At 37.0% G+C, this 59,804-nt stretch overlaps 2 protein-coding genes across 3 annotated transcripts; one reads left to right on the top strand and one right to left on the bottom strand.

Annotated features, from left to right (window-relative positions):
* The first annotated feature begins 756 nt into the window (after positions 1 to 756).
* Positions 757 to 28,148, top strand: LOC121368323. Its single transcript, XM_041493007.1, has 8 exons — positions 757 to 1,620; positions 4,899 to 5,113; positions 9,650 to 9,893; positions 15,354 to 15,518; positions 18,075 to 18,106; positions 21,881 to 21,950; positions 25,579 to 25,656; positions 26,286 to 28,148. Exons 1-8 carry the CDS (start codon positions 792 to 794, stop codon positions 27,281 to 27,283), a joined length of 2,631 nt encoding a protein of 876 aa, XP_041348941.1. The 5' UTR covers positions 757 to 791; the 3' UTR covers positions 27,284 to 28,148.
* Positions 28,149 to 43,744: 15,596 nt separating this feature from the next.
* On the bottom strand, positions 43,745 to 58,157 carry LOC121375650. 2 transcript variants are annotated; one of them, XM_041503207.1, is made up of 3 exons: positions 57,861 to 58,157; positions 45,884 to 46,355; positions 43,745 to 45,039 (listed from the first exon to the last, which is right to left on the bottom strand). In XM_041503207.1, the coding sequence occupies exons 2-3, from the start codon at positions 46,329 to 46,331 to the stop codon at positions 44,318 to 44,320; spliced, it is 1,170 nt and encodes a 389-aa protein (XP_041359141.1). In that variant the 5' UTR covers positions 46,332 to 46,355; positions 57,861 to 58,157; the 3' UTR covers positions 43,745 to 44,317. The 2 variants fall into 2 exon arrangements, with proteins under 2 accessions (XP_041359141.1, XP_041359151.1); XM_041503217.1 differs by lacking the exon at positions 57,861 to 58,157 and adding an exon at positions 50,109 to 50,169.
* Positions 58,158 to 59,804: the final 1,647 nt, after the last annotated feature.

The raw sequence follows: 59,804 nt of genomic DNA, 5'->3' as shown, positions 1-59,804 counted from the left end.
CATTTTCGTATTGAGACGAACAGAAGAATTTAGTCAAAGGAAAGGAAACACGCCGAGCCTGTTTTTATTTAGGTCAAGGACGCAGGCATGTTTTGCATTTATGGGCAGTCGGGAACTATTATGCATAACCATTAATCGAGAATATCGCATTGTTTTCCAATATGCGTTGCAAAATAGTATATTTAGTTTTCTGAAGATCGCTGTTTAATATTGCAAAGCGTATCTAAAATACAAAAATGGATGCCGAAAAAAGGGATTTACAAGATAAAACCAAACTGAAAGTAGATTTGATAGACAAGCCACAAATTAACATTCACCACACACGCAAGAGCCCATTCCCGTATAAAATAGGAGGTCCAATAGTGGAAGTAAATTCCACCGCTAATGTAAATAATATGTCCATGATGTGTAAATTTAGTGATAAATGTGTTGATATCAGACCAAAAGAGACCGAACACAAACTTTCAGCAGACGATCAAGATCATGCAAGTGACACAAAAAACAATGTAACCATGGCAATTGGGAACACAAGTCCCAAACCCAACACTTCGGCTTCGCGTTTCATTTTACCTAATGCTGGCTTATTGGCAAATCCACTGACTACACTGATGACTGCATTACCAGCTGTAGTTACCACAGGGTCCACATCAACGGTAACAAATCTGCTGTCGCAGGCATCGCCATATTATTATCTGATTAAAATAAAACCACCAGTTGAAAATGTCCACCATAAAAGCGCTCCCGTGCGTAGAAAATCGTCAGAGTCTTCTGCTTGCAATTATGTCTATGCGATGCCAGTTAGTTCTGCAACAGTAAATTCTCAAAATCTGGTTGGAGTAATGCCTCATAGCTTGCTCGATTCAAAAGAAGGCATTGATAAGTCCAATGAGTCCAAAGTTGTGATGATGCAGTCACATGTTGCCTCGGCGCAGGATGGTGGTACCTCCGTCAATTTGAATAATGTTGACAGAGAAAGCAGATTACAAATGTGTGAAGACATGGAAAAAGTAACGAGAGATGAAAACAAGAGCAGTTTGTCGAATAATAGTATTTATGGTAGTAGCAAAATGTCCCAGGATTCACCTGTTGCCAGTGTGAGTAGTCGAAACATGGAAGAGTTGGATGATTCCGATATGTCGCTGGGGGCACAGTTGTTGCTGAATCTGTCTAACCAGAATGTGCACCCCCCTGTGATGAAACCAGTCTCTAACCCCCCACAAACTACTACTACTGCCACAGGAATGGAGAAACCATGTATGGGTGGCAACAGTCAATTTCCATTCAGAAATTTCATCTTCCAAGTTTCTCAGCCAATCAAAACGGAACCGCCTGACGATTGGTCGGAATCGACTGATGTTAACAATCTCGGCAGTTTTGTGTCGGTGAAACAGGAAAAACCCGACATGGGCCATGACATGACTGTTCCAGCATGCGTACCCGTTTCACAGCTCGACGTATTGCCCACAGAACCGAGGACGAGGGATACAACATCGCTGTCGAATCGTACCGCTGTGATGGACATTGGTGGACAGCTGCTGCGAGTCTCCAACAGCTCGCTACCACAGCCTGTCAGTCAGATCATTGAAGAGCACGTCTTGGCCAATCGGAATCTACCTCATGGTAAATAGAGAATAACTTGTGGGGCTAGCTCTGGGTGAGGAGAACATTTCGCCAAAATATCGGTTAAAAAATTATTACCGGTAATTAAACAAATTTCAGAATCTTGGTTCTTTTTTAACAAAATATCAATTATTGCATGAAATTATTTTGCTAAATCAAAATAAAATTCGACAATTCTTTTTAAAATTCACAATTGATGAATTTGGCAAGTGCCAGAGCTAGCCCAGACTGGTTCCTGCTGCTTCTTGGATTTCACGGAAACAATCAGTTTTGGTAGTTAAATCATGGCTAGTGATATTCAATGTTGGGCTAGTAAATAACTACTATTGCCATGCCGGATGGCTAGTGGAAAAAAAAAAGAATCAAATGTTGCAGTTAAAGTCTGTTTTATTTATATGAATATCCTGCCAGCACTCCATCCCCTCAATGCTAGTGTTTTTAAGCTCTATCTCCCTTTTTAGGTGACGTATCTGATTATTACTATTATTTAGTCAAATTGTATTGACGTAAAGTAAAGTAGGGCTAGTGAATTTTTAATTGTGGCTAGTAAATTTTAAAAACCACTGATCCCATGGCTAGTGGATTTGAGCAATTCTGGAAGCCCTGTGGAACCAACATTTTTTTTCCCATTCATGATTATTATATCGAGTTTGACTATTCAACAAAAATAATATTCATTTTATATATAATTATTTAAAAAAACACCCAGTTTACGATGGGTTCCCATGATCACAAGGCACAGAGCCGAACAAGTGTTTCCTATGAAATTTGAAATCCTATAGATGGCCTGTACTGTCTTAAGATATCAGCTTTATCCTGCAGAGGTTAGAATGGTGAATGTCTCAAGGCTTTGCCAAACTGCATGTGTCATTCGACCTGAGCAGGACAAAAATAATAACGGGTTATTTTATTTATCCTGCGAACCTACATGATAAAAGCAAAATAAATGAACCCTTTTATATTTTCACAATCACCTATGAACTTGTTGTCTAGAATAAACTAAAAATGTTCTTATTCAAATAATATATTTTATAATACTACGTTAATATCTCGTTATTATTAATTATTATTATATTATAACATCACATTGTTTGTTAATGTTGTAGGATCGAAGGTGAACATTCCTTTTCTGATCGTAACTTGGGTAAAACTAGTTCCATTTCAAAACGCTGTGTACAGTGAAACCTCTGAAAACAGGACCCTCTATAAACCAAAATTCCCACAAAACCGGACGTTTTTCGCTGCCCCTTTTTAAATATCTGTACAGAAGAGAACCTCTCTAAACCAGATACCTCTTAAAACCAGACTTTTTACTTGGACCAGAGGGTGTCTAGTTTAGAGGAGTTAGACTGTACATGTATTTGGTCAGTGACTGAAAATAAAGAAATTTATCTAGTCTATATTTTACCAATATTTAAATTTTTTTTTTTAATAAATAAATATATATATATACTGATTCCAGGACAAACTTTTTATATTTACATTTACTATTATTAGTATTACATTGGTAATTATCTGTTAGTCAGCTAGGCTCGAACTTAAGAATTTGCCACCCAAGGCAATGAAACATTTTAAAATTCCTGTGGGTGAAGGTGCCACCCACCGATGGCAATTTGGAGCTTCTGTACAGTGTACGGTAATTAAACAAACTTTGTAGCAAATAAACATGAATGAAAGGTTACTTTGTTGTATGAAGACTATTTCAAATTGTGTCATGTAGTTAAGGAGCTTGGGGTGGGACATAGCCCAGTGGTAAAGCGCTCGCTTGATGCATGGTCTGTTTAGGATCGGTGGCCCCATTGGGCTATTTTTCATCCAGCCAGTGCTCCACAACTGGTGTAACAAAGGCCATGGTATGTGCTATCCTTTCTGTGGGATGGTGCATATAAAAGATCCCTTGCTGCTAATCAAAAAGAGCAGCCTGTGAAGTGGCGAAAGCAGGTTTCTTCTCTCAATATCTGTGTGGTCCTTAATCATACGTCTGACACCATATAACCATAAATAAAATGTGTTGAGTGCGTCGTTAAATAACACATTTCCTTCCTTTGAGGAGCTTTACCAATAGCAGTAATTTTTTTACCCCGCAGCGCAAAAATACCATCGGTGACGTTCCTAACCTACAGCAATTTGTATCACAGTGAGAACAATGGCTCTTAATGCCATCGTTAACTTCAAGCCCTAATTAGTAGTAGGGGTGGAATTTAGCTCAGTCGGTTAAGTGTTCACTTGAGGTGCTTGTGTCGCAGGATCGAACCACCTCAGTGGATCCATTTAACTCGTTGATTTTTTTTTCTCGTTCCAATGAGTGCACCACAACTGGTCAAAGGCTTTGTGCCTTCCTGTTTGTGGGAAAGTGCATATAAAAAATCTCTTGCTGCATTAACAAAAGTGTAGCGGGTTTCCTCTGATGACTACATGTCAGAATTACCAAATGTTTGACATCCAATAGCCAATGATTAATAAATCAATGTGCTCTAGTGCAGGGTTTCTGCTCTGAGTGTGTGGGGGGGGGGGGGGGGGAGCAAAACAGCTAGATAATTAACATTTGCTAATTAACATATTTTCTTAGAAAATGTTATGCTAAGAGCTAAAAATTACCTTAAAAAGCCCACTGCTCTGCAGATTGATGGGTGGGATATCTCTCCCCCCCCCCCCCTTCCCCCCTCATGTCAAAATCATGTATGAAACCCAGTAGTGGTGTCATTAAACAAAACAAAACTAGTAGTAATATTTAATATGCACTCGAGGGATCGGTGCCCAAAAGGGAAAACTGAAGCCAATATTACAAAAATCTTTTCTACATCCAGAACTGGTGCTGGAGCTTTTTTTTTTTTGACCAGTGGAAAAACAAAATGCAAATTTCATCATCGAGATGGCCAGTGTTCGAGATTAACAATATCCAGATATCCCGGGGATACCAGAATTTAATTTTGGATACCAGACTTCAATAACCCAGTCTCCCACCGGGATACCATATAATGTTTTGGGATTTTTAATCCTGTGTTTTTATTTTTTGCAGAAATGATGAAAGTCATCATTTACTGGTGAAGTTAAGTAACAGTGTCGTCCAAGTTTGTTACGATGTTATTTATGAATTTCATTTAAGTGGGATACTAAATTCTCAGGTGGGATACCAGATTTTGGAATGTTAGTATCCATCTGGGATATTGCCCAAAATTTTTAATCTCGAACACTGATGGCGGAGCTATAGTCCTGTGTAGATATACCAAAGTTGAAATATATTTTCTATATTTAATTTTTGCATTTTGCTGTTTTAGTCCAACTCAAAACAGTTTCTAAGAAGAATGGTGACTTGTCTACTGTGCGAGGTGTTGGTAACCGCCGGAAACACTCATATTGTCAGACGAATTACGACGACTCGGCAGACGAGGCATGTCATGACACGGCGGAGAAGGACCCGAGTCTCTACAACATAGACTGGGAGAAGGCGAAGAAGGCTATTGAAGCGGAGAAACTAAGGGCAGCTCTTAGGGTACGATACACTGATAGCGTTCAGGCCTGTATGCACGATTATTAAATGGGGGTGTGTGCGATTTCCTTGTGATGGGACCTACAATGGCAAAAAAACAACAACAACAACGTTTATGTAACACTATCTAAATTTGATAGAAAAAATGTAGATCATTGGTAATTTGGGGCCTGGTGTTCAATGACAGAGTCACATGGTACTTCACTTACAAAATGGCCCAACAAACTGTGTCCTGCAAATATGTACAAAAGAGAGCCGGATGTAGCCCAGTGGTGAGGCACTCGTCTGATGCACGGTCGGTTTAGTATCGATTCCGGTCGGTGAGCCCATTGGACTATTTCTCCAGCCAGTGCACCACGACTGGTATATTAAAGGCTGTGGTATGTGCTATCCTGTCTGGGATGGTGCATATAAAAGATTCCTTGCTACTAATGGAAAAATGTAGCGGGTTTCCTCTCTAAAACTATATGTTGGAATTACCAAATGTTTGACATCATGTAGCTGATGATTAATAAATCAGTGTTAAAGAAAACAAACTTTAACTTTTAACTTTTGTCCTAAAATATACTTTATTCAGCCAGCTATCTTCTGTCCTAAAATATACTTTATTCAGCCAGCTGTTTTCTGTCCTAAACTATACTTTATTCAGCCAGCTATCTTCTGTCCTAAAATATACTTTATTCAGCCAGCTATCTTCTGTCCTAAAATATACTTTATTCAGCCAGCTATCTTCTGTCCTAAAATATACTTTATTCAGCCAGCAATCTTCTGGTCATATTCCACTTGTTATTGATATTTATTCACTCTGCCCATAGTCAAATTATCTCATTTGTATGCAATGTAGCTGCAACATTTTGTAATTGGCTAAAAAAAAAATTTGTTTAAATTAGTCATTTTAAAATAATATTGATGGAAATACTCCACATATCAGAAAATTGGCTGAAACAAAATTATTTCCATGCAAGCCCTGTTTGGTATATAATTGAATTTTGAGTGAGTAGCCATCAGTCAGAAAAAATAACCGTGTTATACACTAATGGGAAGAAAAGAAAGTTTTTACATGGTATTTCAACCAAATTTAGTACCCTATAGTCCATCCCATCATCCTACAAAAGTGTTAACAATTTCAGTCTGGTTTGACTTGAAAAGAAACATAAATTTTTTTCTTGAAAATTGCACAAAATTACTATTTTTATCTGCTGAGAAATAAATAGCTTATAGTAAATTTGATAATATGAAAAAGGGCATTCCCTGTGGGGCGGACTGTAAGTGTGATATTATGGTTATATGATATACAGAGATGTATGTAATGTTGTCCCAGAGTGAATGTCAGTACTGCAACACTTAACGACAGTAACACACGTTTCCTTCCTGGTTATGGCTGTGTTACTGGTTACTATGTGTTCCATTAGTTCATTTCATAAGTATGTTTATCTAGTGCAGGCAGTTTACAATGTGTGCTAAAGAGCTTAATTATGGTAATGAGTGTTAGCTAAAGGAAAAACAACAAACAGTTCATGATACAATGTATTGTTTTCATGTACAGGAATATGAGAGCTACGCGGAACATGTAAATGCGCTTTTCCGATTTCGTCTCAAAAACCTCCAAAACATGATGTTCAATATTGTTAACCACACAAGGTTCATGTGCATGTTTTCACGTTTTCAAGTTTATGGTGTGTGCCTTATATTATACGTTATAACCAGTTTAGATTTGTTAGCATTGAATGCAATATTTGGCAGTTCCAGGGGTTGCAAACAACCCTTGAGCGGCTTCTGGACCCCAGCCGCAGTAAGCTTTTTTGTTCCCTCCCCTCTCACATCTCTGCCTGTACTAGTAGACAGACGTTGTCAGGAAGGGCGAGACGTAGGCCATTGGGCTGTTTTTGTTTCAGCCAGTGCATCACGACTGGTACATCAACGGCCATGGTATGTGCTATCCTGTCTGTGTATGGTGCATATAAAATATCTCTTGCTACTAATACTTTTTTGCAGATTTCCTCTCTAAGACTATATGTCAAAATTACCAAATAGCTTGACATCCAGTAGCCAATGATAAATAAATCAATGTGTTCTAGTGGTGTTGTTAAGCAAAACAAATGTTAACGTTTGTCAAGAAAGGTAAGTAATTACTCCAATTCTCCTCCACAGTCACCTGCAAAGTTTCAGGAACGTAACCACTTGATCGCCTTGCAATAATAATAAAAAAACGTTTGAATTTCATTTGCAGTTTCATGTGATAGCGATGCTGGCCTACAACCCCTGCAGTTGCCCACGGCAATTGACAATGCTGTGGAGATTTTAATTCTCCGTGGCACTTTTTTTCACTTTGACTATATTCAGGTTTTTTTTCAATGGCATGTTGTTGTTTTTTGCCTTGGCCATTTTCTTATTTGCAGGGGTTTGGCCTAGAACCCACTCAGGAGAGTGGTCTTCAGCTTGTCTTGATTTTGATCATGGCAAAGACTGGCAGATGCCAGAATTTCTGCCAGAGGGTGGCAATTATGTGTCCTAAAATCTTGCAGATTGATATATATATATATATATATATATATATATATATATATATATATATATATATATATATATATATATATATATAATATTAAATATATATATATATATATAAAATTAAAACGATATATATATATTGTTTTAATTTTTAGATAGATGATAGTACTAATTTTTTTTTTTTAAGTTTTCAAATCACATAAAATGCAGTGTCCAATTGTAAAACGTTCAAACCCAAAACCACTTAGTATGCGCACAAGTTTATGATCGGTTTTGTTTTTGTTACATATTCTCTAATTATTTTCTGGTATAAAGCCTGAATGCATTTTCTACTATTCCGCTACTTGTGTAAACCTCTAAGAAATGATGTATTTCAAAGACTTTCATATTTTCCCATCCGTTAAAAATTACATGAACCACGAAATATATAGGCCTCTGAGGATTAAATATTTGCGCAAACTATTTATGGCCTACACAAAAACAAATTCAGGCCACCCGTTTTGTTTTTACGTCACCCATCATGATCATATAAATGATGTCATAAATTCAATTCTTGAAAAAAAAATGGGTTACACAAACTGTACTTAAGTGCGTTTTTAAAATGATGAAAAATTCATTTTTGGATATTACAAAAACTTTGGTAACGGGAACCACTTCATGTCTACAAGAATTAATATTCTAAATAATAAAATGTAAGTACTTTCTAATTTAAATGATAAAAATGGTTATAATAGTGAAAAATATGTCATGATGTTTAAAAACTAGGGTCTGTTACTTTATCTGCTCTGTTTTTTATTCACAGTTGAAGAAAGATAAAATTAAAGCCAGCTTGATAATTCTGCTGGGGTTTTTTTTATTACAATTGAGGAAAGATAAAAATAAAATATCTTGGTAATTCTGCGATCTTTTTTTAATTCACAGTTGAGGAAAGATAAAAATAAAATAGCTTGATAATTGTGCAATGTTTGTTTTTTTTATTCAGAGTTGAAGAAAGATAAAATTAATATCAGCTTGATAATTCTGCTGGGTTTTTTTTTATTATTACAGTTGAGGAAAGATAAACTTTTCCAAAGCTTGATAATTCTGCTGTTTTTTTTTTTTTATTACAGTTGAGGAAAGATAAACTTTTACAGAGCTTGATAATTCTGCTGTTTTTTATTCATAGTTGAGGAAAGATACAATTGAAATCAGTTTGATAATTCTGCTGAGTTGAGAAAAGATCAAAATAAAATCGGCTTGATAATTCAGCATAATTTTTAATTCACAGTTGAGGAAAGATAAAATTAAAATCAGCTGTATAATTCTAAATGAGTAGTACTTAGTATTTACAGCAGGCTTTCTGCACCTGATGGTACATACTAAAAACAAAACAGACGATAGGTACCCCAACTACAGGTACGTGATTACGGCTTTTAAATATTTTTAAACTGAACACTGTACTTCATGTACTTTGACAAATTTTAAACAACATTTCTCTTACTATAATCTATCTAATATTTCAAAAAAATTTATCCATTAATTTCAAAGATTTTAGGGTATGTCAGTGGCGTTGCCAGCATGAGGAAGACATGGCACTTGCCTGGAATTCCCCAGATTTATTTTATTTTCCCCATGACACTGATATTTATTTTACAGGTATGGGTTTGCCTCAGCGTTTTTTCCTCCCTGGCTACGCCCCAGTGTGTAATTTGGGGCTTTCGATCTTAATAGTTTGGGCACAGTCGGGACTTTTTGTCTTTTCTGAGTGCAGGAACTGAGGAAGGTCGTTTTACTTCAACACTGTCATTAACACCTACTAGAGAGTTGTCAACATTTACAAATGCATTTCAAGTTATTTTAATGTAATTAAACTTTACATTTCAGTGGTTTTCAGGTCACCATGTTTGTACTTATTTTGGGCACAACATTTATCACCTCAACTTTGATGCAGTCTAAGACTGTGGTAATTTTAACCCTTCGTGCCTTCCATGAGAAACCGTTTACGGATATGACAAAATGACTAATTCTGAGAATGTGTTTTGCGTGTAGAGTTCGCCGACCCAGATGAAGTCGAAGCACCTGTCTCTGCACAGCAAGAAGCCGATCCGGCCGGTTGACCGCCAGAAGATGGGGCCGTGGCTGAAGAACCTGCTGGACAACGAGACGTGTCCGGGCCTCGTCTGGGTTGACCGCTCACACAAAGTCTTCCAGGTGTCATGGCGACATCGCGCCCGCATGGGTTGGGACATGAAGCTGGATGGAGATGTCTTCGAACGTTGGGCCAGGCATACCGGTTAGTTCACTGTAGAGTAATATACGGGGGGTTAGTTCACTGTAGAGTGATACACGGGTTAGTTACATGTACCTGTAGAGTGGTATCTGGGTTAGTTCACAGTAGTATATATACGGGTTAGTTCACTGTAGAGTGATGTACGGGTTAGTTACATGTACCTGTAGAGTGGTATCTGGGTTAGTTCACAGTAGTATATACGGGTTAATTCACTGTAGAGTGATATATGGGTTAGTTACCTGTAGAGTGAAACAAACATGTTAGTGAGTTGATCTCATTGAAGAGACCTTTAACTCGGATTTAACTGAAAAGTACACAGACATATGTTTTTAGAAAAGTAATATTTCAAAGGGCGGCCACTCGCATTAATTTCATGTTGCATTTTAGTCTGCCCACCGCCACTCGCATTAATTTAGGTACGCGTTAATTTCAGGATCTATAGTATTTGTGTTAGTTAACTGTAGTGATATTTGGGTTAGTTAACTGTAGAGTGATATTTGGGTTAGTTAACTGTAGAGTGATATTTGGGTTAGTAACTGTAGAGTGATATTTGTGTTAGTTAACTGTAGTGATATTTGTGTTAGTTAACTGTAGAGTGATATTTGGGTTAGTTAACCTGTAGAGTGATATTTGGGTAACTGTAGAGTGATATTTGGGTAACTGTAGAGTGATATTTGGGCAACTGTAGAGTGATATTTGGGCAACTGTAGAGTGATATTTGGGCAACTGTAGAGTAGTGCTGCAACGATAAACCGGTATACCGCGATAATTGATCAGCTCGATACGAATCGCGGTACAGTTTTGTGTATCGCGATTTTTAAACGCTATTTTTTTTCCTTGTATCTTATTTGACTTGAAATAGGCAAACAAATTAACAAAAAAAAACCCAATCATTTTATTCATTGGTGATGACAGGAAATGTAACAATCACGTCAAGCGTAGTCGGCTAACTTGTTGGCATACGAAGTAATAGGTCGGTTATACTTGGTTCTAACATCTAAACAAAACGTTTTAAAAATCCAATGAAAATAACCAGTTAACAATACTTACAAATAAATGTTTTGTTACTTACACATTATCATTCATTGTTAATTTACGTTGGAATCCGGCTACGGCTATCATCTTCAAAGAAATAAATCAACAAAGGAGAATCGCACTTCGCTGTTTTTCACTGAACTCGGAATACTTCGGCCGATCGTTCAAAATACCTCGGCCAATAACCTCGGCTCTGGTTTGGTCGATCTGCCGAAATATTGCGACTCAATACGTACATTTCCGTGTCAAGCGAGCAGCAATGGAAAAGCCTGATAGTAAGGATTTTCGAATGTAACAATTTATAAATAGTTTGACACGTATAGACTAGTATTGCGTTTAAAACAAATATGGCCTAAAACATTTAGCCTGACAGCTGAAACTAATAAAGATCATTAAAAAGTTATGCCTTTTGTTCTCATTAAAAGAAACCATCTCATAAATATTAAATTTAAGTAATATCAACTATATTGCAATACATATTGCAATACAGTTTCTTATATCGCAATATATCGCAATACGGTTTTAACCGTATCGTTGCACCCCTACTGTAGAGTGATATTTGGGCAACTGTAGAGTGATATTTGGGTTAGTTAAGTGTAGAGTGATATTTGGGTTAGTTAACTGTAGAGTGATATTTGGGTTAGTTAACCTGTAGAGTGATATTTGGGTAACTGTAGAGTGATATTTGGGTAACTGTAGAGTGATATTTGGGTTAGTTACCTATAGAGTGATATTTGTGTTAGTTACCTGTAGAGTGATATTTGTGTTAGTTAACTGTAGAGTGATATTTGTGTTAGTTACCTGTAGAGTGATACTTGTGTTAGTTAACTGTAGAGTGATATTTGGGTAACTGTAGAGTGATATTTGTGTTAGTTAACTGTAGAGTGATACTTGTGTTAGTTAACTGTAGAGTGATATTTGGGTAACTGTAGAGTGATATTTGGGTTAGTTAACTGTAGAGTGATATTTGGGTAACTGTAGAGTGATATTTGGGTTAGTTAACTGTAGAGTGATATTTGGGTAACTGTAGAGTGATATTTGTGTTAGTTAACTGTAGAGTGATATTTGGGTAACTGTAGAGTGATATTTGGATAACTGTAGAGTGATATTTGGGTAACTGTAGAGTGATATTTGGGTAACATTTGGATAAAGTTACAATTAAGTGAAACATGAGTCTGTGACTTTGAAATGGTGAAATATCTTCTAAAAATATGACTAAAACTTGACTCCATAACTGTTACTTCTCAAACACACGTGCGTTTTAAAAAATGTGAGAAATGCATTTTGTGATATAAAAAAAAAACCCCAGGATGACCAAAAACACTGCAAATGTACAGAAATGGATAATCTAAACAATAAAATCTAAGTAAAGTATGATTTCAGTTATCAAACATAGCTCTAATAGTAAAAAATATGCCTTAGTGTTTAAAAACTAGAGTATGTCCCTTTAATGCAAAAAATGCGAGTTCTTGTTGTTCACATTAATAATATAACGCATTTATTTTATTTATTTTGTCTAAGTGTCCCACGTTATTTAATTAAAACAAAGATGAAAATTCTAATACAGTGCTCTACAAAGTGAGTAAAATACTCGCCATGGCGACTAAAAACATTCCCTGGCGTCTAAAAAATAAAAGTGCATTCGTCAGTTGGTGACTGTCCAATAATTTTACTTTAATCTGTAAACAAAACTAGATGTACACAGTGGACCAGTATCAATTTATCTTCCATAAAACATGTTTTCTATAAGTAGTTTGAAAAATAAAAGTTTGAGACAAATTAATCAGACTGAATAACGATTTTCCAGTATTCAAGAGTAAACAGGGTGATGTTAAGGGAGGTAATACTTTATGTTATCTCCCTTAACTTGAATTTCAAGCGTTTGGAAATAATTTGGCCCCAGTTCAGTTTTGGACCAAGTCGGTCCTGTTCCATTTAGAGCCAGGTTTTATTTATGTATTAAAATGAGATCAATTGTCAAGTCAATGTGTGTCTTTACTTGTCTGTTTAAAACTCAAACGTTAATTATTTTTAATGTCGACTTATATATGTGTTATGCTGTGCTCCAAATGTCTCGTGCTTATCGTGATAACGACGTCTCCAGTCGTGAATGTCGTTTCAATCAGGTTGGAAGTAATTTTCACCAGTGCAGGATGAAAACATGATTCTATTTTCATGACTCGACTTTTAAACAGCTTTACAAAACAGTATTTATGTATTTACAAGGCAGTATGTGACAAAAATAAATATTATTTAAACCAAAAGTAAGGTAGCCGATTGGTAACTACTAGTAACACGTTGAAGCCTGGTAGATATTATCACAATGCTTTTATTTAACTTTTAATGAGTACTGCAATTTAAATGCATATCTTAGCAGTGCCATTAAAATAGTAATTCACTTACTTTCGTTTAATAAAATTATTGGGTACGGAATTTGATAATGATAGTTAATAGTCGTTCACTGTTTTAGTGGAACCGGACACAAACAGTAACTTGTAATTTCTATTTAACAACTAGGAATTACCCCTTCTGGAGTTCATTCGAATGCGGTCCTAATAACAATTACGGCATTAGTAATGTGCCGTAAAATGGCAGATGAATCGATTTAATTACAAGTGTATATTAGCTGGCTACTAATTATAAATGGCTGGCGATTAAAATATTATACTTTACTGGCCAGGGAAGAGTAAATTTGAACTTGCTTTGTAGAGCACTGTAATATATTTATAACACACAACTGGAAGACAAACTAGTTGTCCAATAGTCCAGCAAGCTGCCAGCCACATGTGACGATTGCAGGGTCTTTGGCCACCCTGTCAATAGCCGACACTATCCATCGTGCATGAATGTGTTTTAGCACACTAATCCTGAGGTTGATGGTTTCTTTGTTTTTACTGTTCAAGTTTGATGCAACTTTGTTGGCATACCACTGGGTGAATTGTTCTTTCATTATGACTTTGAAATCACCATTCACAGATAAAGAAGATACAGTTGTAATAGTACATACATGTATCCTAATGTTTAGCCAGATTTAGCTAAATCTACACATTACGTAAATGATTGCTGAAAACATCTGCTTTGAGTTGATCCCACCAAAAACACTAGGGACTAAACAGGGTAATTGATGTGTACACAGACATGTTAGTGAGTTGATCTCATTGAAGAGACCTTTAACTAGGATTTAACCAAAAAGTACACAGACATGTGTTGTTAGAAAAGTAATATTTCAAAGGGTGGCCACTCGTATTAATTTCATGTTGCATTTTAGTCTGCCCACCGCCACTCGCATTAATTTAGTTACGCGTTAATTTCAGGATCTATAGTATTTGTGTTAGTTAACTGTAGAGTGATATCTGGGTTAGTTAACTGTAGAGTAATATTTGGGTTAGTTAACTGTAGAGTGATATTTGGGTTAGTTAACTGTAGAGTAATATTTGGGTTAGTTAACTGTAGAGTAATATTTGGGTTAGTTAACTGTAGAGTGATATTTGGGTTAGTTAACTATAAAATTGGAATTGGTTTACGGTTTTGTTTTACACACCCAGTGCAGGGCAAGTGCAGGGTTCGAAATGGGAAGTCAAATATGGCCTGGTGTTGTTTTTGTTTTACACACCCAGTGCAGGAACAGTGCAGGGTTCGAAATGGGAAGTCAAATATGGCCTGCTGTTGTTGTTTTTTTTACACACCCAGTGCATCTGTCTCTTGAAAATAACCTACAATTTTTTGGTAATTTTTATTTCACCTGCCATGTCTAAAAAATTGATTGCTTTTTGCAGGCCGCTATTTCTAGTTTCTGCATTGATGTTTTTTTTAATTATCTCCCATGTTAATAATACACATGTGTATTATCAATTTAAATACATATGATTGGTTGCTCCGTTGTGATGATGTGTTTGCTAATGAAAACTGTTTAGTGATTTTTGTTTGTCTACAGTTCTCTGCTTAAAAAAATATATTAATAATATAATATATTCATTTTTACAGAAATGACCCCAGAGATTGGGAGTGAATAGAAAAGTATTTTGGTACTTTTCACAATGATAAAACTAAATACCTAATTGTATTTAAAATTAATTTTTCTGTATTCAAAAGTATTTTGAGAGCAGGACGCAACCCAGTGTAAAGTGCCTGTCAGATGCACGTTCAGTGTGGGATCGATCCCCGTCGGTTGGCCCATTGGGCTAATTCTCGTTCCAGCCAGTGCACCACGACTGGTATATCAAAGGCCGCGGTGCATGTATGTGCTATCCTGTCTGGCATTGTGCATATTAAAGATCCCTTGCTACTAATGACAAAATGTAGTGTGTTTCTCTCTAGGACTATATGTAAAAATTACCAAATGTTTGACAGCTAATAGACGATGATTAATAAACGAATGTGCTCTAGTGGTGTCGTTAAACAAAACAAACTTTATTTCTGTGTTCAAAGGTATCTACTGTGACGGGGACCCGCCTGAGCCTCGACGGTGGAAGACAAACTTCCGCGCAGCTCTCCATAGCATGTCCGACGTGGAGGAACTTCCTGGAATACGGAAAGGAAGATATGCATATAGAAGATATTATTTCCGAGATTTCGATGAATCTGATGCTTCTGGTAAGTACTTTTAGGATATTAAAGGAGCTTCCATTTCATATCATGTTTATGTCCAGAGTGAAATAATTTTCAACAACACAACTAACACACTGTCCTGGACAGACAGACCAGATAGCTGAGGTGTGTGCCCAGGACAGTGTGCTTGAACCTTAATTGGATATAAGCAACAGTTACTAAATAAGTTGAAATGAAAAAAAAAAAATGCAGAGAAAAATACTGATGAGATGGACGTTGTCAATATTTTAGAAAATGAGTAACGAATACTGTTTAGTCTTTAACACTTCTAAAATAACATTTTAATTTGATATTTAGTAAATTAAAGTTTTAAAGTCGCCTCCATTGGTAGTATGTCATCATAACAATTCGCACAGAAATTTAATGTACCGTACAGTGTTCGAGATTAAAAGTTTTGGCCAGTATTCCAGTTGGATACTAACATTTCAAAATCTGGTATCCCACCTGAGAATTTAGTATTATATGGTATCCCGGTGGGATACTGGGTTCTTGAAGTCTGGTATCCAAAATTAAATTCTGGTATCCCCGGGATATCGGGATACCATTAATCTCGAACACTGGCCGTAGTTTGACTTCATACACTTTAACTAAATCTTATGAGAATGTTACGCTCAGGTATACAGGTCTTGTTACCTTATAAATAATTGGGGGGCGGACCGTAACCCAGTGGTAAAGCGCTCACTCGATGCACGGTCGGTCTAGGATCGATCCCCGTCGGTGGGCCCATTGAGCTATTTCTCGTTCCAGCCAATGCACCACGATTGGTATATCAAAGGCCGTGGTATGTACTATCCTGTCTGTGGGATGGTGCATATAAAAGATCCCTTGCTCCTACTTGAAAAGAGTAGCCCATTAAGTGGTAATAGCGGGTTTCCTCTCTCAATATCTGTGTTGTCCTTAACCATGTGTCTGATGCCATATAACCGTAAATAAAATGTGTTGAGTGTGTCATTAAATAAAATATTTCCTTCCTTATAAATAAATGACCCATTGGAAGCAAACAAATATTAACCAAGTTAATAAATGATTCTATTTCATGGGGTTTTTCGCAAAGCAGTGAGTGAAAATATAGCTTTTACACATCACTCATTGACATAAAAATCTTATTTAAAAAAAACACCATGAAATGGTCTATTATATCAGGACCTAATCTTGCCGGCGAAATGAGCATTATTTTCACCGAAAGTCAGTTCAAGTCGCCAAGTTATTAGCAGTAGTGAGAAGTCGAAGTTGCCGTAATATTCTGGACCTAATCCGATTTCAAAAACGAAATCGCACAACAGACGTCAAGACCCCGGCTTGTATAGTGTCATAGCTCACTTGGTACCTTGTCGCCGTATGTCGGACAGTGTTTTTACATTTGGCTCCAGACTGTATCCATGAGTAATCGTGAACCTGCCTATTAACAGGAAATGGTTTCTGTGCACGTGCACTGTTACGTATGATTGATTTGAGGAAATTATGTTTTGCCTTGTTCAATTTATTGTCAAAATCAACTCAACAAATGTTAATACTTCTGCCAGTTTCAGTTGTGAAGAGATTAAATACCTGTAAGCCGGGCTATTGTTTTTCAAAGTGACGCGTGTCACGCCGTGTGCTGAGAGCTGTGAGCAGTCAAGTGTTGTTAATCCTCGGCCACATTCATTTCAATAATGCCAGAAAATACTAATTAATACTTTAGCATAATAGCATTTTATCAATTATTTAATAATATCACATTGTTTAAATGTATTACCAGAAGTAGTATTTTATATCAAAATATTTTCCGATTAAACACGGAAACTGGCGAAACGTTACAAAATGTACTGATAAATGTTCACTTCGCCTATTTTTATCAAACTTCTCCCCTTTCTTCTGGGAAGGGAGAAATCACTTCTACTTTATATACATCTTTCCTAATTTTAGACAATATCTTTTGCTTTTTGTTAATATCTTTCGCTTATCTTATTGAAAACATGTAATGCCATGATATATTTGTTTCGATGGAAGTTGTCCAGAAAATGTACTTGACCATAAACTTTTTAGAAGAAATTTGAATAAAAATTATTTTTAATTAATTATTAAATCAACATTTATTTAACAAAACTGCTGTGCAAACATACCTGACAAAACGACCGTCCCAAAACCCCCACAAAAGCAATACCAACATCAACTTTAATTTTAACTGACACTCAATGACAGGACATTGTGTCATTGTTATTTAACTTCGTATTCAATCAGTTTTAGATATTTTATCGTAATTGTACTTCATATCACTTTTTTTGGTACAATTGTTTAAATTACATTTTAATTTTTTTAAATATGATTCATCATGAAACTTAAACACAGAGAAGTGACACTGGCTTCAATAATCAAAACAGAATCATTTACAAAGGGAGATAATTTAATCATGAATTGTTCAGAAACGTAAATATGATTTCTATATTTTCACTGTAGCTAAACTACAGTTAAAATAGGACTTTTCACCCAATATCACTTTTATGGTTTCTGTAGATATATATATTTCATTGCTATGTATATAATAATGGTATATTTTGTCAGGTGAACCATCAGGGAAGAAGTCCAAAAAGGAGGTAATATAACTAATTTATTATGTTATTAATATTGATGGACAGCAAAGAAAAGAAGTTAACTAAAGTTGCTAACCTTAGGTTTCAATATGTACTGTTTCTGTTTGGTATAAGATGAATGTTAAACTACTTCCAACAACAAGATCACCAGAGAGACACTGGGTTTAAATATGTACTGTTTCTGTTTGGTATAAGATGAATGTTAAAACTACTTCCAACAACAAGACCACCAGAGATACGCTGGGTTTAAATATGTACTGTTTCTGTTTGGTATAAGATGCATTTTAAACTACTTCCAACAACAAGACCACCAGAGAGACGCTGGGTTTAAATATGTACTGTTTCTGTTTGGTATAAGATGAATGTTAAACTACTTCCAACAATAAGATCACCAGAGAGACGCTGGGTTTAAATATGTACTGTTTCTGTTTGGTATAAGATGCATGTTAAACTACTTCCAACAAAAAGATCACCAGAGAGACACTGGGTTTAAATATGTACTGTTTGTTTGGTATAAGATGAATGTTAAACTACTTCCAACAAGAAGACCACCAGAGAGACGCTGGGTTTAAATATGTACTGTTTCTGTTTGGTATAAGATGAATGTTAAACTACTTCCAACAAGAAGATCACCAGAGAGACGCTGGGTTTAAATATGTACTGTTTCTGTTTGGTATAAGATGAATGTTAAAACTACTTCCAACAACAAGACCACCAGAGATACGCTGGGTTTAAATATGTACTGTTTCTGTTTGGTATAAGATGCATTTTAAACTACTTCCAACAACAAGACCACCAGAGAGACGCTGGGTTTAAATATGTACTGTTTCTGTTTGGTATAAGATGAATGTTAAACTACTTCCAACAATAAGATCACCAGAGAGACGCTGGGTTTAAATATGTACTGTTTCTGTTTGGTATAAGATGAATGTTAAACTACTTCCAACAACAAGACCACCAGAGAGACGCTGGGTTTAAATATGTACTGTTTCTGTTTGGTATAAGATGCATGTTAAACTACTTCCAACAACAAGACCACCAGAGAGACGCTGGGTTTAAATATGTACTGTTTCTGTTTGGTATAAGATGAATGTTAAACTACTTCCAACAACAAGACCACCAGAGAGACGCTGGGTTTAAATATGTACTGTTTCTGTTTGGTATAAGATGCATTTTAAACTACTTCCAACAACAAGACCACCAGAGAGACGCTGGGTTTAAATATGTACTGTTTCTGTTTGGTATAAGATGCATGTTAAACTACTTCCAACAACAAGACCACCAGAGAGACGCTGGGTTTAAATATGTACTGTTTCTGTTTGGTATAAGATGAATGTTAAACTACTTCCAACAACAAGACCACCAGAGAGATGCTGGGTTTAAATATGTACTGTTTCTGTTTGGTATAAGATGCATGTTAAACTACTTCCAACAACAAGACCACCAGAGAGACGCTGGGTTTAAATATGTACTGTTTCTGTTTGGTATAAGATGAATGTTAAACTACTTCCAACAACAAGACCACCAGAGAGACGCTGGGTTTAAATATGTACTGTTTCTGTTTGGTATAAGATGCATTTTAAACTACTTCCAACAACAAGACCACCAGAGAGACGCTGGGTTTAAATATGTACTGTTTCTGTTTGGTATAAGATGCATGTTAAACTACTTCCAACAAGAAGATCACCAGAGAGACACTGGGTTTAAATATGTACTGTTTCTGTTTGGTATAAGATGAATGTTAAACTACTTCCAACAACAAGACCACCAGAGAGACGCTGGGTTTAAATATGTACTGTTTCTGTTTGGTATAAGATGAATGTTAAACTACTTCCAACAATAAGATCACCAGAGAGACGCTGGGTTTAAATATGTACTGTTTCTGTTTGCTATAAGATGAATGTTAAACTACTTCCAACAACAAGACCACCAGAGAGACACTGGGTTTGAATATGTACTGTTTCTGTTTGGTATAAGATGAATGTTAAACTACTTCCAACAACAAGACCACCAGAGAGACGCTGGGTTTGAATATGTACTGTTTCTGTTTGGTATAAGATGCATTTTAAACTACTTCCAACAACAAGACCACCAGAGAGACGCTGGGTTTGAATATGTACTGTTTCTGTTTGGTATAAGATGAATGTTAAACTACTTCCAACAACTGGGTCACCAAAGAGATGCTGGGTTTGCAAAATGTTCTACTTTAAGCTACAAGTTGGAAGCATTGTGCATTTTAATACTAAACAAGTGCAGATCCAAGGGAGGGGACTAGGGGCACCTGAACACCACCCCTAAAAATTAAAGTACCCCCTTTTTAACAATTTGTTTACAATTTTCATTGAAGTGCCTTTTTCAAGGAGTTGCTTCATGTGACATTTTGCCCATGGTCTCGTCCCTAAAATGTTTCCTGGGTCTGCCCCTTGCTAAAACAGCTGTAATAGTTAACATGTTTTACACCGACTAATAATCAGGGTCAGTCCCTTTAATTGTTTAGTTTTAGAATTTGTTACTTTTTACAATTTCCAGATGTTTTTGCCAGATTCAAAATTGCTCACCTTAGGCAACATTGAGTCTGCCTACAGCAATTTTAAATGAGTAACTTAGCAACAAATAAACATAATGTAAACAGCAACTGACAGTTTTTATCCGGGGGGGGGGGGCATAAAAGTGTCATCCCAGGGCTCCCATGAAATTTTTAAAAAGAATTGCCATGGGTGAAAGTACATCCCACCGATGGCAATTTTGAGCCCACCTATGGCAAAAATTTTTAAAGTGACATTTGCAGCAAATAAACATGACTGAAAGGTTATTTTGATGCATGTAGACATATTTTAAAGCACAAATGTTAAATACTGGCGTATAATGTACATCAGGTGTATTCATTTTGCCATCCTTGAGGAGCTGGAGGCGTGTCGTAGCCCAGTTGTAAAGCATTCGCTTGATGCGCGGTCAGTCTAGGATCGATCCCCTTCGGTGGACCCATTTCTCTCTCCAGCCAGTGCAATACAACTGGTATATCAAAGGCTGTGGTATGTGTTATCCTGTCTGTGGAATGGTGCATATAAAAGATTTCTTGCTGCTTATCGAAAAGAGTAGGCCATGAAGTGGCGACAGTGGGTTTCCTCTCTCAATATCTGTGTAGTCCTTAACCATATGTCCGATGCCATATAATTGTAATTAAAATGTGTTGAGTGCGTCGTTAAATAAAATAAAACATTTCCTTCCTTCGTTGAAGAGCTTTACCAATGGCACAAAAGTGATCGGTGATGCTCTCTACCTACAGACATTTATATCTGTTAATTTCGATCCCTGCATCAGCTAAACCTCGGATGACAGCTTCGGCAATTGTTGTCAGTGCTGTCTTTAAATGTGGCTACTGACAGGTTGTGTGTTTAGATGCTACATACATGTATAACAGTCTGTGATTATTGAGTGTGTTGACTATTTCAGGGGCAGGGCGTGGTTCAATGGTAAAGTGGTTGTCTGATGCGTGGTTGTTCCTCGTCTATGGGCCCATTGGGCTATTTCTCATTCCAGCCAGTGCACCACAACCGGTATATCAAAGGCCATGGTATGTGCTATCCTGTCTCTGGGATGGTGCATATTAAAGATCTCTTGCTACTAATGGGAAAATGTAGCAGGCTTCCTCTGACATAACATGTTAGAAATAACCAAATGTACTTGTATGACATCCAGTAGCCGATGATGGATAAATCAATGTGCTCTAGTGGTGGTGTTATACAAAACCAACTTTAACTTTTAACTGTATTTCAGGACAAGTCGAAGCTTGCCTCACCAGTAGCAGATGCTGACCACGACGTAACTCCAGATTTTACACCGGCAGGTTCGTTGCAGCAAAACATTGAAAACAAAATCATAACAATGCGTTTATTTGTGTTTGTATGGGACGGGATATAGCCCAGAAGTAAATCGCTTGCTTGATGCACAGCTGGTCTAGGATCGATCCCCGTCGGTGGGCCCATTGAGCTATTTGTTGTTCTAGCCAGTGCACCACGACTGGTATATCAACGGTCGTGGTATGTGCTATCCTGTTTGTGGGATGATGCATATGAAAGATCCCTTGCTACTAATGCAAAATGTAGCGGGTTTCATCTCTAAGACTATATGTTAAAATTACCAAATGTTTGACATCCAATAGCCAATGATTAATAAATTAGTGTGCTCTACTGGTGTTAAAAAAATACTTTAACTTTTTATTTGTGTTTGTGGACACGTAAGAAGCCATTCAGCAATCAGGCCAAATCAAACTAATATGTGTTGTTCTGGTTACATGTGAAAACAAATTAGGATAGATCGATTTTTGTTATTTTGCCTTACATATACTCTTCAAAAAAAGTAGGGAACTCAAATAAGAATTTACAACTGCCAAAATTGTAAGGTATATTAGCTGTGGGGAAAGGTTATATGATAATAGTGAATTAATTGGGCAAACATTACAACCGGTAGTTCAGTATTACAGTAGGTTTTATGACCACCAAAGATCTTGAAGGACGATTGGGGTGAGAAATGAAATTTGAAATTTGACGGGTTTTGTTATCTGTAAATTGCAAATTCAAACAATAAAAATGACTAAAAACAAAACAATAACAACTGTATGATCAACAGAATGAAAAAGATTGATGGAAATAATGTTCCACAGTGATTAATGGACCTTCCTGGAAATTGTCAAAATCAAAAATGACACCCCACGCATGTGTACAGGGCAACTGCGTGATGCATGTGCAAACTATGGAATGTGTTTCAGTGTGTTGATAAACAGACCTGAACGTTCTTTACTAGGATGTCTGGTCAAAACGTATGTTCGGTCTAATAGTTGATATTAACATTAATATTTCAGGTTCCCCAACTTTTTTTGAAGAGTATATATGCTGGCTTTGGTAGCCTGAAGGTTGATAGATTTTAGGTTCACATCCCAGGACTGGCTCCAGCCTAAAGTTAATTTTGTAGAGACTCTTCTGATTCGGGGGGGGGGGGGGGGGGGGGGGGCAGGATATAGCCCAGTGGTACAGCACGCACTCGCTCGATGCGCGGTCTGTGTGGAATCCAAACTGGTATATCAAAGGCCGTGGTATGTACTACCTTGTCTGTGGGATGGTGCATATAAAAGATCCCTTGCTGCTAATCGAAAAGAGTAGCCCGTGAAGTGGCGACAGCGGGTTTCCTCTCTCAATATCTGTGTGGTCCTTAACCATATGTCGGACACAATTTTCAGACCGGTGCATTATAAAACATGGAACCAGTGCACCACGCTGGTATATCAAAGGCCGTGGTATGTGCTTTCCTGTCTGTGGGAAAGTGCATATAAAAGATACCTTGCTTTATTAGGAAAAATGTAGCAGGTTTCCTCTGTTGGCTACGAGTCAGAATTACCAAATGTTTGACATCCAATAGCCGATGATTAACTAATCATTGTGCTCTAGTGGTGTCATTAAACAAAACAAACGTTTATAAAACATGGAGGAAAAAAAGTTTTTAAAACGATGTTTTAATCAGTCAATGTTAATTTGAGCTAATATAAACACGAGGATGATCCAAAACACATTGGATGTACAGACAATGTTACTCTAAACTAATAGTCCGTCCCACAGGAAACGCTTTTTTTCATACTATGAAATTTACTACTAGTTACTTATTTCTTAGCCGTTTTGTTTTCTAAATTGCTCACAAAAATAGTATTTCTTAATTATTTCCAAAACACTTTTACTTTTCTTCTAATGTCAAACCAAACTGAAATTATTTACGAGGACTGGTACATTTATTTAATATGTAACTTTAGTTAAACAGTGTATAATCATCTCACAATGGCTGCTAATTATGCCAAAAAAACACATTGTTTTATTTAGGGATATTCCTGAGTTTGCTGCATTGTAAGACATTTCCAACTAATAAAATATTTCTATGATTAAACTTACATATTAAATATATTTTCTTATTTAGAATATCAGTGTCTGTATATTCAATCATGTTTCTGGTCGTCTTAATTTAATAAGTTAATATTTGTAAGAAGCCCAAACTAAATTTTGTCTTCAAATAATTTTGTACGTACGAAAAAAATCTTTTTAAAAAATTTAATTAAATTTAACCTAGTACAAATATTAGAACGATCAGAAACACGTTTAATATACAGCCACTAATATTTTATGCAGAAACATATTTGATATGTAATTACAATCGTTAAAAAGTCTGAGTCGATTGCAGCAAACTCAGGAATGTTCCTTTAAATAAATATATTATTGCCAGCTTTTGAATAAGAAGTAATATTAATCTACCCTGAATATAACTATAAATTTTTGTGTTCGTTGGTGTTTTATGATTGATGTAATTAGATTGTGTGTGGGTGGGGTAACTCTATATTATACTTAACGTTACTCGATTTAGAAATGTGTACTTGATTAATTGGTGAGGAGTTCCAAGTTAGCGGTGTTCGTTGGTGTTTTATGATTGATGTAATTAGATTGTGTGAGGGTGGGGTAACTCTATATGATACTTAACATTACTCGATTTAGAAATGTGTACTTGATTAATTGGTGAGGAGTTCAAGTGAGCTGTGTTCGTTGGTGTTTTATGATTGATGTAATTAGATTGTGGGGGGGGGGGGGGGGGTAACTCTATATGATACTTAACGTTACTCGATTTAGAAATGTGTACTTGATTAATTGGTGAGGAGTTCAAGTGAGCTGTGTTTGATGAATTCAAGTTAATATTACTAATATATTCAAGATATCAGAGTTCTATATAATGACATAGGCGTACTGGCTCCCATTTTAGTAGGGGGCAGGCTGGCTTTGACCCGAATTAAACAAAAATGCCCGAATCTGCATAACAACATTTATTCATATTAGCATTACTAGCAAACACTTATATATAGTTGCAAATGAATCACGACGCATTTTTACATGGATTACAACTAATTTAGCGGAAAACGGTCGAGCGGACATTTTTTTTTCTTCTGACTGGTGTGGCTGAACTCAGCCTTTGGGGCAAGTTCAGCTATAGCCATATGGACTCCCATTTTTGTATGGGGGCAGACTGGGTTTTGCCCGGATTAAATGAAAATGCCAGAATCGGGATAAAGAAAATGTCATATTAGTATTACTGTCAAACAGCTATATAGGGTTACAAACGAATCACAACGTATTTTTACGTGGATTGCAACTAATTTTGATGGTAAAATGATGGAAATACATGGTAAAAGGTTCACAGGTTAGCACATTTTGCCTGAATATCTGTATCATTTTTGCCCAAATTTGAGGTTTTGCTACAGCATTTGGGGCCAGTTGCTCCTGCCCCCCCCCCCCCCCCCCCCATCTCGTACACTTATGTATAATGATACCATTTTCAATTTTTAAAATGTAATCCACAGGTTACCTACATCTAAAATCACAATTTCCATTACCATCATTGTGCTCAGGTTTACAAATTTAATGAGATTTTAAAATTAATATTTGTAGCTTTTGGAAGCAGACACAAGAAAAGCACTGAGCAACCAGGTGATACAAACCCAGGTGATACAGACACCTCGTTAACAGGTAGGTTGGCACTGAGCAACCAGGTGATACAAACCCAGGTGATACAGACACCTCGTTAACAGGTAGGTTGGCGTTTGTACTGGTTACATCTGGAGCAGGACATAGCCTGATGCACGTTTGGTCTGGGATCAATCCCCTCAGTGGACCCATTGGGCTATTTCTCGTTCCAGCCAATGCACCACGACTGGTATATCAAAGGCTGTGGTATGTACTACCATGTCTGTGGGATGGTGCATATAAAAGATCCCTTGCTGTTAATTGAAAAAGAGTAGCCCATGAAGTGGTGACAGCGGGTTTCCTCTTGCAATATCTGTGTGGTCCTTTACCATATGTCTGACGCCATATAAATAAAATGTGTTGAGTGTGTCGTTAAATAAAACATTTCTTTCTTTCTTTTATTTCTAGTTCCAGCCAGTGCATCATGGTATATCAAAGGCTGTGGTATGTGCTACCATGTCTGTGGGGTAGTGCATATAAAAGATTCCTTGCTACTAATGGAAAATTGTAGCAGGTTTTCTCTCTAGGACTATACTTCTAAATTACCAAATGTTTGACATTCAACAGCCAATAATTAATGTGCACTAGTGGTGGTGTTAAACAAAACAAACTTTTAACTTTATTTTTTATAGGTGCTGACAGCATGAAGGATGAAAGTAGTGATGTGGAATCAACAAGCTCTGTCGAATTGGCTCCCGATATTCTCGACCGCTCACAGAATCCCAAGCTGCCCTCTTTCTGCGAAAGCAATATGTACATTCCCTCCGCGGTGACGGTCCGATCGTTCAACATACCATCGCAGGAGATCCTCGGTAACGCCCACACAGTGGCACCCAGTACGACACCCGCCGAGCCCCACTCCACCCCCACCAGCTCTGTCCTGTCGGCCATTTCACACCCTTCTGTCGCATCCACCCCGTCATCGGCATCCCCCCGATCGGCGGCATCCCACACTTCTGTTGTGTCCAACTCTTCCATTGTACCCACCACTTCCTTCCTGTTGGCTCCCGTTTTGCCAGTGTCTTCAGGCGGGTCCACTTGTGCTGGAGATGTCAACCCGACCCCGATCCGAATCATTCACACGTCGGTGGCGCCGATACAGATACCCATCTCCATGGGTCTCGTCCCTTCTTCCATGGTCACCATTCCGACGTCACTTGGTCATATCCCATCTGTAGTTCCCAGCCTGTCTGCCGCCAGATCAGAACAGTCTGTCGCCAGATCAAGACCGTCTGTCGTCAGGTCAGAACTGTCTGTCGTCAGGTCAGAACCGTCTGCCGCCAAGCCAAATTCAGCATCAGCATCAGCATCAGCATCATCTTCATCGTCACCATCCGTTGCATCGTCTTCGAAGGACACAGAAAGTAAACACCGGAAGACTGTCCGGTTGGTCGCGGGGAAGCGGAAGCGGAAGAAGTCTGAAGACGCGGGACCGGAGGAGGTCAAACCTTTCTGCACGTTCTGTGAGAAACTAGTGCGTAACCTCAGCACGCACCTCGACCGCAAGCACAGGAAGGAGACGGCCGTGGCGGAGGCTCTCAGCTTCCTGTCCTACCTCCGCAGCAAGAGCACTGCCACCAAACACGTCGGCAAGATCTCCGACGAATGCCACTCCAAACAAGCAGAGTAGTTCAATCAGCAGGGCTTCTAGATTATGGTTGCCCCACTCCCATGGCAAGTGATATTCGATGTTGGGCTAGTAAATAACTTCTATTGCCTTGCCCGACAGGACTTCTAGATTATGGTAGCCCCACTCCCATGGCTAGTGATATTCAATGTTGGGCTAGTAAATAACTACTATTGCCATGCCTGATAGCTAGTGAAAAAACCCAGTTGTCAAATGCTGCATTTTAGTCTATCGTGTAAATTTGTATATCCTGCCCCCCACACCCACACCCCAAGTGTTTTTAAGCTCTCTCTCTCTCTTAGGGTGACATTATTATCTGATTATTACTGTTAGTAAAATTGTATTAGCTTAAAGTAAAGTAGGGCTAGTGAATGTTTTAACTGTGGCCAGTAAATTAAAAAAATCACTGATCCCATGGCTAGTGGATTTTGTTAAAATCTAGAAGCCCTGGATTCAGTGTAAATATTAATCATGTTCGTTGGTGTGGTGTGCTTCTCAGCCTATTGTTTTGTGCTGGGGTGTTGTTAATCATCTATTCTATTCTGTTTTCAGTCTGTTGTATTTTATTAAAGGACACATTAACTCTCTGCTAAAAGTCTCCAATCTTGGTTTCAGCACGTGAAAGTAGACACTAAGTTTGGTTATTCTGTAAACTTGTAAGAGAATTGGATAAAGATACACTAGAGTGAACTAAGAGTCTGTGATGTTGAAGCAGGGAAATATACTTAAAACATACACTTAAAACATACACTTAAAACATACACTTGTGCTTGTCTCCATAATTAGCCCAGTGGTAAAGCGCTCGCTTGATGCATGGTCGGTTTGTGATCAATCCCCGTCAGTGGGCACATTGGGCTATTTCTCGCTCCAGCCAGTGCACCACGACTGGTATATCAAAGGCCGTGGTATGTGCTATTATGTCTATGGGATGGTGCATATAAAAGATCCCTTGCTGCTAATCGAAAAGAGTAGCCCATGAAGTGGCAACAGCGGGTTTCCTCCCTTAATATCTGTGTGGTCCTTAACATTATGTCCGATGCCATATAACCGTAAATAAAATGTGTTGAGTGCGTTGTTAAATAAAACACTTCCTTCCTTTGTCTCCATAACTGTTACTTCTCAGAGGTATGTGTGTTTTTAAAAATATTTTTTTTAAATGTATTTTGTGGTATTAGAAACACTAGGATGACCAGAAACACTTTGAATGGACTTGAATGGATAATTTAACAATAAGGGGCCGTCCATAGTTTTCAACATTTTCACAAGTGTACAAAGAGTATGCTTTTGACAACCCCCTCCCCCCTCTAAAAGTGTACATCCCCAAAATGAAAAATGTTGATCAACATTTTTCACTTTCAAAATAAGTGTACGCTGGCCCGTAACCCCCTCCCCCCAGCGTACAGTTTGTACGCTCATGAAAATGTTGATAATTATGGACGGCCCCTAAAATAAAAAAATGTCTGATTTCAATTGCCACAAATGGCTCTAACAGTGAAACATATACTGTAGTATTTAAAGACTAGATTTATCACTTTAATGTTGGTGGAAAATGTTGCCAAATTTTGTATCTTCCTAAGTCATAGGTAGCAGAAGTTGGGGGTGGGGTGGGGTGGGGTGGGGTGCGGGGGGCAATGATACACTGGCTCCCCCAACTTTGAAGATCATGCATTGTGGATTTTCATTCCCCCCACCTCTATGGTTAAAACATTTGATTTTGCAAGTGAGGGGTATATATTTATTTTAATTGACTCTTGTACCCCCCCACCCCACCCCATCAGTTGAAACATGAATTAATAACTGGTATATCCAGATGCTGTCATCTTCTGATGCCCAAGTAAGGCACTGCCGCGTTTTCGTTGTCTAACTCAGGGGTCTGATTTTTCAGCTTTATCTGATTTCAGCTTTTTAAAAATTGATTTCAGCTCTCATTTTTTTTCTTCTATAAAATGATTTCACAAAGTACATTGGATTTGATATGAAATGCTCAGAAATAGAGAATATTATATGAGTGACCGTTAGATACCATTTATCTTTCAACAAGTTGTTATAAAACATATATAATGAGTGAAAGTGAGTTAGATATGTTTTTAAGTAACAAGTTGTAAGATAAATGGTATCCAACGGATGTGAATGTAGATATTCTATTTCTTGCATATCCTGAAAAAAACAATTTAAAAGCAATTAAAACGCCTTTTCTAACTAAAACCTATTTACAGCCCTATATGCATATAGTTAACCTATGCGTCACTGACAAGTCAATTTCTGGTTGACTTTGTACGTGATAGATTTCAATCATGTAAAAAAAATGTATTGGACAGTATGGCATTGGCGACAAAGTCAGCCAGTTGTGCGTCTTTAAATTGTTATCACATGTATATGTATTAACAGTATGTATTATCAAAAATAACGAATGACGTTCTCACCAACGGGTGTGTTAGAAACTACCTTTATTTAGGTATATTACAGACTTCATCCCCAGTTGCCCAGTTATTAATTCTGTCACTGCCAGCAAGACTAGCTGCCCCATGGAAGACCCTTGTTTAATACCTAATTTAAATCTCAGTTTCCCCATTTTCATGATCATAGGAATCCCTCTTCCCCTTCTAGATTTGGCCTTTTATTGGTGTAAAAGTCAACATGCTAGTTTAGTAGTTATCAGGGAAAAGTTCTCATTTGTATTAAAATCCATTATGCTTGAAGAAACTAAGTCATGCTGTTGCCATGTTCAAGTTAGATCTTTTTTGGTATTGATTTACATGGCATTTTTATGATTTTATAAAGAAATATAATGAAAATATCACTGAAACTAAGTAACAACTGTTTATAAAGAAATATAATGAAAATATCACTGAAACTAAGTCACAACTGTTTTTAAAGAAATATAATGAAAATATCACTGAAACTTAAGTAACAACTGTTTATAAAGAAATATAATGAAAATATCACTGAAACTTAAGTAACAACTGTTTATAAAGAAATATAATGAAAATATCACTGAAACTAAGTAACAACTGTTTTTAAAGAAATATTATGAAAATATCACTGAAACTAAGTAACAACTGTGTTTAAAGCGACAGACCACAATGTAATTTTCACTATTAAAGCCGATTTTGATAATTTAAATTACAAGTACTTACATTTAATTATTTAGAATATTAATTTTCGTTCACCTGAAGTGAATCTGGTCATCCATGTTTTTGTAATACACCAAAATGCATTTTTCATATTTCTAAAAACACACGTTCATCTGAGAAGTACTTGTTAGCTATAGACAAGCTCTAGATATTTTAGATTGTATTTCCCTGTTTAAACATCACAGACTTTAGCTTCTCTGTTATAACCTTATCCAAATTGTATGTTTCATGTTTGTATACAAACTAAACTTAAGTGTTCATTTTCAGGGGCTGAAACTAGGGTTTGTGCCTTCAAATAGCGATATAGTGGAATGGTTGCATGCAGATGTTTTTGCCTGAATGAATTTGATGAATTAAAGTTTATTCAAATCAGATCATACATTCACATAATTTTATGGAATTATAATGTAAAACTGCTCTGTGTTCATGGGTGATATGCAGTTATAATATAACTGACAATTCCTAATTACTAATGTGGAAAATGTAGCGGGTTTCCTCTCTAAGACCAAGTCAAAATTACCAAATGTTTGACATCCAACAGCTGATGATTCATAAATCAGTGTGCTCCAGTGGTGTCGTTAAACAAAACAAACTATCAGTGTGTCTGAACATAAGACTCTTCCAAAAATAATGTAGCAAAGAAAATTCCAAATTTCTATGCAAAAACAATTCTCAATATATATATATATATATTTAATTATGATGTCTGTTCTAATGAATTGATTCAACTGGTGTACCGCATCAAAAAATATCCCAAGTATGATTTACTCGCACTAATGTTCCCAATCCTATCAGACAAGAAAACATGGCAAAAACTCCTGGATAAATTTGTGTATGATAACTTTCAGTAAATGTTTTCTCAATGGATGAATGAGAGATTCGGATCCAATATAGGAAACTTGTAAGGAATTTTGTACTGGGTACCTTTTTGTAGTGTCCAAGTTAATGCAGGACATCCATTTACCATGATCACAACCACAAATAAATAATAAAATATCCATTATATTCATTACAAGATAACGTCATCTCATTGGTCCAGCCGTAACAATGCCGCGAGTTTGTTAATTTCCCAATCAATGGACGTAAAAATAATGCCGGGAATGTTGCATCTGATGAAGTCATATTATATTGGTATTTTGGTATTATGCTATATTGAGCATTATTGTTTAAGAGGCCAAAAATAATTCAAAATATCACATGAACTTTTAGTGTCATTATTAGCAAGACTTCGTATGTTTCAAATTTAAATATAAGGATTATTATTATTATTATTTTTATGTTATTTTTGTTATGTTCATCTGGGTATAAACCAAAAAAACGTAATCCGCAAACTTATGTGAGAACGGCTTCGCCAATTCACACAGTTTGCTGATGTTTTTTTATTTTTATTTTACCCCAATGAATGTAAAAGAATTAAGAGAGAATACTTAATAGAATATATTCTCACATTGTGTATCAGATTTACATGTACTTACATGCTCCTTATGAAATGATTTTCAGTTGTCACAAGCTTATAATCCTAGTACAGCCGGGAAGCTTGTTTCATTACTTATAAATATCTTGTATTAAGCAATTGTATATAGTGTTCGATAGGGTGTTTGTTCTTCATGCATATGTTACCCCTTACATATTTATATGAATGATAACTTTAGTTACTTGTTATTTTGGTTTTGTTATATTTTTGCATTTATTTACAGTACTGTTGTTCCTAGAGGATGATTTGTCGTTATGGGCATTGCATATTGTGAGTTTAATTCTTCTGTAAAGGCACAGTATTGGGCTTTATAGGTGGGCTTTTGTTTTTCGTTTTTGTAGGGTGGTTGTTTTGGGGTAGGGTTTTTGTTTTGTTTTTTTGTGGGGGTTTTTATCTAATGCTCAGCTGGCTTATAAATGAAGATTATATTCATTTGATAAAAAATATTAAAAATAATTTTATATGTTCCAGCACATTGATATATGGCTCATTTAATTCTGTATCAATATCCTTTTTGATTTTACTTTATATTTAACTTTATTTTCTTTTTTAAAATTCTTTTCTTTTCTTTTATTATTTTTTAAAAATTATATTGCAAAAAATATCAATAACAAGACCTAATTGTATAATGAGAATTATATAAGAATTGCTTGTCATTTTTTGTGAATTTATTAATGTATAACGGTCACAAATTGTATAAAATCATGTTGCATAGCGAAGCGATTTTATACTAAATTTGTGTCTGTTATACGTCGATAAATTCACAACAAAATGACTATAAATTCTTATAATTACAAATAGCACAATTTATTTAGTTAAAACTAGACATAATTCATTTATAAATAATTTTTTACTGTTCTTCCCATGATCTGCTTTACGTAACGAAGTCTTCATATGACGTAATTTGTGACAGTTGTACATTGATAACTTTATTTTTAAATGACTAGCAATTATATGTGCAGAGGGTGGGTTTCGAACCCTTCCCTTGATCAAGCAAATTTTTATCCTTTTTTTTTCAATACTTTTTCCAGGGACGCATGTCTTAACCCCTTCATAAACTTCGCTAGCCACAGTTTAACCCCTACCCTCTTCTAAAATGTATGCACAAGCACCTGAACCACCATATTCAGTTAAAATACACATAAATCAGCTTCTAAAGTCCATTCCATGACCTGTTATACGTAATGACGTCCCAGCTGGCATAATGACGTCATTTTCCAAGGTTTATCAAAAGATAACTTTCAGTTTTTCTTCATATAAATACGGAAAGTTTTTAATTATACATAATTATAATCTCTTGTTGCTAATGGAAACATGTAGCAGGTTTCCTCTGAAAGAAAGAAAGAAATGTTTTATTTAACGAGCACTCAACACATTTTATTTATGGTTATATGGCGTCAGACACATGGTTAAGGACCACACAGATTCTGAGAGGAAACCCACTGTCACCACTACATGGGCTACTCTTTCCGATGAGCAGTAAGGTATCTTTTATTTGTGCTTCCCACAGGCAGGATAGCACAAACCATGGCCTTTGTTGAACCAGTTATGGATCACTGGTCGGTGCAAGTGGTTTACTCCTACCCATTGAGCCTTGCGGAGCACTCACTCAGGGTTTGGAGTCGGTATATGGATTAGAAATCCCATGCCTCGACTGGGATCTGAACCCAGTACCTACCAGCCTGTAGACCAATGGCCTAACCAGGAAGTCATGCATGTACATGTAGACTTGGTGTCAGAATTACCAAATATTCGATATCCAAAAGCCGATGATTAATCAATGTGTATATGTTCAAGTAATCTTTTGTTGGACCATATAGTATCTTCAATAAATAATATGTTTTTGTCGATTTATGTGGAAAATAATTTGTCAGCATTATTTATACAATTTTATATTTATCCTTTATTTTTGTAATTTTTTAAAAATGGCATCAACATTTTTTTATATAGGTCTATATTGTTTTGTTTTTTTTGTGTTTCTTTTTAAATGATGGATCAACTAAATTTTATTAACACATTTATAATGAATGAATGTTGAGTGAGAGAGAGTGTGTGTGTGTGTGTTTGTGTGTGTGTGTGTGAGAGAGAGAGAGAGAGAGAGAGAGAGTGTGTGTGTGTGTGTGGGAGAGAGATTGTATGTGTGTGAGAGAAAGAGAGAGAGCAAGTAGAGAGAGAGATATTGTGTGTGAGGGAGAGAGAGAAAGAGCGAGTGAGAGAGAGAGATATTGTGTGTGTGTGAGGGAGAGATATTGTGTGTGTGCGAGAGAGAGAGAGAGAGAGAGTGAGTGAGTGAGTGAGTGAGTGAGTGAGTGAGTGAGTGAGTGAGAGTGAGTGGGTGAATGTTCAATAACACCCCCAGCATAAATAATACATTGAATTAAGCTAGTAAGATATAAAAAAGAAATGGATGATGTAGATCAATATACAAATTTGGCAGTGGAAAAAACCCACATGGATCCATTGATAAGGTTAGATCCTACTACTCATCGCACCTCAGGCGAGTGCTCTACCACAGAACTACATGCTGGTGTTGATGTACTATAAACCAAGTTAATATTGCAAAATGTCTTCGTTTTTCATTTTACAAATACTCATCCAACACTTGTTTGCGACCTGTATATTTTTGTGAACGGCCGTTGATATATCTGCAGAAAGAAATAAGATAATTTAAAAAATAATTTTGTCAATTTGTAGGTTTAAGTTCTTAGTTCTTGTTGCACTTGAGTTGTTATTTTAATTGTTTAGTGTTAACACCGCCTATTAGTGGGTTGTAATCTCTCACATCACTGTACATTGCAATGGTTCTGTCTGCGTTGACAAAATGTGTTCAGTTTTAATTTTACAGCCAGTTAAAGAGTAAGCAAATACAAATTCACTTCAGTCCTAGTTTTTAATGTTTACATATAATTGTGTGTGTATATACATGTATACTCTAGCTTTTGGAGGTCCCTATTAACTTGTAATTTCTAGTTCAATCAACTAGTACAAAGGTGCGAGAAACCCCGTACTAAAAAAACTGTCTTGTACACGAGCCCTAGATGCTAATGTGCCATTTTCATTAGTTAATCGGTCTCGTCATTTAGGATGTAGATGCCAATGCTACCTGTTTATTACATCATGCTGTAAGCAAAAGCAGTTCGTGATGTCACATAATATGTAATGCTGCATGCATTCCATCTAGTGATGTAATATATATCAGCTGTGAGCAGGGTTGTGACGTCACGATACAAAAATAAAATGCAGTTCACACATTTTATAATAATTATACTAAAATTGTAAGTTTGATAGAACTAAAAAATATTTCTGGCACTCATCCTTTAGTAGATGGTTTTTCTAACACTCGTCTCAAGAAAAGCAATTCTTGGAGCTTGCTAAAACTCTCCCCAAGGATTGATTGTCTTGGTACTCATGTCGGAAAAACCATCTGCTAAAGAACTTGTACCAGAAACCATTATTATCTCCATCATTTATTGGGACTACCACTGCAAGATCCAACTGTAGTCCAGTGGTTAGAAATCTCGCCTAGGGGTCGTGCGATTGATCTCGTCTTCAATTCATTGTTGGTTTCCCACTCCAGTTAGTTACAAGGCTGTTGTTATCATTCATTCATTCATTCATTCATTCATTCATTTGGGTAGGATGTAGCCCAGCGGTTAGGTCGCTTGATGTGTAGTCTGTTTAGGATCAAACCCCATCGGTGGTCCCATTGGGCTATTTCCACGACTGGTATATCAAAGGCCATGGTATGTGCTATCATGTCTGTGGGATGGTGTATATAAAAGATCCCTTGCTACTAATGGAAAAATGTTTGATAAACAATAGCCGATGATTAATAAATCGATGTGCTTTAGTGGTGTCGTTAAACAAAACAACCTTTAACTTTTTGTTTCCCACTCTCAATAAAGTTAAAGCCTGTTATTATCATTCATTCTTTTCATGCTTTTAACCAACTGAGGTTCAAGCACGCTGTCCTGGGCACACACCTGAGCTAGATGTATCTGGGACTGGGATTAATACTCCGTTGTCGGTTGTTAGTGAGAGAGAAGTTGATGCAGTTGTTGTACATCTCTCCACCGAGTCGTTAAACTGGCTCTGGGTGGGAGCTAGGACTGGGGCATGAACCCAGTACCTACCAGCCTTTATGCGGATATTTTAACCATTGCCACAGTGGTTGGTTAAATTATTAGCCGTTATTATCTGTACACTCAGTTGGAAATTTCATTAGTGGCCCCCATTCCCTCTTCCCTCTTCCCCCCCCCCCCCCCCCCCCCAAACATCGTCTACCCAAAATAAAGTTTGTTTTATTCAATGACACCTCTAGAGCATATTGATTTATTAATCATCGGCTGTTGGATGTCAAACATTTGGTAATTTTGACATATAGTCTTAAGAGAGGAAACCCACTACATTTTTCCATTAGTAGCAAGGGATTTTTGATATGTACAATCATGACAGCACATACCACAGCCTTTGATATATAGGTCTGTAGCAAAGATAAAGGAGTGAGAGCTTGAGTTACATGTATCTAGGGGGTGAATGGACGACCTTAAACATGATTTCCTAGCATTTTTTTTTTTTTTTAATTGGGCTTTTTTAAAGTTAATTGTTATGTTTGGGGCTTTTTGGTGTGGTTTTTTTTTTTATATATATATATACCACTCGTCACCACTTATGTAAATGTTACGGTTCAGAAGTTCTAATGAGCCTGTACTATAATGATCTTGTATTATGTCATTGATAGTTTAATACATTATTTTCTGTTTTTATGTACATGATGATGAGTGCTGTTCCATAATTGATAATTTTGTGGGGTTGGGGGTCAAGAGACATCGTAATTACTAATTTATGCCGCAGATTTTCATTTTTCCCCGTCCGTGGTTAAAAGATTTGATTTTCTAAGCGAGGGGTATATATTTCTTTTGATCAACTCCCCTCCTCCAATGTGACTGGTTATGGAACAGCCCTATTATATATTAAATACACTGTCATACATGCATGTGCTGTACTATATTTGTAAAACTCGAATGAGAACTGTTTTATTTGGCTTGCGATCACTCAGGGATAAAGTGTGTATTGTTGCACCCCTCTAGAAACACCTATATTTGGCCCTTCTTATGAATGTATTTGTGGCACAAATTCAAATATATAGAGCTTAATGTTGTAGCAATACTTCATTGAATAAAAGGTTTCTAACATTCAGTGCTTTCTTCTGGCTGTCGTTGAAAGTGACCAGCGTTGTTGGCGTCATGGTTAGGCCATCGGTCTACAGGCTGGTAGGTACTGGGTTCGGATCCCAGTCGAGGCATGCAATTTTTAATCCAGATACCGACTCCAAACCCTGAGTGAGTGCTCCGCAAGGCTCAATGGGTAGGTGTAAACCACTTGCACCGACCAGTGATTCATAACTGGTTCAACAAAGGCCATGGTTTGTGCTATCCTGCCTGTGGGAAGTGCAAATAAAAGATCCCTTGCTGCCTGTCATAAAAGAGTAGCCTATGTGGCAACAGCAGGTTTCCTCTAAAAAACCCAGTGTCAGAATGACCATATGTTTGACGTCCAGTAGCCAATGATAAGATAAAAAATCAATGTGCTTTAGTGGCGTCGTTAAATAAAACAAACTACTTTTCGTTGAAAGTGAGATTTATGCATTATAAAGTTTCTACCATTTAAGGGTATTTCCCCCGTTTCAACGTCCTAGACTCTTGTTTCACCCTATTGTAACTTTATCCAAATGTTGACTGAAGTTTGTTTTGTTTAACAACACCACTAGAGCACATTGATTTATTAATCATAGGCTATTGGATGTCAAACATTTGGTCTTGAGGAAGGAGGGAAGAAAATGTTTTAACGACGCACTCAACACATTTTATTTACGGTTATATGGCGTCAGACATATGGTTAAGGACCACACAGATATTGAGAGAGGAAACCTGCTGTCGCCACTTCATGGGCTACTCTTTTCGATTAGTAGCAAGGGATCTTTTATACGCACCATTCCACAAGCAGGATAGCACATACCACGGCCTTTCATATGCCAGTCGTGGTGCACTAGCTGGAATGAGAAATGGCCCAATCAGCCCACCAATGGGGATCGATCCTAAACTGACCATACATCAAGTGAGTGCTTTACCAGTGGGTTACGCCCCTATGCAAAGTAAATGCTTGCAATGAGACCCATTTTCTCATATATTTTTTCCCTTTCCAACCAGTGTCCCATGACTGGTCACGGTATACTCTATCCCATCTATGGGAATGTGCATATAAGAGACCCCTCGATACTAATGGGAAAATGTAGCTTTCCTCGAACTACATGTGTCAGAATTATCAAGTGTTTGAAATCCGATAGCTGATGATTAAGAAATCAATGTGCTCTAGTGGTGTTGTTAAACAAAACAAACTATTAACTTTAATTTCCTTGATGTTCCCATTCCAACCAGTGCTCCACAACTGGTATACTTGTATGTATATCAAAAGCCTTAGTGTGCTATAAAATTCTGATTAAAAAACATCTTCCAACGTTTTGAATTCCGTTGGGCCATCCGTTATGCTAGTGATGGGAAGCCGACCATACATGTACTTCTTGCACCAAAATTCCTTTAAGAATCTGTGGTAAAGTGCTTGCTTGATGCACGGTCAGTCTAGGATCGATCCCTGTCAGTGGGACCATTGGGCTATTTCTCATTCCATCCAGTGCCCCACGACTGGTATATCAAAGGCCGTGGTATGTGCTATCCTTTCTGTGGTATGGTGCATAAACAAGATCCCTTGCTATTAATCAAAAAGAATAGCCCATGAAGTGGCAACAGCAGGTTTCCTCTCTCAATATCTGTGTGGTCCTGAACTGTATGTCCGATGCCATATAACCAACAATACATAAAATGTGTTGAGTGTGTCGTTAAATACCGCATTTCCTTCCTTCGAGAATGTGCATATAAAAAGAGGCCTTCTTTCTCACTCTAAACGTAACACTATTAACACATTAAAGACATCCAATAATAGGACATGAATCCATAAAGAGGACATAAGGGAAAAAACATCCCTAATGAGAGTAGACCATCGTTAGCATAAAGGATGGTTCAATAGTGGTACAAGGAAGAACCAACACCAATATGAGTAGCCCATTACAAGCTAAAAGGATGGTTCAGTAGTTGTTAATTGGGGAACTAACACCAATATGAGTTGCCCATTACAAGCTAAAAGGATGGTTCAGTAGTTGTTAATTGGGGAACTAACACCAATATGAGTTGCCCATTACAAGCTAAAAGGATGGTTCAGTAGTAGTTAATTGGGGAACTAACACCAATATGAGTTGCCCATTACAAGCTAAAAGGATGGTTCAGTAGTTGTTAATTGGGGAACTAACACCAATATGAGTTGCCCATTACAAGCTAAAAGGATGGTTCAGTAGTTGTTAATTGGGGAACTAACACCAATATGAGTTGCCCATTACAAGCTAAAAGGATGGTTCAGTAGTTGTTAATTGGGGAACTAACACCAATATGAGTTGCCCATTACAAGCTAAAAGGATGGTTCAGTAGTTGTTAATTGGGGAACTAACACCAATATGAGTTGCCCATTACAAGCTATAAGGATGGTTCAGTAGTTGTTAATTGGGGAACTAACACCAATATGAGTTGCCCATTACAGGGTGTATACTACCAAATCAAATCCCATAGACGACAATAGTAACATATGTGGCTAAAACTCCTACCTGCAACGTATCAACCGACATAAACGCCACGGATCTAAATACTACCACCCCTTACACTTAAAGTGAATCAGAAAAAAATGGGGGTCAAGCTGCTCGTTTCTGAGATAACGGGTAGCGTCTATGACTACCCTAGTTTCGCACAAAATTCTAGTACTTTTTTTTACAGGTACCCCATACATGTTTCAAGCACAAGGCTACTTGACACATTGGTACTAGATGAAATAAAATTGCACATTTTTTTTACCCAGATGAAACTATTATTTTTTACAACCAACACACTCACATTTATAACCAATCACAGGACTTGTGGTGTTCACTTCTCTATCAAAAGTTCGGTGCACCTCGAACTTTGACCCAGCCGTAAGTTATTTGGTTTAGTACTACCTATACTGATAACATACATTTTTCAAAAAGTGTCCAGCTATGTGTCTTTATGACAACCAGGGTCTGGTGTATTCTGACATAAACTGACAACCTCACTGAAACTGTTGTTTCTACATTGCAACCTAATATAATGTACACCTCATAAGGCTTATATATTGCACACAGTTTTGTACAAATGCAATATGTCATATTAAACAACAAAATGTTTTAAAATAAAACTCCTGAAGATATTTACTTTCAGTTGGGTGTGTGTACTCAGGTATATATGTAGAGACAACAAAGATAGTCAGAGTACCTCTACCCCTTTAAAGCATTCCATTAAAACACATGCACTTGATTGGCCCCTACATTTTGAAGACCTTAACAGGCACATCAAAGAAATATCAGTATTAAAAAACTACACTGTCTGAAGAAGGAAACACAAACATGACTGTACCTGTATGAAGTAATGACTTAATGTCCTGTACATTAGTGTTGGGCGGAAATCCTGTATGCTGGGTGTGGGTGTCTTCAAGTTACCAGGTGTGGGAATTTCAAATCCATCGGCCATGCTGATTTTCATAATGAACCATCAAAACTATTGGCAGCCACCAATATTCCTGACTATATTTTATTTATAGCCTACTGTAGTTGGAGGTTTTAATAGTTGTGATATCTGGAATAATCATGCAGCTTTAACACATTTATTTTTGATTAATTACTGAAAAAAACTATTTTTAAATGACAAAATTACCCGAACATCTATTTTCTTGCATTATTTTCTTATCCGGATGAATACAATATGTACATTAGATGTATTCCTACAATCTGTAATCCAGCATTTTATTTAGCTAGCAACATTAGGTAATACAGCTTTAACAATAAAATAAATTATCAACTTAATCCAAGGCAGATAATCAAATCTGAAAAAAATTGGTTCTGAATCTAGTATAAACTCAAAATGCTTTTCATGAGAGCTAACTAAGTGATTATTAAGAAAAAAAAATGATCTGGAGATCTAAGTATATGTTTAACAACCTTATTGTTATGTACAAATAAGAACAGAAGGCACAATAGTGACAACAAATTTAATTATGTTTTTGGTCAAGCTTTTCTTCAAATTTACTTTAAATTTTGCATAAAACTACAAATTTGTCTAAAATATAACTTGGCACCCTATAAATATGTCAAAATGACAATAAAAATCAACTTCTTTACAAATTTGAGTTTTCAGAATTTCATACATAAAACATTAACAATGTTAATGGAAACTAAAGACATTAACCCACTATTGACACATGCCATTTTTAATATAAAAATAAATTGCTATTAAAATCTTAGTTCAGGTTGCCTATATATAATACCATATTTAAGAGCAGTTGTATATGGCAAGTCAAATACCATGTAAAAAGAAATTATTGAAATCTTTACAGTACGAATTATAGGCCAAAACTAACTTTTCTTCAGTGATAACTTTGATTCAAACTCCATTCTGAGCCATGTACAGAGATTATTGTCAAGATCAAGGTCATTGTGAACTTGCATGATCGAGTGATGGCTAATTAATCAACCAGTATAGTTTAATTAAATAAAATGACAAAATCATAATATTTTTTATTATGCACTGAATATGTGCTATAGGGTGTATACTACCAAATCAAATCCCATAGACGACAATAGTAACATATGTGGCTAAAACTCCTACCTGCAACGTATCAACCGACATAAACGCCACGGATATAAATACTACCACCCCTTACACTTAAAGTGAATCAGAAAAAAATGGGGGTCAAGCTGCTCGTTTCTGAGATAACGGGTAGCGTCTATGACTACCCTAGTTTCGCACAAAATTCGAGTACGGTTTTTTACAGGTACCCCATACATGTTTCAAGCACAAGGCTACTTGACACATTGGTACTAGATGAAATAAAATTGCACATTTGTTTTACCCAGATGAAGCTAATATTTTTTACAACCAACACACTCACATTTATAACCAATCACAGGACTTGTGGTGTTCACTTCTCTATCAAAAGTTCGGTGCACCTCGAACTTTGACCCAGCCGGAAGTTATTTGGTTTAGTACTACCTACAAGCTAAAAGGATGGCTTAGTAGTTGTTAACTGGGGAACTAACACCCAATATGAGTTGCCCATTACTAACATAAAGGATGGCTCATCGGAGAACCAACAATAAGATGAGCTGCCCATTACTAACAAAGGATGGCTCATCGGAGAACCAACAATAAGATGAGCTGCCCATTACTAACAAAGGATGGCTCATCGGAGAACCAACAATAAGATGAGCTGCCCATTACTAACAAAAGTATGGTTCAATAGTGGAAATGTTTTATTTAACAATGCACTCAACACATTTTATTTATGGTTATATGGTTAAGGACCACACAGATATTGAGGGAGGAAACCCACTGTCGCCACTTCATGGGCTATTCTTTTTGATTAATAGCAAGGGATCTTGTTTATGCACCATCAATAGTGGTTCAAGGCAGAACCCAACACCAACATGAGTTGCCCATTACAAGCCTAAAGGATGGATCAATAGTGGTTCAAGGCAGAACCCAACACCAATATGAGTTGCCCATTACACGCCTAAAGGATGGATCAATAGTGGTTCAAGGCAGAACCCAACACCAATATGAGTTGCCAATTACAAGCCTAAAGGATGGATCAATAGTGGTTCAAGGCAGAACCCAACACCAATATGAGTTGCCCATTACAAGCCTAAAGGATGGATCAATAGTGGTTCAAGGCAGAACCCAACACCAATATGAGTTGCCCATTACAAGCCTAAAGGATGGATCAATAGTGGTTCAAGGCAGAACCAACACCAACATGAGTTGCCCATTACTAACATAAAGGATGGTTCAATAGTGGTTCAAGGGGAACCAACAGCATGAGCTGCCTAGCCGTAATGAGAGCAAACAGCTAGTTAAGGTCTGTTTTGTTTAACAAAAGCACTAGAGCACATTTATTGACATTCAACAAAATGCATGTATTGTCATATGTCTGATACAAAATGCATGTATTGTCATATGCCATGTCTGATACATATTCAACAAAATCCATGTATTGTCATATGCCATGTCTGATGCACATTCAACAAAATGCATCTATTGTCATATGTCTGATGCACATTCACCTCGACTGGGATTTGAACCCAGTACATACCAGCCTGTAGACCGATGGCCTAACCACGACGCCACCGCGGCCGGTTAAATAAAATAATAATTAACATGTACATGTAGTAAAAAAAGCAAATACACATGTTCACAACCTTTAATCTGGATCTGTAGAGATGAATGTAGGAAAACAAAACAAAATAAAAATGCCATCACACACATTTCAGTCATGTCATCATTTCTGTTTTCACTTTTGTCATAATTTGTACAGCTAGGTTTATATCACAAAAGAAAATATCCACAACTGTTCAACAAATCTGTATGTACACACACTGATTTATTCAGAAACTGAAGTGTTCTGCTGAGGAAGGTATGAAATGTTTTATTTAACGACGCACTCAACACATTTTATTTATGGTTATATGGCATTGGACATATGGTTGTGGATCACACAGATATTGAGAGAGGAAACCCGCTGTCTCCACTTCATGGGCTACTCTTTTCGATTAGCAGCAAGGGAACTTTTATATGCACCATTCCACAGACAGGATAGTGCATACTACAGCCAGTTGTGGAGCACTGGCTGGAACGAGAAATAGCCCAATGGGGCCACCAACAGGGATCAATCCTAAACTGACCACGCATCGAGTGAGTGCCTTTACCACTGGGCTATGTCCCATCCCCGTTCTGCTGGGCTAATTACATGTACATCTACTTACTCAGATTCCCACTATTGTTATAATATACTCTTCAAAAAAAGTAGGGTCATAAAGATCATAATTAGTTACTGACATAGGATATCGACTTTAACCCGTTCAGGCTAAACTTCCCTATTCTTACCTTCACAGGATACAGCCAATATCCTACATCATTAACTAGTCATTCTCTAATTCAGTGTTTCAATTTTTTTGGGGGGTATGGTGCTATGGAATTGAATGTAACCAGTCAACAATGGGGTATGGGAGGGGGGGGGGGGGAGGGGGCCCTCCTCCTGAAAGAAAATAAGTTAAGTTTAAGGTTAGGGTTATGAAACTCATACAGTAATGATAAAAGTAATTAATTCTGTGAAAAGGTTAACTTAAAAAAAACAAAAAAAACATTTGCAACAGAATTTGGGTATGGCGCCATAACCCATTTTACCCTCTGGCAGAAACCCTGTCTATACAAATGCCCCACGAAAATATATGTACAAATACTGTTGTGTGTAACCACAAGCTCAAACATTGTCCTTGGCAGTACAGCTGATGAATGACTCAAATATGTTTCTGTCGCCAACTTTTTCGCACCTGACGACGACGACTTCGCACGTCATTTTGGTTTTGAGGTGGTTCACGAGAATACAATTCTTCTCCTTCAACAGTTTTAGCTGCCGTTTCAGAACCTGCGACTCAGACTCCAGCCTACAGATGTATTTCTTTGCTTCAATTAATATTGTTTGCTTCGGAGAACACACCTTTCTCTCGGAAGGGGCAAGGCAGGGAATGACACTTTTAAGAAATTTAAAGTTCGTGACCAAGCACTGTCTCCTCGCTTTCTCCCGTATTAAATGACTGTTTGTTTCCGACAGCGTTGCCGGGTCTGGATCGATAAACCTGATAGTTTTGCCCACCAGCGATACATTGTTCTGCAACGTGAAGAGCTCTTTGTCAACAACTCGGATGTTTGGACCCAGGTTTAGTTGGATCTTCTCTTGCGATCCCTTGCCGGGAATTTGCGGCATATCACACGATGTGGGAAAACATTTCGGACCAACCTTCACCTTGCCGATGAGAGTTTTGGTGAAACATTGTCCATTAGGTTTGACGATGTTGATGGGAATAGCAATGTGTATGCTAGAATGCTGGTGTTTAGTAACGCCATTCGGCCTCTCTCTGCCAGATTTAACATTGGAAACCACGTCTGTTCCATCGTCAGTGCTTTCAACATCAATGATGTCATCTGCAAGTAAAATAAATAAATTTTATCAGTGGTGGATCCGGAAAATCCAGTTAGGGGGGCCCCAATGACATGTCACTTTTGGCTGAGGGCCACACACGTTCCCAAAGGGATTCCTGATATAGTCTAGACCCCCAGCTAAAATTAAACTTCATTCACCAGTCTAGACCCCCAGCTAAAATTAAACTCCATTCACCAGTCTAGACCCCCTGCTAAAATTAAACTCCATTCACCCCCTGCTAAAATTCCTGCACTCTCTCCTGGTTATGCAAATTTTCTGTGGGTTACTGCTTCCTCAACTTACCAACTTGTGACGATGAATCTTCATGTACTGTACAACTTACCAACTTGTAAAAATTAATCTATGAACTGTACAACTTACCAACTTGTATACAATGAATCTATGTACTGTATAACTTACCAACTTTTATACAATGAATCTATGAACTATACAGCTTACCAACTTGTGACAATGAATCGATGTACTGTACAACTTACCAACTTGTGTCGATGAATCGATGTGTCGATGAATCGATGTACTGTACAACTTACCAACTTGTGTCGATGAATCGATGTACTGTACAACTTACCAATTTGTGTCGATGAATCGATGTACTGTACAACTTACCAACTTGTGTCGATGAATCGATGTACTGTACAACTTACCAACTTGTGCCGATGAATCGATGTACTGTACAACTTACCAACTTGTGTCGATGAATCGATGTACTGTACAACTTACCAACTTGTGTCGATGAATCGATGTACTGCACTACTTACCAACTTGTGTCGATGAATCGATGTACTGCACTACTTAGTCGATGAATCAATGTACTGTACAACTTACCAACTTGTGTCGATGAATCAATGTACTGTACAACTTCGTTCTCAAACAATGACGACTTGTTACTAACGTCCATATGCGTAGGTCTGCTGTTGACAAGTACAGATTTGCTGTTTGGACCATTCTTGCACCAATTCTTTTGAACATTAGATTCGAGTTTGCTATGTGGAGTGTCTTTGCACTGATATCTTTTTTCAGATGATCGTTTCATTTCCCCAACTTTGAGTTTTGTTTTGACACAAGATGGTGCGATCACTTCCTGACCATCTTCCAGACTGGGCTGGTAAAAGTCTGTTTCTAATTCACAGTCGACAGGCTCCTGTTCAAAGCGGTCCTGGGACTCCTCGGTAGGATGGAAGTGAACGATGTTCTCAGTCAATGTAGGCTTCGAGTCGACAGAATTAACGCCGTCATGTTGTAACAGAGATCTCGAGTCTGTCACACGTTGCATGCCTTCTCTTCACAGTCCGTCAGTCTGAAACACACAGATAATGAATGAATGAATGAATGAATGAATGAATGAATGAATTAATGAAAGAATGAATTAATGAGCAAATTAATGAGAAAGAATGAATGAATGAAAGAATTAATTAATGAGCAAATTAATGAGAAAGAATGAATGAATGAATGAACAAATTAATGAGCAAATGAATGAGAAAGAATGAGCAAATGAATATGAAAGAATGAAGAAATGAGCAAAAAAGAAATGAATGAATGAATAAATGAATGAAATAAATGAATGAATGAGCAAATGAATGAGTGAATGAATAAAAAAAAGAATGAACAAATGAATGAGCAAATGAATAAAAGAATGAATGAATACACAAGGGTAAAAATTGATAATAGGCATTACAGTGTTCGACAAATGTTTAAGAAAGTCACTGTCTTCACAGAAGCTTTGGCTAGTTCTATTTCAGCCAGCAAGTCTGGACCCACCTGTAAAATTTTACACACACACACACACTAACACAAACACACACACACACACACACAACAAACACTAACACACACACTAACACACACACACATTAACACACACACACTAACACCAGTGTTCGAGATTAACAGTATCCCGATATCCCGGGAATATTAGAATTTAAGTTTGGATACCAGACTTCAATAACCCAGTATCCCACCAGGATACAATATAATGCTGAGTTTTGTTTTTAATCCTGCGTTTTTATTTTTCGCAAAAACAATGAAAGTCGTCATTTACTGGTGAAGTTTTAAAGCTCCTACCCAGTCTGGATCAACAGCAATGTAGCAATAGACTGGGAACGAGAACAGTGTTGTCCAAGTTTGTTACGATGTAATTTATGAATTTCATTTAAGTGGGATACTAAATTCTCAGGTGGGATACCAGATTTTGAAATGCTAGTATCCATCTGGGATACTGCCCAACATTTTTAATCTCAAACACTGCTAACACACACACACACTAACACACACACAAACACACACACTAACACACACACTAACACACATACACACACACCTGATATGACTATAATAACAGGGCTCGAACGTAACGACACCGACGGAAGTTGCCATCGCTGAGATATAAATTGCCGTAGGTAGAGAGCATTACCGATGGCACTTTTGTGTCATCGGTAAAATTCCTCAACAATGGCAAAATATATACACCTGGTGTACATAATCTGCCAATGTTTAACATCTTCACATCTAAATATGTGTACATACAGCAAAATAACCTTTCTATCATATTTATCAAAACTGCCATCGGTGGGAGACAAATTCTTAAGTTCGAGCCCTGTAATAATTGACCTGGGGGACTAGCATAATTTAGTTTGTACTTGTCCCCAAGCAATTTCTACTTGCCTGGGATTATGGTCAAAGTTTGTTTCTTTGAGTGAATGAATGAATGAATGAATGAATGAATGTACGTACTAATAAATATTTAATGACAACCCAGCATGTCAAACAATGTTGAGCAGGAAAGCATACAGTCTTTGATATAAATATTATAATAAAAGGGCAGGACATAGCCAAGTGGAGGTGAACAAAGAATTGCAGAAAAAACTATTCCTAAGACTTCGGCAGTACCGAAGCGTTTCAACAAACCATGGTTCAGTGAGACATGCAAAGATGCAATCGAACAGCGAAACAGGACCCTCGAGAGGTTCAAATGCGAACTTTCCGGGGATAACCTGAATACTTATCGCATTGCTCGGGCAAAGGCTCGTAAAGCTATCAAACAGAGTAAGAAATCATCTTGGAGAAATTATGTCTCCAAGTTGACTTCTCAAACATCTGTGAAATCTGTCTGGAATAGGATACATAAAATCAAGGGAAAAGAATCCAATAATACAGTTCGCCATTTGTCTGTCAACGACATGGATGTGACATCTCATCGTGATATTGCCAATGCATTGGCAGACAATTTCTCTCATATCTCTTCTTCTTCTTTCAGTACAGATGCTTTTACATCTGTCAGAAATAAAGCTGAAAAGTATGAGTATCACTGAACGTCAGTTGCCGCTTTGTTTGAATAAACTTCAACAAATAATGGGCAACTGACAATGGATTTCGATTCTCAAAGTCAAAAACAGTCTGTATGCATATCTGCCAGAAAAGAGGTCACCATTTAGATCCACAGCTGTTTCTGGACAAAACTCCGGTTCCAGTTGTGGAGGAGACCAAATTTCTGGTGGTTATTTTTGACAGGAGGCTATCTTTTGTTCCTCATTTACAGTATGTGAAAAAGAAGGGCTTAAAGGCCCTCAATATCTTAAAGGTTATTGGCAAGACTGAATGGGGAGCAGATCGAAAGGTTATGCTCCGACTTTATAGATCTTTAGTCCGGTCGAAACTTGATTATGGGTGCATTGTGTATGGGTCAGCACGTAAGTCTTACTTACAAATGCTAGATCCTATACACAACCTGGGACTTGGGCTTTGTCTTGGTACTTTCAAAACATCTCCTGTGGAGAGCTTGTACGTCGATGCACACGAACCTAGTTTGGGTGCTAGATGTGCAAAGCTTTCTCTGCAGTATGCTACAAAGATTAAATCAATGCCAAAACATCCTGCACACAATGCGGGTGTTTGATAATAAATATATGAAGTTATTTGATGCGAAACCAAATTCGATCGAACATTTGGTCTTTGCATTAAGCAGTTTTTATCAGTTTCCAACATTGATTTAACAGACATTTTGGAAACGCCTTCATATTTTATTTTGCCAACCTTGGTGTATCAAACCACCAAAAATTGTATTCGATCTTGTGCATCTAAAAAAAGATCACATAGATGCAGTTATTTATAAACAACATTTCATGGAAATCCAAGAGAGGTACCGTGATTACATTCCTGTTTACACAGATGGATCACGGGATGGGAATTCTGTGGCTTGTGCTACAGTTTTCCCATCAGACAAAATAATTTCCATGAGATTGCCCAATTCAGATTCAATCTTTACTGCTGAAACCTGGGCAATCATTAAAGCCCTGGAACAGATTAAGGATTCATGTGCATCCAAATATATTATTTTTACAGACTCACTTTCGTGTCTCCAAGCTCTACAATACATGAAATTGGAGCATCCCTTAGTTGGGATGGTGATACGAAAGTGTGTCTTTTTATCAATTGCAAATAAAGATGTTATATTTTGTTGGGTGCCCAGCCATGTTGGCATTAGGGGTAACGAAAAGGCAGATGTTGCTGCCAAGTCTGCTTTGAACTTACCTCGTGTCCATGTTGGTGTCCCCGACAGTGATTATAAATTTCATATTAACCAATATATTTTTTCGACTTGGCAAGATGATTGGGACGGTACGGTTGCGAACAAGCTTCATTCTGTCAAGCCAGTCCTAGGAGAGTGGCAGCCATCTTACAGGCTGTGCAGGAAGGATGAAGTCGTCTTGTGCCGTGCCTGCATCAGCCATACATATTTGACACATTCATTTATTTTAAAGAAGGATCCTGCTCCTCAGTGTGAACACTGTCAGTGTATGCTGACTCTGCGCCACATTTTGGTGGAGTGTGATCATCTCAAGCCGACGAGAAATGATATATTTGGCAACAAAAATGTTTTGGTATCCTTTAAATTCCATCCAGAATTAATTGTAAAGTTTTTGAAACATTTTGACTTCTATACAAAGTTTTAAGGTTTACCTACCTCGATTTTATGTATTGTATTATACTTATCCCCACAGCTCCTTACACTGTGGTTTTACATAAATATATATCAATATTTTCATATACTTACCATTTGTGACACCCAATAGCCGATTTGTATTTTTGTGCTGGGGTGTCGTTAAACATTCATTCATTCATTGTAGCCCAGTGGTAAAGCGCTCACTTGATGCAAGGTCAGTCTGGGATCGATCCCCATCCGTGGGCTCATTGGGCTATTTCTCGTTCCAGCCAGTGCACCACGACTGGTATATTAAAGGCTGTGGTATGTGTTATCATGTCTGTGGGATGGTGCGTATAATTCCTTAATTGCAACTAATGGAAAAATGTAGCAGGTTTCTTCTCTAAGACTATATGTCAAAATTGCCAAATATTTCACATGCAATAGCCGATGATTAATAAATCAATGTGCTCTAGTGGTGTTGTTAAACAAATCAAACTATAACTTTTGCATCCTTATTCGGGGGGGGGGGATTTAGCTCAGTCAGTTGAGTGCTCACTTGAGGTGCTTGCATCACAGAATAGAACCACCTCGGTGAATCCATTCAACTAATTGGGGGTTTTCTTGTTCCAACCAGTGCACCACAACTGTTCAAAGGCCGTGGTGGAAGGACTTTCCTTTGGCTTTGGAACTGTCACTAACCCTAACTATTCATGATAAGTATCGTCAGTGTCCCTAACTGTGTTATGCATCCAACTCCGTTCACTTTGTTTTCTCGTGGACGGTTCGCGCATTTAACATCCGATTTGTTGTCGTCTACTTGTTCTTCATTTGTGAGGTTTTTCTTCACAGTTCTAGAACATTTTCATTGATAATAAAGTTCAAACAAGTAAGTATCTACATACAAAACTTTACAAACTCCTAAAACCATTAATTTTACTAAGTCGTTTTATAATATTCCATAAAATTACCGATATCGGGTCCACATGACTTGTAGGAATTGACTTAAAATGGAGAAAGATGAGTTAACATTCGGTGCGTGTCACATGATCTTACACATGCCAGATCAACAAGGCCAAAGCATTTAATTTTTATGATTTTTTAACACCCGTTGTTAGAATTTGTTTTCAAATATTATATTCAATCTGCAAAAGATATGCTTCAGTTTTGTGCCTAGTATTTATTAGTGAATAGTATTTATAATCCATTGATAACAATTGTAAATATTTTTAGTGCATAAATTGTGTTAATTAAATATCAATTTATAAATAAAATCATATTTTACAAACTATTCACTTGTATGAACGTAATGCCTATCAGTATTGACAAGTGTTAGTGATAGGTGATGGGAGAACGCGGACCGGACCAGAACGCTTGACAAATTGAATTTTTTTCTTTAAAAAAATATTAAACAAAGTGTTGGTCAACTGTGCATAGTTAAGAAACATATATTGTTTTCATGTAGTGGCCTTAAAAATTAAAAATGACAAACCGTACATGCGTGGTACAATACTTTTTGCAAACACATGTGCCTGAACGCAGAAACGTCGCACTCTTTCCTGTTTACCAGAGGGTGTTTCACTTATATTTACTAAAATGGATTTGTTTTATGTCCACATTGTTGATTTTTTACGTTAATTGATTGCAATCTATTTTGTTTCACGTATCGTAGCTGAAAAACGTAGAATAGTATTTCCGTAAATATCGTCAGTGCTCTACAAAGCAAGTTCAAATTTATTCTTCCCTGGCCAGTAAAGTATAATATTTTAGTTGCCAGCCATTTATATTTAGTAGCCAGCTAATATATACTGGTTGTCACGGGGATCCTGATAATACCCGTAACTGAATAAAACACGATTATCCAAATATCTCTCCTAACTGTATATCTATTAGATCTCTCTGTATCGGGCAGGCTACTACCTGAGTGGCCCGGCTCTAGGAGTAATCAGAGATAAGATCTGATATAAATATATATATGTAGCACGTTTAGTTCACTAGAAAACACAACAAAACACAATACACTTTGGAATCTGTATTAACTCTAACGCTGACAAATGTACTTGCCGCAGTAGTTAATTAACAACAACAATATAATAACAACCCAGAGCTAATCACTTAATTAGTTAATCTCTAGGTGTCTAGTTTACACAATATCCTAATCACTTCACTGTGATACAACACACTCACGTGTGATAATTGAGAAACGCTGCCAGGGGAACTTAATTAATAAAGGAATTACAACTCTATTCCTAACTGGTTAATTTTTAATTAACCCTTAAATACTCATTCAGTAACCTTGTAATACAGAATTAATACTGGTACATATCACAATAAAGACAATAACCTACAGTTTACCTAGGTCCTCTAGGATGACTGGCTAAGCTTTATCTTACCAAATACTCGTATAAAAATATTAGAACAGTGAAGCCTACAATTTACTTCGTCAGATTACCGGAGACACTGTCTAAAGAATATTGGTATAATATAGTATTAAAATATTTAAAGTCACATCAATCACATCAAGGTTATACAACAGAGCAGAAATATATATTTACCAAGTCCGGTCTGAACTAATATATTTCGTTCAGTTGGACAATGTCCGTTCCCCTGGATACTTCCAATGTTTCTCCCTGATATATCTAAAATCCTAGTTATTTATTATAAAAATCCCAGACTGGTCCAAAGACAGCGAATATCGCCTGGGGACACAACGCGGTACCTCACCTATCATGTGATATTTTCACAACTCCCAGAGACGGTATATTTTCTTAGATGGCCAGACAGACTGTCGCCAGGTCGCTAGAAATACCCCGGTCGTAAACCGAACTACCGGAGGTATTACGTAACCACTGTGCCCACCTGGTCTAAGTGCATATTGGGACGCAGGACTACCACCGTCGAGCGGGGGTATTACGTAACCAAGCTGCACACGGCCCTCTAAAACAATTAACATCGCCACAGGCGAAAAGATAAGAGCATGTTCCGTCACACTAGTGTAATTAAATCGATTCATCTGCCATTTTACGGTATATTACTAATGCCATAATTGTTATTAGGACTGCATTCGAATGAACTCGTGAAGGGGTAATTCCTAGTTGTTAAATAGTAATTACAAGTTACTGTTTGTGTCCGGTTCCACTAAAACAGTGAACGACTTAACTATCATTATCAAATTCCGTACCCAATAATTTTATTAAACGAAATTAAGCGAATTACTATTTTAATGGCACTGCTAAGATATGCATTTAAATTGCAGTACTCATTAAAAGTTAAATAAAAGCATTGTGATAATATCTACCAGGCTTCAACGTGTTACTAGTAGTTACCAATCGGCTACCTTACTTTTGATTTAAATAATATTTATTTTTGTTACATACTGCCTTGTAAATACATAAATACTGTTTTGTAAAGCCGTTTAAAAGTCGAGTCATGAAAATAGAACCATGTTTTCATCCTGCACTGGTGAAAATGACTTCCAACCTGATTAAAACGACATTCACGACTGGAGACGTCGTTATTGTGGACAGACCCGTTATCATGATAAGCACGAGACATTTGGAGCACAGCATAACATATATATATAGAAGTCGACATTTAAAATAATTACAGACCTTCGTTTTTGAAAAACCCAGGAGTGCTAAAAATCACACTCCTCAAAATGCTTACGAGGGGAGTAGAAATGACACTCCACAAAATGCAGAGTAGGGAAAAATCGCACCCCTCAAAATAATAAGAATTGGAGGCAAGAGACCGAGAGGAATTGCACCCATGAACATGATTAAGTTTGAGGAGTAATGATTTCTAAATTAAATATCTTAAGAGTTAATGTTTTGTATTTTCAAAATAAATATCCTAATTTAACTAATATGATAGTTGTTCTCAAAGATGAAGGAATGGGCCATTGCAGTCTTACACAAGAAAAAGAAACACCATGAACACAACATTTATCGATTTCTTATGCATTATATGCATATCATGTTGCATTAAAATTCTGAATCATGATAATCTGTGGACTATTTATGAATAAAGAATTGAAACTGATTTGTTTGTGCTTATTCTGTTTTATTTAAAACAAGTACAATACATTTAATCTTCATCGCAAAATGATATGATTTCTCCATGGACACAAACCTGTGAACTGAATGTGAACTGGCATTGTAACAACTATGGTATTGTTATTAAGAATTCTAACTGTAAAATATCTAATAAAACACTCACAAAAAATAATGTCAATAGGCCTATTTGTAAATCATTTAAACTAAAAAGAAATTAAAAGTGTAACAACCACATGGCACAGGGTTATCACATTTATCATTATATCAAAATATACATGTCATGTACCTTCAAATTCTCTACTTAAAAATGATAATAATAATAATGTCATAACAGAGATAATGTCAACATCTATTGTTTTCTACCCAAATATATCTTACTACAATTTTTATAAATATATATTTTTACAAAAAGGATTAACTTTAATTATCGGTGTACTGTAATTAACACGTCATTTATTATACTACTAACTCGAATCATAGCAACCCATAAAAAACAAAAACAAAAACCAACAAAAAAACCCAACATAACCACCCTAATGTAAATTTAATTTTAAAATATACATGCTTTACACTCGGTAAATTCGAATTACTGACTTGAAATTAAATCGGTGTATGTTTGTTTCAGGGGCCCGTCAACCGATCACATGTACTAGAAATCTGACTCTACCAAGGGCAATGTCCTTTGCTTTAAATCATGTGGCAGTATTGTAAAACAGAAAGTAGAAATGTGTACGAGTACATCGCTATGTTATTAACGAAAACAAAACCTGCTTTACTAAATTACGTTTTTGTTTGTGTACGTGTCTACTGTGATAGCAACCTGTATAAACATTATACATTATACAGTAAACATTATATATATTGGACCACGCGCCTATTATTTTTCCTGTACGTGATCAAAACGACGACAGTATAAATACATTTCGCGATCATTACGTGCATTGTACGAAATTAAAGAAACAAAACTGACGAGATCTTAATAAGTGAACTCCTAGCTGATTGGCTCAGTGTAAAGATAACCAACCAATCATGTTTCAATATGTAAAAAGTATTCTAGGAAGTTCATTGTGAACAGAATGGAAATATTTGTGGCATTGTGGATTGGATTCAATAAACAATTAAAATGGCGGAGTTAAAAAACAAACAACACAAGCGTGATTTGTTCAATTTAGGGGCGCGTTATTTCGCGCCCGTCAGATTAAGTTGACGGGGGTTCACGGGCGTGATAGCGCTCGCACCCGTCAAAAACGAAGGTCTGTAATTAACATTTGAGTTTCAAACAGACAAGTAAAGACACACAGTGACTCGACAATTGATCTCATTTTAATATATAAATAAAACCTGGCTCTAAATGGGACAGGACCGACTTGGTCCAAACTGAACTGGGGCCAAATTATTTCCAAACGCTTGAAGTTCAAGTTAAGGGAGATAACATAAAGTATTACCTTCCTTAACATCACCGTGTTTACTCTTGAATACTGGATAATCGTTATTCAGTCCATTTAACTTGTCTCAAACTTTTATTTTTCAAACTACTGTTAGAAAACATGTTTTATGGAAGATAAATTGATACTGGTCCACTGTGTATGTCCAGTATTATTGGACAGTCACCAACTGACGAATATGATTTTATTTTTCAGACACCAGGGAATGTTTTTAGTCGCCATGGCGAGTGTTTTACTCGCTTTGTAGAGCACTTATTGTATTTGTTTTTTTGTCGTTAGATGAACACAATTTTGGACGTCGATGGTACCGGTATTTATAATGTTCTTTATACGTGACAGTGCCAAAGGAAAGTCCTACCTTCCTCTGTTGACTAGAGGTGTGACTATTACACATGGTGGCGAATACGATACATATCACGAATATGAGGTGACGAATACGAATATGTATTCACATCCATGAATACACATTACACAAGTACAAAGGCTTTGCTGAAAGGAAAAAAAAGTATTTATTTTTAAAGTAAAACCTGATTAGTGATTACACAGGACCTATCAAGTTTGTGTTTATTGTCTAATCCAGGACCACATTCTTTTTAAGGAACACTAACATGTCCACATGTTCAGAGAAAAGTGCAGCTCTCTGTGCTGTAACCACATCACCAGCAGTGCTGAAGACACGCTCACCTGGCACACTTGTTGCTGAAATGCATAGTAGATGCTTGGCTACATTACTTAGATGTGGAAAAAACACACTGTGTTTCCATGCGTGCAAACCGAAACCGTATATACATTGTATAATGTAGACAGAAGTTATGGATTACCGGTCAATTAATTTTATTTTGAATATCAAATATATATTTTTAAGGCCATTTTGGTTTTTGGTATCTAATATTAATCAATTTATATCCATATTTGAATTGCTAATATGCCACAGTTCTCGTTAAGAATTATACAAATATATTTTGCTTTGAGCTGCCATTTAAACGTTAGAATATTGGTTCAACATTATTGACGTTGCACTGCGTAGAATGCATAAATTAACAAACTACACTCGCCCGTGTCTCGTATTAGGCTGGTTGAACGAGACTATGCGACGTCATACAGTGTTTTGACAGAAGTGCAGTCAAGCTGCATGTAGAGTACCAGTCCAACGCATGGAATAAAATAAAAAAGGATCGGTCTATGAGTCTGACTATGCGGTTGACCTAATATAAAAAAGGACAATAAAAACAATCGAATCGTTATTGCGTTTTGGTTAGTATGAATTAGAAACATAAATTATACAGCAAACATTATATATAAGTATTCGTGTATTCGGTTCAGCTAGTGACGAATACGAATGCAACTACGATACAGATCGCTGTCCGGTGCACCGAATATTCGAGTATATCGTTACACCCTAGCCCGAGTACTCTGACTGTAAGAGAGCTAGACGGACATTTGGACATAAACACGCTCTCATTACAGTCAGAGACCAGCCTATGTCTTTTTTTGGCAATTCCTGACTACCAAACGGTAGGCAACGAATCCCGCTCTAATACCACAACAATCCTATGTTTGACGTCAAATACCTTTACATCAATCATTTTCGAGTTAAGTGATACAAAAAAATCCACATATTAATCACTAATACACTTACTACAGAAAGAAACCCGACAGCACCCACATTTAGCTACGCTTCGTGACACTCCGTCGCAACAATTACAAAGCTCGGCGATCTATTTCGAGACGTAGACCACGTGATCGCCACTGGGCGATTCCGCCTTGTTTAGCAGTACAGGGGCCGTCTCATATCAAGCGAAGTTACAACATGGAAGAGTTGGCTAATGCCGTTTTGGGATGAATTTGATTTCATTACGTCATTAAACCAAAACAATTACACATTATTGATTCCATTTTTGAATTTGAAGGATACATTTGGGGTGTTATCGACAGGATTACGGCAAAAGTTGTGCTACGTACTGCTCCTCTTTGAGAACGACCCCTGTAAAACTGCTGCACAAGGCGGAATCGCCTAGTCTCGAAATAGATCGCCGAGCTTTGTAATTGTTGCGACGGAGTGTCACGAAGCGTAGCTGAATGTGGGTGCTGTCGGGTTTCTTTCTGTAGTATGTGTATTAGTGATTAATATGTGGATTTTTTTGTATCACTTAACTCGAAAATGATTGATGTAAAGGTATTTGACGTCAAACATAGGATTGTTGTGGTATTAGAGCGGGATTCGTTGTCTACCGTTTGGTAGTCAGGAATTGCCAAAAAAAAGACATAGGCTGGTCTCTGACTGTAATGAGAGCGTGTTTATGTCCAAATGTCCGTCTAGCTCTCTTACAGTCAGAGTACTCGGGCTACGTTACACCCCTACTGTTGACTACTGTTAGAATTACCAAATATCTGATATCCTCCAATAGCCGATGATTAATTAATCAATGTGCTCCAGTGGTGTCATTAAACAAACCAAACTTTTCCTTATTCAGAAACTATGGCATGAGACCAACAGATCATCTCCGATGGACTCCGTTTTCATGTTTTCAAATGACACCAGTCGCCTTAATCAATACGTCAGACATACACCGTTGCTTAGTGTCTGTAAATAGTATGTGATGTGCAGCTTGTCAGGACTGGAATATATTTAACATTTTAAAGCTTAAACAAATGAAAACAAAACCTTGAACCTCACCTTCCGTCTGGACAAGGGAGATAATTACAAACAAAGTGGTCACAGACCACAATAATGTTTTTGTTTTGGTCGATGTTGTATGACATAGTGCTTGAACCTTTTTTAGGATATGAAGGAAGGAAACGTTTTATTTAACGACGCACTCAACACATTTTAGTTACGGTTATATAGCGTCGGACATATGGTTAAGGACCACACATACATTGAGAGAGGAAACCCGCTGTCGCCACTACATGAGCTACTCTTTTCGATTAGCAGCAAGGGATCTTTTATATGCACTATCCCACAGACAGGATAACACATACCACGGCCTTTGATATATCAGTCGTGGTGCACTGGTTTGAAGGTAATGAAAGGAAGTGCGACAACATGGATTTACTATTGATATTTTATAAATTAAATTATGTTACAGCCCCGCATCACCTCAAATAATTTTAAATATAATAGTGATAAATGTAGTAGTAAATGTACCCAAAAAGCCGGTCGACCTATTTCCAGTCCGAAGCCCTAAAGTAACCCGAAGATAAAAACAGAACACTTATCATCGTATGTTAATGCCGAGGTGTACATTGTTCTTATTTGGCACGCAGATAGTATGTTGTATTTAAATAGGCCTATGTTAAAAAAAAATTATAATAAAATAAAAAAAATAAAAAAAATGGGAAAAATACTTTCGATCTTTGGACTGTAAATAGGCTGACCGAAAAAGTAAACAAAATGGGAGAAATAATATATTACCGTACGTATTTAATTAATACAAAATATGTAGCCTAAGGCAGAAGGCTCTATTTTGTATCAGAACTACAAACAGGCCAGCCAGTTAGATGACATACTTTTTACAAAAGGTTTCTAGTCTGTCCTTCTGTCTGTTCCCCAATATAGTTTCCCGTGCCTTTTTTTCACCATGCCTCAAGAAAGCGTTCGCTTGATGCGCGGTCGGTCTAGGATCGATCCCCGTCGGTGGACCCATTGGGCTATTTCTCGTTCTAGCCAGTGCTCCACAACTGGTGTAACAAAGGTGCATATAAAAGATCCCTTGCTGCTAATCAAAAAGAGTAGCCCATGAAGTGGCGACAGCGGGTTTCCTCTCTCAATATCTGTGTGGTCCTTAACCATATGTCTGACGCCATATAACCGTAAATAAAATGTGTTGAGTGCGTCGTTAAATAAAACATTTCCTTCCTTCCTTAAACTGAAATTTGATACATAGCTTTATCAGTTTGTTTTGTTTAACGACACCGCTATAGCACATTGATTTATTAATTATCGGCTATTAGATGTCAAATATTTGGTAATTTTTACATATAGTGTTAGAGAGGAAACCCGCTACATTTTTCTATTAGTAGCAAGGGATATTTTACATGCACCACCCCACAGACGTGAAAACACATACCACGGGTCTTTGATATGTTAATCAGTTACATGGATCCACTGAGGTGGTTCGATCCTGCGACGCAAGTACCTCAAGCGAGCACTTAACCGACTGAGCTAAATTCCGCCCCTTAAATCTGACACCGCAGAGTATAGAAGACTAGTTACAGATGTTCCACAAGACGAACACCAGCCAGCTTCTTTCGATGCAAAACCGACCCCCTCTTTCTTCCTATGATAATGGTAATCGAAAATAATGAACTTCTGTGGCCAAAAAAAA

This window comes from Gigantopelta aegis, chromosome 1, assembly GCF_016097555.1.
Source record: "Gigantopelta aegis isolate Gae_Host chromosome 1, Gae_host_genome, whole genome shotgun sequence".
Taxonomy (NCBI): domain Eukaryota; kingdom Metazoa; phylum Mollusca; class Gastropoda; order Neomphalida; family Peltospiridae; genus Gigantopelta; species Gigantopelta aegis.
The sequence above is the reverse complement of the archived record's forward strand: the minus strand, read 5'-3'. Positions and strand labels throughout refer to the sequence as shown.

What these genes read in the sequence shown, in the direction of transcription:
- LOC121368323 (XM_041493007.1), top strand. Translation starts at nt 792, where the DNA reads ATGCCAGTTAGTTCTGCAACAGTAAATTCTCAAAATCTGGTTGGAGTA. An exon ending in CGATGAATCTGATGCTTCTG is followed by an intron (nt 15,519 to 18,074) that starts GTAAGTACTTTT and finishes ATATTTTGTCAG; the next exon opens with GTGAACCATCAGGGAAGAAG. An exon ending in TACAGACACCTCGTTAACAG is followed by an intron (nt 25,657 to 26,285) that starts GTAGGTTGGCAC and finishes TATTTTTTATAG; the next exon opens with GTGCTGACAGCATGAAGGAT.
- LOC121375650 (XM_041503207.1), bottom strand. Translation starts at nt 46,331, where the DNA reads ATGCAACGTGTGACAGACTCGAGATCTCTGTTACAACATGACGGCGTT. An exon ending in TGATTCATCGACACAAGTTG is followed by an intron (nt 45,040 to 45,883) that starts GTAAGTTGTACA and finishes TTTTACTTGCAG; the next exon opens with ATGACATCATTGATGTTGAA.